General features: G+C 43.3%; 2 protein-coding genes across 3 annotated transcripts; both read right to left on the bottom strand.

The window, feature by feature from the left end:
• Nucleotides 1-30,911: 30,911 nt before the first annotated feature.
• On the bottom strand, nt 30,912-61,205 carry ZNF496 (zinc finger protein 496). Of its 2 annotated transcripts, none has more exons than XM_055429210.2 (8): nt 61,090-61,205; nt 60,315-60,741; nt 59,711-59,894; nt 53,312-53,388; nt 42,013-42,145; nt 41,395-41,502; nt 40,214-40,327; nt 30,912-34,355 (listed from the first exon to the last, which is right to left on the bottom strand). In XM_055429210.2, the coding sequence occupies exons 2-8, from the start codon at nt 60,702-60,704 to the stop codon at nt 33,598-33,600; spliced, it is 1,764 nt and encodes a 587-aa protein (XP_055285185.1). In that variant the 5' UTR covers nt 60,705-60,741; nt 61,090-61,205; the 3' UTR covers nt 30,912-33,597. The 2 variants fall into 2 exon arrangements, with proteins under 2 accessions (XP_055285185.1, XP_055285186.1); XM_055429211.2 differs by having other exon boundaries at nt 42,013-42,124.
• A 1,411-nt stretch (nt 61,206-62,616) lies between these two features.
• LOC129558257 (uncharacterized) lies at nt 62,617-63,799 on the bottom strand. Its single transcript, XM_055429226.2, has 2 exons — nt 62,990-63,799; nt 62,617-62,830 (listed from the first exon to the last, which is right to left on the bottom strand). The coding sequence occupies exons 1-2, from the start codon at nt 63,692-63,694 to the stop codon at nt 62,753-62,755; spliced, it is 783 nt and encodes a 260-aa protein (XP_055285201.2). The 5' UTR covers nt 63,695-63,799; the 3' UTR covers nt 62,617-62,752.
• Nucleotides 63,800-72,089: the final 8,290 nt, after the last annotated feature.

Here is a 72,089-nt window from a genome sequence, read left to right as displayed (position 1 = left end):
TAACTGAAGAATGATTCCAGGGAACTGGAAGATAGAATGATGGAAATAACTGCTGAGGAGCATAATAAAGAAAAAAAGAATGAAAAGAGATAGTCTAAGAGACTGTTGGGACAATATTAATATTAAATTAAATATTAAATCCCTATATTCAAATTATAGGGATCCCAGAAGAGGAAGAGAAAAAGAAAAGTTATGAAAAATATTTTAGGATATTATAGTCAAAAACTTCCCTACCATGGGAAAGGAAATAACCACCCAAGTCCAGGAAGTTCAGAGAGTCCTGTACAGGACAAATTTAAAGAGAAATCCACCAAGACACATATTAATCAAACTAATCAAAATTAAACACAAAGAAAAACTATTAAAAGCAGCAAGGGAAAAGCAAAAAATAACATACAAAGAATCCCCATGAGGGTAGCAGCTGATTTTTCAGCAGAAATTCTGTAGATGAGAAAGGAGTAAGAGGATGTATTTAAAGCATGAAAGGGGGGAAATATATGTATATATATATAGTCAAGATTATTCTATAGCCAAGATTACTTCCAGCCACAGAACTCTAAAATGTCAGTTTTCATAACAATCCCCAAAAAGGACAATATTCAAATTACCATATAATTGCACTCATTTCGCATGTGAGCAAGATAATGCCCCAAATCCTTCAAACCAGGCATCAATGGTACATGAACTGAGAAGTTCCAGATGTACAAGCTAGATTTAAAAAGGCAGAGGAATCAGAGATGACAGCACTCATTGAAATATAGAAAAAGCAAAGGAATTCCAGAAAAACATCTCCTTTCTGCTAACCTGACTATCCCAAAGCCTCTGATTGTGTGGATCACAACAAACTGGAAAGTTCTTAAAGAGATGGAAACACCAGACCACCTTACCTGTCTCATGAGAAACCTGTATGCAGGGCAAAAAACAACAGTTAGAACCAGACATGGAACAATGGATTGGTTCAAAATTGGAAAGGAGTACATCAAGGCTCTATATTGTCATCCTGTTTGTTTAACATCATGCAGCATGCAGGCTGAATGAATCACAAGCTGGAATGGAGATTGCCAGGATAAATATCAATATTTTCCATCTCAGATATGCAGATGATACCACTCTAATAACTGAAAGCAAAGAGGAACTAAAGACTCTCTTGATGAGGGTGAAAGAAAAGAGTGAAAAAGTTGACTTAAAACTCAACCTTCAAAAAACTGGTGCACGGGGATGACATGGAGGGAGGATATGCGGAAGAGGGAGGTGGGAGTGGGGTTCAAGAAAGAGAACACAAGTACACCCGGGGCGGATTCATGTCAATGTATGGCAAAACCAACCAATATATTAATGTAAGGTAATTTGCCTCCAATAAAATAAATTAAAAATAAAATAAAATACTTTAATTAAAGAAGCCTAAAGAAAAAAAAGGAGAATAAAAAAAAACTAAGATCAGGGCATTCAGTCCTTTCACTTCATGGCAAATAGACTCATGGCAAAAAGACTCTGATGCTGGGAAGGATAGAGGGCAGGAGGAAAAGGGGGCGACAGAGGATAAGATGGTTGGGTAGCATCACCAACTCAATCAGCATGAATTTGAATAACTCCAGGAGATAGTGAAGGACAGGGAAGCCTGGCATGCTGCAATCCATGGGGTTTCAGGGAGTCGATTGTGACTTGGCAACTGAACAGCAAGATTACTCTATCCAGTAAGGATCTCATTAAGATTTGATGGTGAAATCAAAAGCTTTAAAAGCTAAGAGAATTCAGCTCCACCAAATCAGCTTTACAACAAATACTAAAAGAATTTTTCTAGCAGGAACCATAAGAGAAAAAAAAGTCCAACAAAAGCAAATCCTAAACAACTAAGAAAATAGCAATAAGGGCATATATATAGAAAACTACCTTAAATGTAAATGGATTAAATACCCAAACCAAAAGACACAGACAAGGCGAACGGATACAGAAGCAAGACCTGTGTATATGCTAACTGCAAGAGACCCACTTCAGACCTAAGGAACCATACAGACTGAATGTCATGGGATGGCAAAAGATATTTCGTGCAAATGGGCATCAAAAGAAAGTGGGAGTAGCAATGTTCATCTCAGACAAAATAAAAAATAAAAACTGTTACAAGAGGTAATAAGGAACACTACGTAATGATCAAGGGATTGATCATCCAAGAAGATTTAACAATTATAAATATTTGTGCACCCAACATAGGAGCACATCAATGCATAAGGCAAATGCTAACAACCATAAAGAGGAAATCAACGGTAACACAATAATAGTAAGGGATTTTAACACCCCACTCACACCAGTGGACAGATCATCATAAGGAAACATAAACCTTAAATCACACATTAGGCCAGATGGACCTAATTGATATCTTACGGACATTTCATTTCAAAACAGCAGAATACAATTGTTTTTCAAGTGCACATGGAACATTTTGCAGGAGAGGTCACATCTTGGATCACAAATCAAGCTTTGGTAAGTTTAAGAAAATTGAAATTGTAACAGGCATCTTTTCCAACCACAACAATATGAGACTAGATATCAATTACAGGGGAAAAAATGTAAAAAACACAAGCACATGGAGGCTAAATAACATGCTTCTAAATAACCAAAAGGTCACTGAAGACCTCAAAAATGAAATAAAAAATGCCTAGAAACAAATGACAATGAAAACACGATGACCCAAATCCCACGGGATTCAGCAAAAGTAGTTCTAAGAAAGAGGTTTATAGCAATACAAGCCTACCTCAAGAAATGAAAAAACCATCAAATAAACAACTTGACTACACCTAAACCAACTAGAAAAAGAAGAACCAGAAAAAAAAAAAAAAGCCACAGTTAGCAGAAGGAAAGAAATCATAAAGATTAGAACAGAAAAAAAGGAAAAAGAAATGAAGGAAATAATAGCAAAGATCATTAAAACTAAAAACTGGCTCTTTGACAAGATAAAATTGACAGACCACTAGCCAGACTTGTTAAGAAAAATAAAAAAGAAAACTCAAATCAATAAAATTAGAAACAAAAAAGGAGACGTTACAACAGACAACTCAGAAATACAAAAGATTGTAAGAGACTACTATGAGCAACTATATGCCAATATAATGGACAAACTGGAAGAAATGGTTAAGTTCTCAGAAAAGTACAATCTCCTAATACTGAACCAGGAAGAAGTAGAAGTGATCAGACCATTCATAAGCACCAAAATCAAAACTATAATAAAAAAATCTTTCAACAAACAAAAGTCCAAGGCAAGATGACTTCCCAGGTGAAATCTACCAAAGTTTACAGAAGAGCTAACACCTATCCTGCTCAAACTCTTCCAGAAAACTTCAGAGGAAAGAAATCTCCCAAACTCTTTCTATGAGGCCTCCGACACTTTGATACCAAAACAAGACAAAGATACCACCAAAAAAGAAAATTAGAGGCGAATATCACTGATGAATGTAGATGCAAATATCCTCAACAAAATTATAGCAAAGAGAATCCGACAACACATTAAAATGATTATACACTGTGATTAAGTAGAATTTATCCCAGGGATGCCAGGATTCTTCAACATATGCAAATCATTCAGTGTGATACAGCATGTCAACAAACTGAAAGATAGAAACCATATGATCATCTCAATAGATGCAGAAAAAGCTTTTGACAAAATTCAATACTCATTTATGATAAAAACTCTCCAGAAAGTAGGCATAGAAGGAACATACCTAAACATAATAGATGCTATATACAACAAACACACAGCAAACATTATTCTCAATGCTGAAAAAACTGAAAGCAGTTTCTCTAAGATCATGAACAAGATGAGAGTGCCCACTCTTGCCACTATTATTCAACATAGCTTTGGAAGTCCTAGCCATGGCAATCAGAGAAGAAAAAGAAAAGTAATCCAGATCAGAAAAGATGTAAAACTCTCATAGGTTGCAGATGACATGATACTATATATAAAGACCCTGAAGATGCCACCAGAAAATTACTAAAGTTAATCAATGAATATTGTAAAGTTGTAAGATATAAAGTTAATACACTGAAATGCCTTACATTCCTGTATGCTAACAATGAAAAATCAGAAAGTGAAGTTAAGGAAACAATCCCATTCACTATTGCAAATAAAAGAATAAAATATCTAGGAAGAAACCTACCTGCAGAAAATTATAAGACACTGATGAAAAAAATCAAAGATGATGCAAACAGATGCAGAGATATTCCATGTTCTTGGATTGGAAGAATTAATATTGTAAAAAAAAACTATACAGCCCAAAGGAATCTACAGATTTACTGCAATCCCTATCAAACTACCCAGGACATTTTTCAGAGAATGAGAAAAAAAAATCACAGTTTATATGTAAACATGAAATATGCTAAATAGCCAAAGAAATCTTGAAAAAGAACCAGGAGCTGGAGGAATCATCTTTTCTGACTTCAGACTATACTACAAAGCTACAGTCATATATCAAGACAGTATGGTATTGGCATGAAAACAGAAATATAGACCAATGGAACAGATAGAAAGCCCAGAGATAAACCCACACCCCTATGAACCCCTTATCTTTGACAGAGGAGGCAAGAATATACAATGGGGAAAAGACAGCCTCTTCAGTAAGTGATGCTGGGATAATTGCATAGCTACATGTAAAACAATGAAACTAGAACCATTCCTAACTCCAAACACAAAAATAAGTTCAAAATGGATTAAAGACTTAAATGTAAGGCAAGAAACTATAAAGCTCCTAGAGGAACACATAGGCAGTACACTCTTTGACATAAATGACCTCAAGATCCTCTTTGACTCACCTCCTAGAGTAATGGAAATAAAAATAAATGGGCCCTAATTAACTTAAAATCTTTTGCACAGCAAAGGAAACAATAAGCATAATTAAAAGACAACCCTCAAAATAGAAAATTATTACAAATGAAATAACTGACAAAGGACTACTCTCCAGGATATATAAGCAGCACATACAGCTCAATATCAGGAAAACAAAGAGCCCCGTCAAAAAATGGGCAGAAGGCCTAAACAGACATTTCTTTAAAGAAGACATAAAAATGGCCAATAAACATGTGAAAAGATGCTGCTGCTGCTGCTGCTAAGTCGCTTCAGTTGTGTCCGACTCTGTGAGACCCCATAGACGGCAGCCGACCAGTCTCCACCGTCCCTGGGATTCTCCAGGCAAGAACACTGGAGTGGGTTGCATTTCCTTCTCCAATGTGTGAAAGTGAAAAGTGAAAGTGAAGTCGCTCAGTCATTTCCGACTAGTAGTGACCCCATGGACTGCAGCCTACCAGGCTCCTCTGTCCATGTGATCTTCTAGGCAAGTGTACTGAAGTGGCTTGCCACTGCCTTCTCCGGAAAAAGATGCTAAGCATCATTAATTATTCTGTTCAGTTCATTTTATTTCAGTCGCTCAGTCGTGTCTGAATCTCTGCAATACCATGAATCACAGAACACCAGGCCTCCCTGTCCATCACCAACTCCTGGAGTTCACTCAAACTCATGTCCATCGAGTCGGTGATGCCATCCAGCCATCTCATTCTCTGTCGTCCCCTTCTCCTCCTGCCCCAATCCCTCCTAGCATCAGAGTCTTTTCCAGTGAGTCAACTCGTCGCATGAGGTGGCCAAAGTATTGCAGTTTCAGTTTTAGCATCAGTCCTTCCAGAGAACACCCAGGAATGATCTCCTCTAGAATGGACTGGTTGGATCTCCTTGCAGTCCAAGGGACTCTCAAGAGTCTTCTCCAACACCACAGTTCAAAAGCATCAGTTCTTCGGTGATCATCTTTCCTCACAGTCCAACCCTCACATCCATACATGACCACTGGAAAAACCATAGCCTTGACTAGACGGACCTTGGTTGGCAAAGTAATGTCTCTGCTTTTTATTATACTATCTAGGTTGGTCATAACTTTCCTTCCAAGGAGTAAGCGTCTTTTAATTTCATGGCTGCAATCAGCATCTGCAGTGATTTTGGAGCCCAAAAAAAAGTCTGACACTGTCTCAACTGTTTCCCCATCTATTTCCCATGAAGTGATGGGACCAGATGCCATGATCTTTGTTTTCTGAATGTTAAGTTTCAAGCCAACCTTTTCACTCTCCTCTTTCACCTTCATCAACTGGCTCTTTAATTCCTCTTCACTTTCTGCCATAAGGGTGGTGTCATCTGGATACCTGAGGTTGTTGGTATTTCTCCCAGCAATCTTGATTCCAGCTTGTGCTTCTTTCAGCCCAGCGTTCCTCATGATGCACTCTGCATATAAGTTAAATAAGCAGGGTGACAATATACAACCTTGACGCACTCCCTTTCCTATTTGGAACCAGTCTGTGGTTCCATGTCCAATTCTAACTGTTGCTTCCTGACCTGCATACAGTTTTCTCAAGAAGCAGGTCAGGTGGTCTGGTATTCCCATCTCTTTCAGAATGTTCCACAGTTCATTGTGATCCACACAGTCAAAGGCTTTGGCATAGGCAATGAAGCAGAAATAGATGTTTTTCTGAAACTCTCTTGCTTTCTCCATGATCCAGCGGATGTTGGCAATTTGATCTCTGGTGCTTCTGCCTTTTCTAAAACCTGCTTGAACATCTGGAAGTTCACGGTTCATGTACTGCTGAAGCCTGGCTTGGAGAATTTTGAGCATGACTTTACTAGCGTGTGAGATGAGTGCAATTATGCGGTAGTTTGAGCATTCTTTGGCATTGCCTTTCTTTGGGATTGGGATGAAGACTGACCTCTTCCAGTCCTGTGGCCACTGCTGAGTTTTCCAAATCTGCTGGCATATTGAGTGCAGCACTTTCACAGCATCATCTTTCAGGATTTGAAATAGCTCAACTGGAATTCCATCACCTCCACTAGCTTTGTTCGTAGTGATGCTTTCTAAGGCCCACTTGATTTCACATTCCAAGATGTCTGGCTCTAGGTCAGTGATCACGCCATCGTGATTATCTTGGTCATGAAGATCTTTTTTGTACAGTTCTTCTGTGTATTCTTGCCATCTCTTCTTAATATCTTCTGCTTCTCTTAGGTCCATACCATTTCTGTCCTTTATCGAGCCCATCTTTGCATGAAATGTTCCCTTGATATCTCTAATTTTCTTGAAGAGATCTCTTGTCTTTCCTATTCTGTTGTTTTCCTCTATTTCTTTGCATTGATTGCTGAAGAAGGCTTTCTTATCTCTCCTTGCTCTTCTTTGGAACTCTGCCTTCAGATGCTTATATCTTTCCTTTTCTCCTTTGCTTTTTGCTTCTCTTCTTTTCACGGCTATTTGTAAGGCCTCCTCAGACAGCCATTTTGCTTTTTTGCATTTCTTTTCCATGGGGATGGTCTTGGTCCCTGTCTCCTGTACAATGTCACGAATCTCCATCCAGAGTTCATCAGGCACTCTGTCTATCAGATCCAGTCCCTTAAATCTATTTCTCACTTCCACTGTATAATCATAAGGGATTTGATTTAGGTCATATCTGAATGGTCTAGTGGTTTTCCCTACTTTCTTCAATTTCAGTCTGAATTTGGCAATAAGGAGTTGATGGTCTGAGCCACAGTCAGCTCCTGGTCTTGTTTTTGCTAACTGTATAGAGCTTCTCCATCTTTGGCTGCAAAGAATATAATCAATCTGATTTCGGTGTTGACCATCTGGTGATGTCCATATGTAGAGTCTTCTCTTGTGTTGGAAGAGGGTGTTTGCTATGACCAGTGCGTTCTCTTGGCAAAACTCTATTAACCTTTGCACTGCTTCATTTCGTGGTCCAAGGCCAAATTTGCCTGTTACTCCAGGTGTTTCTTGACTTCCTACTTTTGCATTCCAGTCCCCTATAATGAAAAGGACATCTTTTTTGGGTGTTAGTTCTAAAAGGTCTTGTAGGTCACCATTATTAGAGAAATGCAAATCAAAAGTACAATGAAGTATCACCTCACATGAGTCAAAATGGTCATCATCAAAAAATTTACAAGCAGTAAGTGTGGAAGATGGTGTGGAGAAAAGGGAACCATCTTGCATTGTCGGTAGGAATATAAACTGATTCAGTCACTATGAAGAATAGTATGGGGATTCCTTAAAAAACTAGGAAAAAAATGATCATATGACCCAGCAATCCCAATACTGGGCATATATTCTGAGAAAACCATATTTGAAAAAAATCATATGCACTCCAAAGTTCATTGCAGCACTATTTACAATAGCTTAGGGCACGGAAGCAACCTGGGTGTCTATCAACAAATGGATGGACAAAGAAGTTGTGGTGTATATATATACAGTGGAATATTACTTAGCTATAAAATGAGCATATTTGAGTCCATTCTAATGAGATGGATGAACCTAGAACCTCTGCAAAGTGAAATAACTCAGAAAGAGAAAAACAAATATCATATATAAATGCATATATATAAAATCTAGAAAGATGGTACTGATGAACCTATTTGCAAGGCAACCTTGGAGACACAAATATAGACAATAGACTTGCGGACAAAATGGGGGAAGGAGAGGGTAGGACAAATTGAGAGAACAGCATTGAGACATGTGCATACCATGGGTAAAATGAATAGCCAGGGGGGATTTGCTGTATGATGAGGGAATGCAAACTCAGTGTTCTGTGACAACCTAGGCAGAGGGAGGTGAGAGGGAGGTCCAAGGGGGAGGACATGTGTATACCTATGTCTGATTCATGCTGATGTATGGCAGAAACCAACAAAATATTGTAAAGTAATTATTCTTCAATTAAAAATAAATTTTTTAAAAGGACAAAACTTACTCAATTTTCAGAGCTTCTTTAAAATAACCAGTTTAAGATAATCCTAATAAAATCAAATTTACATTTTATGACAAGATAAGAAAACTTTAAACATAAACCTTTTCTATGCCCATTTAGCCCTCTTTCCTCTCTTTTGATGTGTTTTGTGCTTCTGTACTACCTAGACCTCCATAGGAGAAAACATTCCTTTTTAATTCAGTAAGGGTTCACAATGATTCACTATTCACTTTGTAGTGCAAATCTGGATTGTGTAAACTGTCAATTCAGTTCAGTTCAGTTCAGTAGCTCAGTCGTGTCCGACTCTTTGCGACCCCATGAATCACAGCATGCCAGGCCTCCCTGTCCATCATCAACTCCCGGAGTTCACTCAAACTCATGTCCATCGAGTCGGTGATGCCATCCAGCCATCTCATTCTCTGTCTTCCCCTTCTCCTTCGGCCCCCAATCCCTCCCAGCATCAGAGTCTTTTCCAGTGAGTCAACTCTTCGCATGAGGTGGCCAAAGTATTGGAGTTTCAGCTTTAGCATCAGTCCTTCCAATGAACACCCAGGACTGATCTCCTTTACATTGGACTGGTTGGATCTCCTTGTGTCCAAGGGACTCTCAAGAGTCTTCTCCAACACCACAGTTCAAAAGCGTCAATTCTTTGGCAATCAGCTTTCTTCACAGATAGTTTAAAATATAGCCCTTTGTCTCAAAAATGCATGTAACTATTTCTTGACCTCTAATGTATGAAACAGGCCTCAGAGCTTTCTGAAAGACTGTCTCCCTGGTTATAATCCTCAGGTTGACTCATATAAATTTTTTTATTTCTTTTTTAGTTTGACTATTTATATTGATTAAGTTTTTGGCCTACATTTTTGTGGCAGAACCAGCAGGATATCAAAGATACCTGATAAAGAGAAAAACAAATATTGTAAATTAATGCACATATATGGAACCTAGAAAAATGGTACTGATGAACCTATTTGCAGGGCAGGAATAGAGACATAGACATAGAGAACAGACTTGTGGATACGATAGGGAAAGGAGAAAGTGGGACAAATTGAAAGAGTAGCATTGAAGTACATATATTACCATATGTAAAATAGATAGCTAGTGGGAAGTTGCTATATGACACAGGGATATCAACCTGGTGCTCCGTGACACTAGAGGGTGGGATTGGCGGGGGTGGGGGTGGGGGGTGTATGGTAGGGAGATTCAAGGAGGGAATACATATACTTGAAAAAAAAGAAAGTGAAAGTGAAAGTTGTTCAGTTGCATCTGACTCTTTGCAACCTCAGGGACTATAAAGGTCATGGAATTCTCCAGGCCAGACTACTAGAGTGGTAGCCTTTCTCTTCTCCTGGGGATTTACCCAACCCTGGGATCTAACCCAAGTCTCCTGAACTGTGGGCAGATTCTTAACCTGATGAGTCACGAGGGAAGCCCAAGAACACTGGAGTTGGTAGCTTATCCCTTCTCCAGCGGATCTTCCCCACCCAGGAATCAAATTGGGGTCTCCTGCATTGCAGGCAGATTCTTTACCAACTGAGCTATCAGTATACTTATGACTTATATGTATACTTATGACTGATTCACACTGTTATATGGCAGAAACCGATACAACATTGTAAGGCAATCATCTACCAATTAAAAATAAATCTTAAAAAATTGGGGACAAAAATAAAAAAGGTACCCAACAGTGAACATATAGTCTACCCTGAACTGGTGCTCAGTACCAGTATTGGCATTTTCAGTTCAGATCAGTCGCACAGTCGTGTCCGACTCTTTGCAACCCCATGAACCACAGCACGTCAGGCCTCCCTCTCCAACACCAACTCCCGGAGTCCACCCAAACCCATGTACATTGTGTAGGTGATGCCATCCAACCATCTTATCCTCTGTCATCCCCTTCTCCTCCTGCCTTCAATCTTTCCCAACATCAGGGTCTTTTCAAATGAGTCAGCTCTCCGCATCAGGTGACCAAAGTACTGGAATTTCAGCTTCAACATCAGTCTCTCCAATGAACACCCAGGACTGATCTCCTTTAGGATGGACTGACTGGATCTCCTTGCAGTCCAAGGGACTCTCAAGAGTCTTCTCCAACACCACAGTTCAAATACATCAATTCTTCAGCGCTCAGCTTTCTTCACAGTCCAAATCTCACATTCATACATGACTACTGGAAAAACCATAGCCTTGATTAGACAGACCTTTGTTGGCAAAGTAATGTCTCTGCTTTTTAATAAAATTGGCTCTTTGAGCCCCACCAACTTCTTGGTACTGCTTAATGTTCTGATGAGTTCCCCTGATATCTGGGTTTCATCTTTTTTTAAATGGTGATCTTAAAAATTTTTTTATTTGAACTGTTTTTACTTAAGACATGCATTTTCTAGGCATGAGCCTAGGAGGTTCTGGGTAGGAGGTCCAGGGAAACAGAGGTGGGTGGGTTTTTGTTAAATTTGGTTTAAATTGGGGGAAAAAAGTTGAATTATGGTCTGAATAAACTGTTCACTAGTGAGATGAGAGACTGAATTATTTAGCCCCAAAGAATGAGAGGCATTTGTTCCTTCTAGCCACAGGGTGTCCTCAGGTGACTGAGAACCTAGTGGAATTGTCTGAGGATCAATCCTTTTGACAAGGAGTTGTCTCACAGGGTATCCCACTACAACAGTTAAGTAAATTATCCTTTTTCAGGGATGCATAATAGAGCCTGATCACCTAGTGGTCTGAGCATTCATAGTGGTTTCAGACTGTCAGAGGGAGAAGCTGAGACATAGGAAAGAGTCCAGTGGACCCAAGAGTGACTCTTTGGGGAGCTAGATGCAGAAGCAACACAGGTCCAGTCCACTACACTGTTTTCAGAAACTTGTTCAGATCATATCTCATATCTGAATTAGACTCCATGATAGTACTGGGAAATGGTGTCTCAAAGGACAAATAGCTCCCGGATGGAACAGCCACCTATGTGTATACCAGCTGGGTTTATGTATAACACAGAACTGATGCTTGCAAGAACTATTGGGAATTAAAGTAAATACTGACCTGATTCCAAAACTGATTTTTGTGTGTACAGTTAGAGAAACCCTATGGAAGGCAAGGCTTCTCATTAGGTCAGTCAGTCTTGATCCTGGCCTGCAGGGTCTATTGGAAGCAAGAGTGGTAAGAGCTTTTATCTTTTCTAAAATTACATTATCAGGAGAAAATATTTGTAGGACTAGCTCCTTAGACCTTTTGAACTGGAAAGACAATTGGTAAAATTTTAAAATTCTCTCATCTTAAACTATTTTATGAATTTAATTTGTATGCAGAAGCCCCCAAAAGGTTTCAAAATTTCAAAATAATCTCATTGAAAGATTTGCTATAGAAGGCTAATCAGAGACTAATGATATAAAAGATATTTAAAACAAAAATTTGTAAGACTGATGTAAGTGCTGCTCCTCTCTATCCTCCTTTATTTGAGTACTCACTCTAGCAATCCTCTATTTGAATTGCCTTTCCACTGTGAAAAGACTTTTAAAATGTTGTCTTTAGAAATGGGACTACATAAGGCTGTAGGTGATCCTATTCAGGACAAGGCCAAACTGAAGGGCATACTAACTACTTCCCTGGTAGTCCAGTGGTTAAGAATCCACCTGCCAGAACACTTGATGACATAAATCAAAGCAAGATCCTCTATGACCCACCTCCTAGACTAATGGAAATTTTAAAAAAAGTAAACAAATGGGACCTGATTAAACTTAAAAGCTATTGCACAGCAAATGAAACTATAAGCAAGGTGAAAGGACAACCCTCAGAACGTGAGAAAATAATAGCAAATGAAACAATTGACAAAGGATTAATTTCCAAAATATACAATCAGCTCATACAACTCAATACCAGAAAAACAAACAACCCAATGAAAAAGTGGGGAAAAGAAGGAAACACATTTCTCCAAAGAAGACATACAGATGGCTAACAAACACAAGAAAAGATGCTCAATTCATTAGTAGAGAAATGCAAATCAAAACTACAATGAGCTATCACCTCACACTGGTCAGAATGGCCATCATCAAAAAGTCTACAAACAATAAATGCTGGAGAGGGTGTAGAGAAAAGGAAACCCTTTTGTGCTGTTTATGGGAATGTAAATTGATCCAACCACTATAGAAGATGGAATGGAGATTCCATCCATATACCCTGAGGAAACCAAAACTGAAAAAGACACATGCACTCAATGCTCATTAAAGCACTATTTACAATAGCTAGAACATGGAAGCAACCTAGATGCCTATCAATGGATGAATGGATAAAGAAATTGTAATACATATATACAATGTAATATTAGTCATAAAAAGGAATGCATATGAGTCAGTTCTAATGAGATGGACGAACCTAGAGCCTGTTTTACGGAGTGAAGTAAGTCAGAAAGAGAAAGATAAATATCTTATAATAACTCATATATACGGAGTTTAGAAAGATCGTATTGAAGAATTTATTTGCAGGGCAGCAATGGAGAAACAGGTACAGAGAACAAACTTATGGACATGGGAGAAGGGAGGAGAGGGTGAGATGTATAGAGAGTAACACAGAAACTTACATTACCATATGTAAAATAGATAACCAACTGGAATTTGCTGCATGGCTCAGGGCAAACAGGGGCTCTGTATCAACTTTGAGGGGTGGGGTGGGGAGGGAGAGGGGAGGGAGGTTCATGAGGGAGGGGACATATGTATACCTATGGCTGACTCATGTTGAGGTTTGACCGAAAACAACAAAATTCTGTAAAGCAATTATCATTCAATTAAAAAATAAAGAAAAAAAATGAATTCACTTGCCAATGCAGATGGCACAGATATCATTTCTGCCTCAGAACTAGCATCCCACATGCCTCGTGGCAGCTGATCGTATGTGCCACACCTACTAAAGCATGCATGCCCTAGATCCTGTGTTCTGCAACAAGAGAAGTCACACAAAGAGATGTCCATACACCACAGCTAGAGAGTATAGCTCACACCCCACAATTAGAGAAAGCTTGTGCGCAGCAACAGAAACCCAGTGAAGGAAAAAAAAAGTCTATGGGGCAAATGTTTAAAAAAATAATAATTTCATAAGTCCAGAGAGGATCCTCAAAACTTTTTGTAAATGGATTAAAAGTTGGGAATCCACAGGTCAGACTACAGTCAAGTTGTTCAGTCACTCAGTCACGTCCAACTCTGCAATCCCATGGACTGCAGAAGCCTTCCCTGTCCATCAACTCCTGCAGCTTGCTCAAACTTATATCCATCGAATTGGTGATGCCATCCAATCATTTCATCTTCTGTTGTTCCCTTCTCCTCATGCCTTCAGTCTTTCCCAGCACTAAGGTCTTTTCCAATGAGTCAGTTCTTCGCTTCAGGTGGTCAAAGTATTGAAGCTTCAGCTTCAACATCAGTCCCTCTGATGAATATTCAGGATTGATTTCCTTTAGAATTGACTGATTTGATCTCCTTGCAGTCCACAGGACTCTCAAGAGTTTTCTCCAACACCACAGTTCAAAAGCATCAGTTCTTCAGTGTTCAGCCTTCTTCATGGTCCAACTCCCACATCCATACATGACTACTGGAAAATAATCATAGCTTTGACTAGACAGACCTTTGTCTGGCAGAGTAATGTCTCTGATTTTTAATATGCTTGATCATAGCTTTTTTCCCAAAGAGCAAGCATCTTTTAATTTCATGGCTGCAGTCACCATCTGCAGTGATTTTGAAGCCCAGTAAAATAAAGTCTGTCACTGTTTCCATTGTTTCTGCATCCATTTGTCAAGAAGTAATGGGACCAGATGCCATGATCTTCGTTTTTTGAATGTTGAGTTTTAAGCCAGTTTTTTCACTCTCCTCTTTCACTTTCATCAACTGGCTCTTTAATTCCTCTTCACTTTCTGCCATGAGGGTGGTGTCATCTGCATATTTGAGGTTATTGATATCTCTCCCAGCAATCTTGCTTCCAGATTGTGCTTCATCCAGCCTGGCATTTCACGTGATGTACTGTACATATTGTCACCCTGCTTATTTAATTTATATGCAGAGTACATCATGAGGAACGCTGGGCTGGAAGAAGCACAAGCTGGAATCAAGATTGCTGGGAGAAATATTAATAACCTCAGGTATGCAGATGACACCACCCTTATGGCAGAAAGTGAAGAGGAACTAAAAAGCCTCTTGATGAAAGTGAAAGAGGAGAGTGAAAAGGTTGTCTTGAAGCTCATCATTCAGAAAACAAAGATCATGGCATCTGGTCCCATCACTTCATGGCAAATAGATGGGGAAACAGTGGAAGCAGTGTCAGACTTTATTTTTTTGGGCTCCAAAATCACTGCGGATGCTGATTGCAGCCATGAAATTAAAAGACGCTTACTCCTTGGAAGGAAAGTTATGACCAACCTAGATAGCATATTAAAAAAACAGAGACATTACTTTGCCAACCAAGGTCCGTCTAGTCAAGGCTATGGTTTTTCCCGTGGTCATATATGGATGTGAGAGTTGGACTGTGAAGAAAGCTGATCACTGAAGAATTGATACTTTTGAACTGTGGTGCTGGAGAAGACTCTTGAGAGTTGCTTGGACTGCAAGGAGATCCAACCAGTCCATTCTAGAGGAGATCAATCCTGGGTGTTCATTGGAAGGACTGATGCTAAAACTGAAACTGCAATACTTTGGCCACCTCATGCGACGAGTTGACTCACTGGAAAAAGACTCTGATGCTGGGAGGGATTGGGGGCGGGAGGAGACAGGGACGACAGAGAATAAGATGGCTGGATGGCATCACCAGCTCGATGGACATGAGTTTGAATGAACTCCGGGAGTTGGTGATGGACAGGGAGGCCTGGCGTTCTGCGATTCATGGGGTTGCAAAGAGTCGGGCATGACTCAGCGACTGAACTGAACTGAACTGTGCATATAAGTTAAATAAGGAGGGTGACAATATAGAACCTTGACTTACTCCTTTCCCAATTTTGAACCAGTAATCCCATGTCGGGTTCTAACTCTTGCTCCTTGACCTGCATACAGGTAAGGTGGTTTAGTATTCCTATCTCTTTAAGAATTTCCCACAATTTGTCATGATACTTGTAAACTGGAAAATGTCCTGAATTATTCTGGTTTTCTCACTATCTGACTATGACTATTCAAACAAATGTTTCCATTTTTCTCCCATTCTCTTGATTTGAAATGGTTAAGAACCAAAACTGCCCCTTTTCTGAAGACACTCAAGCTAACATTGGACAACAGGACATAAACTTCAGAGAAATCACCATAACAGCTCACGTTCAATCTTCATGCCTAATGTTGTATGAGTTACTCAGAAAGTTTACCTGAACATCCAATGACATAATCAGAGACATTTCAAATTGAAAAAAAAAAAAAAGCTTCAACCCTTAAAATCTTCTTCAGTTGGCACCCTTCTTCTTGATGCCTTATTGTGATCTGGATTGCACCTAGTTATGCTGGTTATTTTAATTTGTTCTCTATTGGTTGCTTTCAAATTGTTTGTGTTTTGTATGCTTCACTGCTATGCTATGACACCCTCCACAACAATAATGATGTTGTATAGCTGGAGATGATTGACCATTCCTATAAGATTTCTCTTTATAAGGATTCATTAACTCCTAATTTGAACACCACCCAAGACTACTTCTTAGAAAACTCCATCTCATTCTCCATAGTGGCTGTAAAATCTACATTCCCATCAACAGTGCAGGAGGATCCCCTTTTCTTCACACTCTCTAGCAGTTACTGTTTGTACATTTTTTGACAATAGCCGTTCTAACCAGCATAAGGTGACTCCTCATTGTTGTTTTGATTGGCATTTTTCTAATAATTAGTGATGATAATTGAGCATCTTTTCATGTGCATATTGGAGAAATGGCTATTTAAATCTGCCCATCTTTTGAGTGGGTTCTTATTTTTTTTTATATTGAGCTTCATGAGCTGTTTGCATATTTTGGAGATTAATCCCTTCTTGTCAGTTGCTTTACTTGTGATGGATCTGTTCATGTTTTCTATTTGTTTGTGGTTCAGTGTTAGAAGAGTCTACCTTTCTAAAGATTTGCCCATTTCTTCCAGCTTGTCCATTTTGTTGTTATATAGTTGCTTGTAATAGTCTCTTATGATCCTTTGTATTTCTGTGGTGTTAGTTGTAATTTCTCCTTTCTCATCTCTAATTATACTGATTTGAGTCCTCTCTCTCTCTTTTTTTTGGTTTTTGATGAGCCTGGCTAAAAGTTATCAAATTTGTTTATCTTCTCAAAGAACTAGCTTTTAGCTTTATTAGTTTTTGCTATTATTTTCTTTGTTTCTGTGTCATTTATTTCTGCTCTGATTTATATTATTTCTCTCCTTCTTCAAGGTTTGTTTTTTTGTTGTTGCTATTGCTGTCCTCATCCTCCACCACCCCTTTTCATTGATTGTTTCGATTTATTTTTTATTAGTTTGATTAGTATGTGTCTTGGTATGTTTTTCCTTAGGTTTCTCTTGTAAGGGGCTCTATGTGCTTCCTGGACTTGTGTGGCTATTTCACATGTTAGGGATGTTTTTGACTAAAATCTCTTCAAACATTTTTTGCAGATCCTTTCTGTTTTTCTTCTTTTTCTGGGTTCCCTATAATCAGAATCTTGTTGTGTTTTATGTTGTCCTGGAAGTCTCTGAGATTGTCCTCATTTCTTTTCATTCTTTTTCCTTTATTCTGTTCCATGACAGTTATTTTCATCATTCTATCTTCCAGTTCATTTATTCGTCCTTCTGTCTTTGTTATTCTATTAATTGCTTTGAGTGTATTTTCATTTCAGTTATTGTGTTTTTCATCATCATTTGTTGTTTAGTTCTTCTAGGTCCTTATTAAACATTTATTGCATTTTCTTGATCTGTGCCTCCATGTTATTTCCAAGATTTTGGATTGTCTTTCTTTTTTTAATATTTTATTTATGTGTTTGTTAATTTATTTTTGTCTGCACTGGGTCTTCGTTGCTGTGTGCAGTCTTTCTCTAGTTGCAGCAAGCAGGGGCTACTCTCTAGTTGCGGTTTGCAGGCTTCTCATTGTGGTGGCTTCTCTTGTTGTGGAGCACAGACTCTAGGATGTGTGGGCTTCAAAAGTTACAGCTCTTGGGCTCTAAAGCACTGGCTCAGTAATTGTGGCACTGAGGCACATGCAGTCTTCCTGGAGCAGGGTTTGAATCTGTGTCCCGTGCATTGGCAAGTGGATTTTTAACCACTGGACCATCAGGTACATACTGGATCTTGATTGTCACTACTCTGATTTCTTTTTTCAGATTGATCATCTATTTCTTCTTCATTTATTTGGTTTTGTAGGTTTTTGCCTTTCTCTTTCCTAAATAACATATTCGTGTATCATCTCATTTTTGCTGATGGGTGGGGCTATGTTCCTCTCTTGCTAGCTGTTTGACCTGAAGTGTCTAGCACTGGAGTGTACAGACAGTTGGGTGCAGTCAGATCTTGGTGCCAAGATGAGGGTTTCCAGAAGAGGTCACACCCATTAATATTCCCTGGGACCTGAACTTCTCTGGTAGACCAGCAGCTTGGACTCAGTGCTACCAAATCAGGGGCTCAGACTCAACCCCTGGCCTGATTTCACAAGTACTCCTCCTATCTCCTCCAGTATCTGAGGTCTCCCACAGGTGCTCAGCAGGTGCTCTGGGAGAATTGCTCCAATACGTTCTTGTCATACTTATGAGAATATGTGAACTCCACATCCTTCTAGTTCTCCACTTTGATTCTTCCCCCTGTAAATGACTGGTGAGCCAGTGGTCCTGATCCCACCTGGAACATGGTTGCCTAAAGCCCACATCTGGTCCACTTATTGTCTTAATGTAAGCATCTAGAACATCTGCCAGAAATTCAAAAGACTTATTGGATGCTTACCTAGAATAACTTATGGCACCTTATCCCTGAAAGACAAATTTTTCCTTTCTTGTTTCAGAGTTTGTCATAATTCTTGTCAGACAGCTTTCCTTGTGGCTTTTGCCTTTTTTCCAGAACACTTTTGGGTTTTACCCGAATCTGTCTTCTGAACTGCAATTTCTGAAATCCCAAATATACTCTTTTCTAATTATCAGCCTTCTGCATTTTTCTTGTTGATGGTATGGACTGGGTTTTGTTTTATTTTTTTTAGACTATATTTCAGGGGATAATTGCTTTACAATGTCGTGTTGTTTTCTGTCATACAGCGACATGAATCAGCTGTAAGTATACAAATATCCCCTCCCTTTTGAATATCCCTCCCACCTCACCCCATTCCACCCCTCAGGCTGTCACGGAGCATCAGGTTGAGCTCCCTGTGTTACACAGCAACCTCCTACTAGCTATTTTACTCATGGTAATGTATATGTTTCAATGTACTCTCTCAATTTTCCTATCTTCTCCTTCTGCACTGTGTCTACAAGTCTGTTCTCTATGTCTGTGTCTCTATTCCTGCCCTTCAAATAAGTTCATTATTCCATTTTTCTAGATTCCATATATATGTGATAATATATGATATTTTTTTCTGACTTAGTTCACTCTATATAATGGGCTCTAGTTTCATTCAATTCAGTTCAACTGACTAAAATTCATTCTTTTCTCTTTTTTTAATTGGAGGATAATTGCTTTACAATGTTGTGCTGGTTTCTGCCATACAACATCACAAATCAGTCATAACTATGTATACCGCAGAAGCCACACACACACACACACACACACACACACACACTCACTCACTCACTCACCCACCCATTCTGCCCCTCTAGGTCACCACAGAGTGCCAGGATGGGCTCACTATGTTATACAGCAGCTTCCCAGTAGCTATGTATTTTACACATGGTAGTGTATGTATGTCAACACTACTTTCTCAATTCATCCCATGCTCTCCTTCCCCCTCTATGTCCACAAATCCATTCTCTGTCTTTGTGTCTCCATTCTTTCCTTGCAAATAGGTTTATTGGTACCATTTTCCTAGATTCCATATATATGCTTTAAGATACTGTAGTTGTTTTTCACTTTCTGACTTGCTTCACTCTGTAAAGGAGGCTCTAGGTTCATCCACCTCTCTACAATTGACTCAGATTTGTTCCTTTTTATGACTGAGTAATATTCCATTGTGTTCATGTATCACAACTTCTTTATCCATTCATCTGTCAATGGATATCTAGGTTGCTTCCATGTTCTGGCTATTGTAAATAGTGCTACAATTAACACACGTGCATCTGTCTTTTAGAATTGTGACTTTCTCAAAGTATAGCTTCCCAGGTGTCACTAGTGGCAAAGAAAACTCCTTCCAATGCAGGAGATGTAAGAGATGTGGCTTTGATCCCTGGATTGGGAAGATCCCCTGGAGGAGGACATGGTAACCCACTCCAGTATTCTTGCCTGGAGAATCCCATGGAGAGAGAAGCCTGGCAGGCTATAGTCCATAGGGTCACAAAGCATCAGACATGACTAAAGACATTTAGCATATGGTAGCTTTATTCCTAGCTTTCTGAGGAACCTCTATACTCTTCTCCATAGTGGCTGTATCAGTTTGCATTCCCACCAATAGTTCCAGGGTTCCCTTTTCTCCACTTTCTATCTGGCATTTATTGTTTGTAGATTTTTTTTTTATTATGGTCATTCTGACTGGTGTGAGATGATATCTAATTGTTGTTTTGATTTGCATTTCTCTAATAATGACCAGTTGAGCTATTTCAAATCCTCAAAGATGATGCTGTGAAAGTGCTGCACTTCATATGGCAGCAAATTTGGAAAACTCAGCAGTGGCCACAGGACAGGAAAAGGTCAGTTTTCACTCTAATTGCAAAGAAAGACAATGCCAAAGAATGCTCAAACTACTGCACAATTGTACTCATCTCACACGCTAGTAAAGTAATGCTCAAAATTCTCCAAGCCAGGCTTCAACAGTACGTGAACCGTGAACTTCCAGATGTTCAAGCTGGATTTAGAAAAGGCAGAGGAACCAGAGATCAAATAGCCAGTATCTGCTGGATCATCGAAAAAGCAAGAATTCCAGAAAAACATTTACTTCTGCTTTATTGACTATGCCAAAGCTTTTGACTGTGTGGATCACAACAAACTGTGGAAAATTCTGAAAGAGATGGGAAGACCAGATCACCTGACCTGACTGCTGAGAAATCTGTACGCAGGTCAGGAAGCAACAGTTAGAACTGGACATGGAACAATAGACTGGTTCCAAACCAGGAAAGGAGTACATCAAGACTGTATATTTTTACCCTGCTTCTTTAACGTCTGTGCAGAGTACATCATGTGAAATGTTGGGCTAGATGAAGCTCAAGCTGGAATCAAGTTTGCTGGGAGAAATATCAATAACCTCAGATATGCAGATAACACCACTCTTATGGCAAAAAGTAAGGAAGAACTAAAAAACCTCTTAATGAAAGTGAAAGAGGAGAGTGAAAAAGTTGGCTTAAAACTCAACATTCAGAAAACAAAGATCATGGCATCTGGTCCCATCACTTCATGGCAAATAGATGGGGAAACAACAGAAACAGTGACAGACTTTATTTTTTTGGACTCCAAAATCACTGCAGATGGTGGCTGCAGCCATGAAATTAAGAGATGCTTGCTCCTTGGAAGAAAAGCTATGACCAACCTAGACAGTATATTAAAAAGCAGAGATATTACTTTGCCAGACAAAGGTCCATCTAGTCAAAGCTATGGTTTTTCCACTGGTCATGTATGGATGTGATAGTTGGACCATAAAGAAGTCTGAGCAAAAAAAAAAAAAAAGAAGGCTGAGTACCCAAAGAATTGATGCTTTTGAACTGTGGTGTTGGAGAAGATTCTTGAGAGTCTTTTGAACTGCAAGGAGATCCAACAGGTGAATCCTAAAGGAAATCAGCCCTGAGTATTCATTGGAAGGACTGATGCTGAAGCTGAAGCTCAAATACTTTTGCCACCGGATGGGAAGAATTGACTCATTGGAAAAGACCTTAATGCTGGGAAAGATTGAAGGCAAGGGGAGAAAGGGATGACAGAGGATGAGATGGTTGGATGGCATCACCAGCTCGGTGGACATGAGTTTGTGCAAACGCCACGAGTTGGTGAAAGGGAAGCATGGCTGCAGTCCATGGGGTCACAAAGAGTTGGACACGACTGAGTGACTGAACTGAACTGGAAGTTTATGTGCCTGATGCACAGTGAGGCCAAATAAAAATAAACATCAAAGTTTGGAGCAAAGAAAGATTTACTAGAGGGTCAGGCAAAGAGAACAGGTGGCCCAGGCTTAAAAACTTTGAATTCCCCTATGGTTTCAGTTCAGTTCAGTTCAGTCGCTCAGTCATGTCCTACTCTTTGCGACCCCATGAATCACAGCACGCCAGGCCTCCCTGTCCATCACCAACTCCCGGAGTTCACTCAAACTCATGTCCATCGAGTCGGTGATGCCATCCAGCCATCTCATTCTCTGTCGTCCCCTTCTCCTCCTGTCCCCAATCCCTCCCAGCATCAGAGACTTTTCCAGTGAGTCAACTCTTCGCATGAGGTGGCCAAAGTATTGGAGTTTCAGATTTAGCATCAGTTCTTCCAATGAACACACCAGGGGTGGTGGCCGAGAGGAGCTACCCCACTTCTGAAGCAAGGGGCGACGGCTGAGAGGAGCAACCCCACGTCCAAGTGGCAGTGGCTGCATGGGCACAGAAGGGCCAAGAGGAGCTACTCCACACTCAAGGTCAGGAGGGGCGGCCGTGGGGAGATACCCGCTCGTCCAAGGTAAGGAACAGCAGCTGCGCTTTGCTAGAGCAGCCGTGAAGAGATACCCCATGACCAAGGTAAGAGAAACCCAAATAAGACGGTAGGTATTGCGAGAAGGCATCAGGGGGCAGACACACTGAAATCATAATCACAGAAAACTAGTCGATCTGATCACACGGACCACAGCATTGTCTAACTCAGTGAAACTAAGCCATGCCGGGTGGGGCCACCCAAGCAGGATGGGTCATGGTGGAGAGGTCTAACAGAATGTGGTTCACTGGAGAAGGGAATGGCAAACCGCTTCAGTATTTTTGCCTTGAGAACCCCATGAACAGTATGAAAAGGCAAAATGATAGGATACTGAAAGAGGAACTCCCCAGGTCAGTAGGTGCCCAGTATGCTACTGGAGATCAGTGGAGAATTAACTCCAGAAAGAATGAAGGGATGGAGCCAAAGCAAAAAACAATACCCAGCTGTGGATGTGACTGGTGATAGAAACAAGGTCCAATGCTGTAAAGAGCAATATTGCATAGGAACCTGGAATGTTAGGTCCATGTTTCAAGGCAAATTGGAAATGGTCAAAAAGGAGATGGCAAGAGTGAATGTCGACATTCTAGGAATCAGTGAACTAAAATGGACTGGAATGGGTGAATTTAACTCAGATAACCATTATATCTACTACTGTGGGCAGGAACTCCTTAGAAGAAATGGAGTAGCCATCATGGTCAACAAAAGAGTCCGACATGCGGTACTTGAATGCAATCTCAAAAACGACAGAATGATCTCTGTTCGTTTCCAAGGCAAACCATCCAATATTACGGTAATCCAAGCCTATGCCCCAACCAGTAACGCTGAAGAAGCCGAAGTTGAACGGTTCTATAAAGATCTACAAGACCTTTTAGAACTAACACCTAAAAAGATGTCCTTTTCATTATAGGGGACTGGAAGGCAAAAGTAGGGAGTCAAGAAACACCTGGGGTTACAGGCAAATTTGGCCTTGGAGCACAGAATGAAGCAGGGCAAAGGCTAATAGAGTTTTGCCAAGAGAACGCACTGGTCATAGCAAACATCCCCTATGGTTTAGGGGGGGGAAATTTTATAGGCACAGTGTGAGGTGATGTGTGACTTTCTTCTGATTGGTTGATAGTGAGATAAGAGGGCAGTGCTCCAGAGATCTTTTACTCAGCAGGAAGTTACCATCCTCCAGCAGTACTCTTGCCTGGAAAATCGCATGGACAGAGGAGCCTGGTAGGCTGCAGTCCACGGGGTCGCTAAGGGTCGGACACGACTGAGCGACTTCACTTTCACTTTTCACTTTCACACATTGGAGAAGGAAATGGCAACCCACTCCAGTGTTCTTGCCTGGAGAATCCCACGGACGGGGGAGCCTGGTAGGCTTCCGTCTATGGGGTCACACAGAGTTGGACACGACTGAAGTGACTTAGCAGCAGCAGCAGGGTAGGGCTTTAGTTCCAGCAGTACTTAAAGAAATTGCTACTATATTTCTTGAGGAGGAACTGAGACAATGTCCCAAGGCTGCATTATTGTTTCTTGACCACTCCTCCCTTGTTTCTGCAGTCCCTCCTTTTCCAGATTAGAAAATGCTTGGATCTGCCTTTTTGAACTCAGGGAAGGTAAGGAGGGTGAATGATGCCTCAGTTCAGTTCAGTTCAGTCGCTCAGTCGTGTCCGACTCTTTGTGACTCCATGGACTGCAGCACACCAGGCCTCCCTGTCCATCACCAACTCCTGCAGTTTACTCAGACTCATGTCGATCGAGGTGGTGATGCCCTCCAACCATCTCATCCTCTGTTGCGGCCTTGTCCTCTCACCTTCAATCTTTCCCAGCATCAGGGTCTTTTCAAATGAGTCAGTTCTTTACATCAGGTGGCCAAAGTATTGGAGTTTCAGCTTCAACATCAGTCTTTCCAATGAATATTTAGGACTGATTTTCTTTGGGATGGACTGGTTGGACCTCCTTGCATTACAAAGGACTGTCTTCTCCAACACCACAGTCTTCTCCAACACCACAGTTCAAAAGCATCAGTTCTTTGATGCTCAACTTTCTTTATAGTCCAACTCTCACATCCATACATGACTATTGGAAAAACCATAACCTTGACTAGATGTACATCTGTTGACAAAGTAATGTCTCCGCTTTTTAATCTGATGTCCAGGTTGCTCATAACTTTTCTTCCAAGGGGTAAGCGTCTTTTTATTTCATGGATACAGTCACCATCTGCAGTGATTTTGGAGCCCCCAAAATAAAATTGTTACTGTTTCCACTGTTTCTCCATCTATTTGCCATGAAGTGATGGGACCAGATGCCATGATCTTTGTTTTCTGAATGTTGAGTTTTAAGCCAACTTTTTCAGTCTCCTCTTTCACTTTCATCAAGAGGCTCTTTAGTTCTTCTTCACTTTCTGCCATAAGGGTGGTGTCATCTGCATATCTGAGGGTATTGATATTTCTCCCAGCAAACTTGATTCCAGCTTGTGCTTCATCCAGCCCAGTGTTTCTCATGATGTACTCTGCATATAAGCAAATAAGCACGGTGACCAGTATACAGCCTTGACATTCTCCTTTTCCTATTTGGAACCAGTCTATTGTTCCATGTCCAGTTCTAACTGTTGCTTCCTGACCTGCATACAGATTTCTCAAGAGGTTGGTCAGGTGGTCTGGTCTTCCCATCTCTCAGAATTTTCCACAGTTTGTTGTGATCCACAGAGTCAAAGGCTTTGGAATAGTCAATAAAGCAGAAGTAAATGTTTTTCTGGAACTCTCTTGCTTTTTCGATGATCCAGCAGATACTGGCTATTTGATCTCTGGTTCTTCTGCCTTTTCTAAATCCAGCTTGAACATCTGGAAGTTCACGGTTCACATACTGTTGAAACCTGGCTTGGAAAATTTTGAGCATTACTTTACTACTTACTCCTTGGAAGGAAAGTTATGACCAATCTAGATAGCATATTAAAAAGCAGAGACATTACTTTACCAACAAAGATCCGTCTAGTCAAGGCTATGGTTTTTCCAGTGGTCATGTATGGATGTGAGGGTTGGACTGTGAAGAAAGTTGATCACCGAAGAATTGATGCTTTTGAACTGTGGTGTTGGAGAAGACTCTTGAGAGTCCCTTGGACTGCAAGAAGATCCAACCAGTCCATTCTAAAGGAGATCAATCCTGGGTGTTCATTGGAAGGACTGATGCTAAAGCTGAAACTCCAATACTTTGGCCACCTCATGCGAAGAGTTGATTCACTGGAAAAGACTCTGATGCTGGGAGGGATTGGGGGCAGGAGGAAAAGGGGACGACAGAGAATGAGATGGCTGGATGGCGTCACCGACTCGATGGACATGAGTTTGAGTGAACTCCGGGAGTTGATGATGGACAGGGAGGCCTGAAGTACTGTGATTCATGGGGTCACAAAGAGTCGGACATGACTGAGTGACTGAACTGAACTTACTAATGTGTGAGATGAGTACAATTGTGCGGTAGTTTGAGCATTCTTTGACATTGTGTTTCTTAGAGATTGGAATGAAAACTGACCTTTTCCTGTCCTGTGGCCACTGCTGTTTTCCAAATTAGCAAATTAAGTGAAGCACTTTCACAGTATCGTCTTTTAGGATTTGAAATAGCTCAACTGGAATTCTGTCACCTCCACTAACTTTGTTCATAGTGATGCTTCCTAAGGTCCACTAGACTTCACATTCCAGGATGAATGAAGCTTACTTCCTACAAAAAAGAAATTGGGGACATGGAAAGGCTTTTGTGCCCAGGAGGGCCTCACAGAGTCCTGCTTGGTTTCAACTACACCCTTGCTATCTATAGCCTGAAACTCAGCCAGGGTTGTGGTTCTGGCTTCCTCAGCCACATCCTGTGATCCAACACAGAAGAGGAGGTGGGGAGGGAGCAGCACTTGGGCTGATATCCCAGCACTGATATACCCTGGAGGGCCCTTCCCTGAAGCCAAAGCTGAAGGAGATCTGAACAGGGAGGAGGAAGCTGTCTGGTTTCCTAGAAGCCTCAGTCTTAGACCTCTCTTTCCAAGTGACCATGAAAAGTTGCAAAAAAAGTAATTTGTTTCCCCCTGCTTCTTAAAATCTAGTTCCAAAAAAAAAAAAAAAAAAACAAACAAAAACAAAAAACACACACAAAAATCCTCAACTCGACCCAAAAAAGTGACTAAAACAAAAATCTTGTGTTCCATGTTCTCAGATTGTCCATCCTAGGGGCGAGTAAATGCATTATTGCTGCTAATCACAAAATGACATCTCAAGTTAATGATTTTAGGGCTTTTCTGTAAGAAAAGAAGAAGAAATTATTCCTTAGATATGCATCTTGATTATATAGTGCCAGTATGCAAAGCACACAATGTTTCCTGCTTTTCTCTCTCATGAATTCCCCTCAGGACACACAGTCAGGAGAGTAGGGGGTGGGGGTAGTAGGGCTACAGTGGCTGATGGCTTGATCCTTGTTTATGGAATGATAGGCAATATTCCCTATCCACAGTGGACACCCACCCAGTTGGTGTCAGAGAAGCGGTGTCAGGATAGCAGCAGGCTCTTCTCAGCATCTGGACCCAAGCTGGTTTTCAGGAGTCCAACAGGAGTCCATTCTCTCTTGGGAGGGCAGAAGTGACAAGGTGCACATTGCACATTATCAATATCCCACTCTGTATCAGCTACTGAGCTGACAATGTAGACAGACAAACTCAATGAGATTTCTGCTCTTGGTGATTAGCAGTGGAGAAAGCATTGAGCAATCTCCTTCCCAACTACAGTGTGGATCTATGCCACCCTCTCTGAACTCCAATACTGCCCACCTGACTAGCACTTTCTCAAAGGACAGAGTGTGCCCAAGTCAAAGTTATGTGTCGTCACCAAAGGTAACTACATGAAACTCTCCAAAGGCATGGGAGAGAGCTTGAAGGATGCTGGGGCCCCTGGCTCTCTTGTTTTCAGTAGCCATCTTTGCTGGGAACACCTGGTTCTGCGTCTATAAATTTGATGAGTGCACATCTGATTAGACTTTTGGCTTCTCAAGCAGATGGTTAAAGGAGGTTGTTAGTGAAGTTTTCCGATCGTGACTCCAGAATATCATCTTGAGATTAGGCAAACCATTTTAGAAAAACATGAGTAGCAAAAAAGGGAGTCCAAGATAAATTTGGTCCAGCCACTCAGCAACCCCACACCTCACTCCCCCTATCTGCAACTTGACAGCTTAAAGTTTGCTGAAGAAGCGAACTGTTGGTGTGATCCCATATGAGTTTACGTACTTTTCCACCCAGATCTTCTTCCTCAAAAATACTCAGGGAAAACACTTAAAAATATGTAGAAATCTTGTTTTGAATTTACTTTCAATGGACTGGAATCAGGCTCCCATCTCTTCTGAGCACATAGACACCTTCAAAGGGGATGTAGCTTGATTTGGATAGGATCAATTTACCCCAGCTATTAAATCTGCACTTTTTCTGACCTGCAACATTTTCAGGTAAGGTATCCTGGCCACTTTATATTTGGACTAGATGTAGCAAGACCTATATATAATAGGCTAGTATAGACACAACTGCATTAAAAATTTTTTTTTTTTTTTTTTAGCAAGTGATAGAAAAGGGCAATCCCCTGCCATTTACTTACATGCTAAAAGTACAGTCCTTTGACTTGTGAGGGTTACCAACCTGACTGTAATATTGAGGTAGATATTGTTAGGCAGTTAGTATAGGAACTCTGAGACCTCAGCCTATTTCAATAAACATCCTACTCCATTAACCTAAAATTATACCCTTTGTTCCAAATTCCTGGCTCTCAGAGGAATGTGTTCTGGGTCTGATAAATTATCAGAAAAAGGTCTGATAAATTATCAGGAAAGGGGAGTAATTAACTTCTGTTCCATATGTCTGAGGGAAAAACAACTGGTGATCATTAATCTTTAGCGCATACATCTGGTCCATTGTAAAATGGCTGGAGGTCATAAAAAAGGGTCACGGGTTGGCAACTAAATGTCTAAGACAACTTAAAACCTGAGGATCAAAAGAACTCAGGAATGCTACAATAAAAATTGTGACCTTTAAGTTGATTGGTTAAAAATGACATATGCTAAGGATAAGAGCCAACCAGAAACGTATAGATCAGTACTAGTAAGAATATAAACTACTACAGAAAACGCTTTCAGGGGACACTTCACCACCTCTCAATGTCTATGCTGAGAGCTTTTTACTTGTCTTCTCTCTGAAATAAATTCTGTTTGCTTGCTACCCTGAGTATTTGCGTGCTTGTGAAATTCTGTCTTTAGCTCTGAGAACAAGATCTCAGATTCCCATTACAATATCCTTGGATATAGCCTAGATACACAAGGGAAACCTGGCCCTTCCCACTTATATACGAATCTGGTCCTCCATTTCATCTGCATTTTTTTTTATGGGGAATTGATAACATTGCAATGTACCTTGGTGATTATATGCACATTAATCATGGTACCTTGGTTGTTGACTATGGTTTAGAGAGAAGATAAAATTCCCAGTCTGTATGGGATGGTCAAAGCAGGTTTGGATGGAGCCCAGGGCTTTGTACTTGATGAACTTCTGGCCCTTAATAACCAGCCAGAAGATGCTGGATGCCTTAGATGTGGGGTGAGGCAGCAGGAGAACCTGGTCATCCAAACTTCATCCCGATGTTCATTTCCTGGCAGCAGGAGAGCCTGGTCATCCAAACTTAATCCTGATGTTCATTTCCTGGCCAAGCACAGGCTCACATGTTACCTAATCTGTAGACTTGTTTGCATTGGAGCACGGGTAGGCATTGACTATTATTTATAAGATAAAACAGCATTTAAACTTCTGTTGCTAACAGAAAAACACCTGGGCTTGTTTGGTGGAACGGGGTGTGGGGGGGAGGTGCATAAATGTCATCAAATTCCCTGCATTACACTGCAAGCAGAAGTGTTTGTGCCTGATCAAAACTCTGCTTTTGGTAGAGGATGGAAACTATCTCATGGGAGAAAAGCAAACAGGACCATCTCCAAGTGTAAGATTGGCACAGACTTGTGCCTTCTCTTCCAATTGTATCATGATTTTGTCGATTAAAAAAGACACACAACTTGAAAGTTTTGAGATAAGTTTTATTTGGGGGCAAAATGAGGACTGCAACCTGGAAGACAGCACCTCAGATAGCTCTGAGACTGCTCCAAAGAGGCAGTGGGGGAAGGGCAATACATAAGATTTTGGTGAAAGGGGAGTTCAATGCAATCAAGTGTTCACTTTACGAGTCTTTCTGCCAGTCATGAGGAGCTGATGGCATCACTTAGTGATTTTGTGCTTTTCAAGATATGAATAGATGCAAGAGTTGGGATCATGAAATCAGTTCCTGAAAAACTATCTGAAGACCTGGTTCCATGAGATTCCCTGGAGCACAAAGTGCCTCCACTCCACCCTGAACTCCGTCGGAGTGTTGAAGGTCAACAGTTGCAGCAGCACAGGGTTCAATCTCCGCAGAGGCAGATGCCCTTGTTCAGTCACTGGCAATACTCTTGGCAAGTGCCAATTTGTAGTTGACAACTTATTAGCAAGGGACCTTTCCACCACTGGCTTCATCTTGGTTTTTCCCAGCTGGGGCAAGAGGTTAGGAGACAGAGGTTGTATGAAAATGGCTGAAGTTGGGTTAAACAGCTAACAGCTATGGTGTGATCAGGAGTGTATCTTAATCCTGTTCCTGGTTACTGGGATTTCCCTAGTGATCCAGTGGCTAAGATTCCATGGCCCAGGTTCGATCCCACATGCCACAACTAAAAGTTTACATGTTGCAACTAAGATCCTGCATACCAGAAAGACCCCACATGCCACAACTAACACCCGGTGCAGTCAAATATATATATATATATATAAACAAAACATTAAAAAAAAAAAAAAGCCATTACTTCCTCTCTCTTCTAAAATGAGGGGTGATCAGATCAGGTAACCAGAACTACCTGAGGCCTAAATGTTTTATAAGGTGATGTCTGACATCCAGAAGGGCTACTTCCAGCATCCTCCCACGTCAAGTTCTTTTCCACAAATTTTATGTCGCTGTGCTGGGTTTTCCTTGCTTTGTACAGGCTTTCTCTAGTTGGGGTGAGCAGGAGCTGCTCTTGAGTTGTGGTGCACAGGTTCTCATTGTGGTGGCTTCTCTTACTGTGGCGCACTGGCTCCAGAGCACAGGCTTCGCGTTGCGGGGCACAGGCCTCGTTGTTGCGGCTCATAGGCCTCGTCGTTGTGGCGCACAGGCTTAGTTTAGTTGCTCTGTGGCATGTGGGATCGTCCCAGATGTGGCATGTGGGATCGTCCCAGATCAGAGATTAAACCCGAGACTCCTGCATTAGCAGGCGGACTCCTTACCACTGAGACACCAGGGAAGCCCTCAAGTTCTCTTTGTCAGGCCAACTGACTATCTCTCAGCTGTGCTACTCATACTCTTTTAACTGAAAAGTCAAACACGAATATTAATTCAGCAAGTCAAATTTTTATTTTGCACCTGTGAATTTATGGGAACAATGCCAAGGGATCAGAGGAAGAGGGAGGACAGATGCTTTTCGGATGTGGGGTCTCTGAACATCCATGGGAAGGCACACACACAGCTCATCTGTCTGCCCAGCCACCCAGGGAGGGAGGGTAGGAAGGATGAAGTGGGTCAGTTTTATCTTCTGGAGAAGCTTTTTCCAGAACCCAGTGGTTCCTCTGCATGGGAAGAACCTGGGATTTGAGCTGCACCACCTAGAGGGGCTTCTGAATCCAGGGAGAAGGTGAACTTCTGATTAGCTAGGTACCCTGGTCGGGTTTGCGTCAGCGAATTTGATACTCCCTCACAATATTTGGTGGGTACTGATCAGATGCATAGCCTCCCCATGGGTTTCAATTCTGTTACCCCTCTTTTGTCTTTCTTACTTATGATCTGATTTTACAGATAAAATATGCTAAATAGAACAGTTTTCTTCTTTTATACAAATATCTAAAGTGGGTGAGTTCATAACTTCCTCCCTTAATGGAACTGTTGGGCAAGAGTGCATAGGTGGGTAGGGCAAATGTACACAGAATCTGGCCCCTATGTGAAATTTTCTCCTCCCTTGTCCTTCAAGATACATATTTTCCCCTTTTCTGGCAAGGTCAACGCAAGAGGGAAACTATTTAGAAAACAAAGAGCTCCAATAGTTTATTTCTTGTTCAGGGTATAACCAAATTATTTTATTGTATTTACTGTTCCTGGGTATATAGATGCATCTACACAGGCACAGAAATCGTAACTGTAAAACTGTAACTATTTCGTTGGGTTTGTTATCTCCTGATGTGATAATGAAGTGACAAAGAGCAAAGGGTCTTGCATTCATTTGCCTGGCCTTACTGCCTGCTAATGGGACCTGACATATAAAACACAGGCCTGGTGGCTGGCTTTCTGACTCAGCCACCGATATACCACAGCTTCCATGCTTTTTCATCACGGAGCTGAGCCAACCTGGCCAGTCTTTCAGGATCAAGACGACGGTTTTCATTGCTTGAGGCTTCACTACCAGTGTCACTCCCAGTCCAGAACCCCAGGCTACGAACTTTAAAGGCTATCCTGCAGAGGATCCCCCACTCTGGGAACAGAAGCTTGAATCTGAGTTCTGCTTCCAATGGAACTCAGAGTAAGCTAAATCAACTTTGTACTAATTCATCTGAGAATGAGAAATATCAGCAGAACCTCAGGATTATCTAGTATTGTGGCTTAAATTGTCTTCCCACCCCCCATATTCATATTGAAGTCCTAACCCCAGTACCTCAGAATGTGACCTTATTTGGAAATAGAGTCATTGCAGATATAATTAAGATGGGAACAGTCTGGAATCAGTAGGGCAGGCCCTACTCCATATGACTATCTTTATAAAAAGGGGAAATTAGGAGACAGACACATACACAGGAACACCATGTAAAGGCGAAGGAAGAGATGGGGTGATGCTTCAACAAGACAAAGAACATCAACAACTGTCAGTAACCACTGAAGCTAACCGACAGGCAAGGAACAGATCCTTCCTTTACAAGAATCCAACCCTCCTGACACCTTGATCTTGGACTCCAGGCCTCTAAACTGAGATGATGAATTTCTGTTGTTCTGAGCCACCCAGCTTTTGGTACTTTGTTACAGCAGCCTTAAGGAATTAATACAACTGGCACACGAAGTTTATATATATATAAAGACTTCACCAAAGGTTCTGTTTCTCCTGCTCAGCTCATCCAGACAAAAGAACTTCTCATTCATGGGACCTGAGCTCTCCTTTATAGGACCTGAGCTCTCCTTTCCTAGATATGACACAATGGGGAAGGGAAAGTTAAGCGCCTTTCAAATGATGATGCTGTCACTTCTATCCCACAACCAAGTATACCAAGGACCTTCAGGGTACAAAGAAAGGACACTTTCTTTGTAGTGTGTGCCAACAAACAAATTAAAATGTGGGCTTAACGTGGGCTTTGCCTTGAATGAGCTCACAATTCCCAATAACCAGTCACCACCATAAAAGAAAGACTTCCCTTTGGCAAGCTATAAAGTCCCCCTCAAAGGCTTCTGAGCCTGGAAGGTCCATCTGATAATTCAGAGGTGCTCTTATGGACCAGATGGTGCCTGGGACACAGACTTCTGATGACGTGACATGGCTTGGTGTGCTTGGCCCTGCTGCCCTTGTGCCAACAGGTCCAGCCCCACCTTATTGTCTTTCTCCTAATCCATCACCCCACCTGCAGCTTCCAGCTGTCAGGTAGGGAGAAATTACCTCCAGACCTCAGGATGGGGTAGGAATTCAGACATGGCAGGAAGGGAGTGCACAGAAAGTTGGCAAGGGACAAACCCCTCAAAAGTTTCCTATGGTAGGGGGCACCCCAGTCCCTCCACCATGTGGGAAGCACTGAACGGGGTTCTCTTAGACCCGAAACACCGGGCAAGTCAAAGCTGGTGCTGACACACTCTCCTGGCTTTCGGCACAGCAGAGACAGAGCAAATACTTAACTGGCCACTATCTCGTTTCTACCTGAGAGTTAAAGGTCAGGAGGACGTGGTCTCTGTCCTGGGGAGGAGTCTGAAAATGGTCAGTACCAAGCACAAGTTGGATACATTCTACCCACGCTGGAGCCGCACGCAAAAATGTGTGCTAAGCCCCCGACTCAGTAGGAGTTCAGAGCCTGCTTGGACCGGCGCTTCATGTGCAGGCGCTGGTGGCGGAGGAGGTCAGAGTTCTGGGAAAAGCTTTTGACGCAGTACCTGCACTGAAAGGGCCGGGACTTGTCCATGTGAATGTTACTGCGGTGCCGGGCCAGGTGCTCAGGCCGCTGGAACACCTTCCCGCAATCACAGCACTGGCAGCGCAGCTTGGCCTTGCCCTTTGCCAGCAAGTCGTCAGAATCCCCACCCGTGGTCCCTGACGCCTCCTGTTCTTTCTTCTTCACTAACTCCAGTCCGTCTGGCTGCAAGTGGATCCGCCTGTGTGAGAGCAGGTGGGAGTTGAGGCGGAAGCTCTTCCCACAGGCACCGCACCTATAAGGTTTCTGGACCTCGTGGGTCTCCAGGTGCCCGTCTAGGTCCTCACTGTCACTGAACAGCTCCCCGCACACCGAGCACTCATGCGGCTTCTCCTGCTCCCTGCGGCTCCGCAGGTGTCGGATGAAGTTGACCCTCCAGCGGAAGATTTTGCCGCAGTTAGGGCACACATAGGACTTTTTAGAGGAGGTCTGCACCTCACCCGCTGCCTCAATGCCGCTCCGGTGGGAGATGGGGAGGCTGTGCTGCTTCTCTGTGGGGCTCCGCGGCTCCTCTGTGCAGTAGGGGCCAAGCTGGGAGTCTTCATCTCCGGAGCTGGACAGCACAATCTCGATTGTCACCTCCTCATCCAGGTTGTTCTCGGGGAATGGTGCATCACCTCCCACTACCAGAAAGCAACGAGGTGGTCAGTGATGCTGCCCAGGCCACATCTGAGCCCCTGCAAACCCTACCCAAGAAGGTTCTGCGTGGGTCCAGAAACCCACATTTTTGTAAGGAATCTTCCCCTGCAGGCATCTCTGTGGTATGTTTTGTGAGAAGGAATCCCTTAGCACGGGCCACACTGCTAACCCATTCTGCATACCTCTTTCTTCTCTCACTTCCCTACTTTTTTCTCCTAAATCCCCAGACCCAGTCCTTTTATTTATTTCTTTTCTAGCCACTGAGATCCCTCCAAGCTCTAAGACTTTGTATGTATCCGTGTAAGCCTTGACCATTTACACATCACTTAACTCTGCCTTTCTTAATCAGACAAAGGAAAAACCGTCAGGGTGCATTAAACGCCTTGAGACAGAGAAGGGTCCTATATTCTATAAACAGTGACAGGAGGCTGCCAGCTACCATATGCTAGGCACTTAAATTCCTCAGGGGCTGTACAAGACTTCTGACATGCACAAGCCCATTTGATCCTGGACACAAGCCAGTGATGTACTACTTGCCATTATAAACATAGGCAAACTCAGGTCATGTGCTTAAGGGCTCAGGGCTAGTGATATTGAGCCCTTCTGTGATGGTAGGTATGCTCAAAGGCCCCAGATTACCCAAGGTCATCTCTCCGTCTCAGTATCATATCAGAGGCCAACCAACAGCCACTAGTGGTAATGCATAAAGATGCACTGGACTTTATAAACTAACTGAAGCTGGCTCAAAGGATCTTGAGTCCGTGATGTTGGAAAGATGTACTGTGGGTAAGAGCTGGGTGGGCAGTGGGGACCCTGAGAGGAGGTCCTTGCCTGCAGCCCAGAGCTCATTACATAGCTCTCCTTACAGTTGTTTCCTCATTTTTGTGAAATGAGGGGCTCAGGTCTAAAATAGGGGTGGGGGATAGTGGTGCCAGGTCCTCTGAGACAATAATAGGAATATGGTTATTCTGGACTTAATTGCTGGAAGGAGGAGAGTTGTGGCAGCTTAGGGAAGTGAGGGCAGGTGAAACTGGACAGAACATAGCAGGAAGACCCAATACCAGAGTAAGTAGGAGAGACACTGTGCAGTGGAAGAGTCTATGCGAGTATTTACCCATACATCAGAGCACAAGTGTGTGGGGACCGGGTACAATGTGAAGTGGGAAGGAAAGAGATGAAGATTTAGAAAATTTTCAGTCTATCTATCCTGCAAAAAATGAGAAAGTATGCTCTAGAGAGAATGCCAAGTGTGTGGCAGGACAACCACGGATCCTATTGACCATCTAAGAAGCCAAGAGTGGAGATGAGATAATCCAGGAATGGTCTGTAGAGGACCCTCTTGTCCGATGGCCTGGACCCTTGTAAATTTCATGGGAGGCCAACAGTGTTTCTGAAAATATCCATCTTGGAATAAAAAGGAAAGAGGATGAATTAAAGGAAGGCTTTCAGACAGTCCACGGGGTCAAAGAGTTGGACAAGACTGAGCGACTAACACTACTACCTCTATCAAACTTCTAGAACTAATAGAGCTATCTGGATGCAAACATGGATTGTCCTTGAAAGAAGAGGAAGACAGCCCCAAAGGCAGTTCAGAGGTTGACAGAACTGTCACTGCATCCACAGGCTCATATGGTGGACAGAGCACTGAGCCAAAGATGAATCTCGAACCCTAAAATCTAATGGAATTTGCCCTGTTAGGATTCAGACTTTCTTGGGAACCATCAGTCTTTCTTCTTAGATGATATTTAGATTAAATTATGGGTTTAGAGCTGATGCTGGAATAGATTAAGGGATGTTGGGATAGAGTGGATGTATTTTGCATATGAGAAGTATGGATTATGGGAGAACAGAGAGTGAAGGGGAACAAGAAGTATGGATTATGGGGGAACAGAGGGTGAAGTATTATAGGCTGAATTTCACCCTCCTAAAAATAGATGATGAAATCTTAACCCCTAGTAATCAAGAATGTGACTCTATTTGGAGATCTGATCTTTCAAGAGATAATATGCAAGAGACCTCTTGGTAGGAGAGAGATGACCATGCGAAGATACAGGGAGAAGACAGCTGTCTGCAAGCCAAGAGGAGAGGCCGCAGGTGAAACCTCTCTACTGAAAACTTGATCTCAATCCTCTAAGCCTCCACAGTGTTGAGAAAATAAATTTATGTTGTTTGAGCCTCCCAGTCTGTGGTACTTTACTATATCATTCCTAGGAGACTAATACAGTACATATGGGATTCGTGCATGTGTGCTAAGTCACTTCAGTAGTGTCCGACTCTTTGCAACACTGTGGACGGTAGCCTACCAGGCTCCTCTGTCCATGTGATTTTTCAGGCAAGAATACTGGAGTGGGTTGCCATGTCCTCCTTCAGGGGATCTTCTAAGCTCAGGGACTGAACCTGCGTGCATTGGCAGATGGTTTCCTTATCACTAGTGCCACCTGGGAAGCCCACATATGGGATGACAGTCCCCTGAAACCAGATGAAGTAACTAAAAATGGATGCATAGTTTCTAAAAAGGGGGAAATAATTCAACAATAATGTTGCTGTGTGCCACTGACACAACAGTGTAAAGAATTTCTAGTAGATGAGATGAGACTTACAGAGATGTGTCCCTAACACTGCAGAGAAAGAGTAACACTAGGGATGTCTTAGCTTGGCACTGAGATAAATATGGGTGATGGGGGAAGGTGCAGGGCAAGAGAGAAGCTAAACTGTTAGGATAACAGTAGAGAAAACAGGGAAAATTTATTGGTTGTAAGTGCTTTTACCTGTATTGTATCAATCTTCAACAATAACCCTAAGGTAGACTTGACTATTATCTCTGTCTTACAGGAGAAAAATTTAAAACAGAAAAAATAGCCCAAGGGTCAGGGGAACTGCGCTTTACTGGGGGTGGGGGTAGGGGTGTGTACTAAGATTACGACCATGCTCTTCCAAGGCCAGGGAACAAAGGCTGCTTTGCACTTTTAAGAGCAAAAAACTCATGACCAGGTTGATGGCTATCTCCTCAAGAAGGGCAAGCTGTGGCCTGGGAATAAATCATTCCCTGTCAGCTGGAGGTGCTAAGGAGAGAGGCAGGAGGATAGGAAGCTAAATAAGCAGATAAAGACACCGTAACAAATATATCCTTATAACATTAAAACGGGGAGGCTTTCTTAAGCAAGATACACAAAAAAAGATGAATAATTGTATTTACATATATTTTTTAAAAGAACATTTATGTGCAGACTTCCCTGGTAGTCCAGTGGTTAAGAATCCATCTGCTAATGTGGGGGACACAGGTTTGACTCCTTCCCCAGGAAGATCCCACATGCTGTCACATGCTAATCCCATGTGCCACAGCTACTGAAGCCTGAGTGCCTAGAGCCCATGCTCCACAACAAGAAAGGCCACCACAATGAGAAGCCCATGCACCACAATGATGAATAGCCCCCTGCTCACTGTAACTAGAGAAAGCTGGCAAGCAGCAACAAAGACCCAGTGCAGTCAAAAATAAATAAATAAAATTTAAAAATTATGTGCTAAAAGACACATAAAGTCAAAAAGTAGTAAGAATTATGTACAGATAATTAGGACAGGGTTTCCCCAGTGGCTCTGCAATAAAGAATCCACCTGCAATGCAAGAGACACAGGAGATGCGGGACAGATCTTGGGTCGGGAAGATCCCCTCAAGGGGGGCATGGCAACCCACACCAGTATTCTTGCCTGGAGAATCCCACGGGCAGAGGAGCCTGGCGAGCTACAGTCCATGGGGTCGCAAAGAGTTGGAGACAACTGAAGCGATTGAGCATGCATGTGTGCACTTAGGAGGCAATTCACGGAAAAAGCAAGCAGATGCAGAATAAAGAGCACGGGGTCTGGAGCCTAATCACATGGGTTCAGCTCCTCAGTCTGATACTATGGGCCAAGGATTTGTGTCCTTCCAAAATTTGTATGTTGAAGCACTAATTCCCAGTGTGATGGTATGTAAAATGGGGTCTTTGGAAGGTAATTAGGTTTAAATGAGATCTTGAAGGTGGGATTAGTACTTTTATAAGAAGAGGAGACAAGAGTTCTGTGTATCAAGGAAAGGTCATGTGACCACATTACGGAGAAGGAAGCCAACTACAAGACAGGAAGAGTCCTCACCACACACTGAATCTGCTGCTGACCTGATCTCAGACTTCTCAACCTCCACAACTGTGAGAAATAAATTTACACTGTTTAACAGAACATATCTCTTTGGTATTCTGATCTAGTAGCCTGTGCTGACTAAGATGGTATCTATCTCAGAAGGTGCATAAAGATACATGAATATAATCACATAAAGACCTTATACTGGTGTAGTGCTTGGGACACAAAGACACAGAGCTTACCAAATGTGAAGGGGGAGGGGCAAAAATGAAGAAAAAAGAAAAGGACCAAAGAGTATTCACTAGGCAATTCACAGAAAAAACACAATAAACAAGAAAAGATATTCAGTCTCAGTGGTAGCATTATAATGTGCTGGCTGGACTGACACAAATGGAACTGGTTGGAAGGGTCCTTTGTGAGCGTGGAGGTGGCTATGCAGACCGTTCACCTGCTGTGAGAAGGTGTGGGAGGAACTACCAAAATAAAAACAATGCCTGTTCTGTGCACTCTATCATCTCGCACTGATCTTAGATAGATAGCAACCCTTAGCTTCCTGCCATTTCAAAATAGATTCGGTATCAGAGATCAGCAATGCGAGAGTGAAAACTCCCTGTGGTAATGAAAATCCACATTCTATAAGTATGCTGCCAGGGCTGAGACCTCCTGTGAGTAGGCAGAAGCAGAGAGGATTCAAACTTCATCTTGAGAATCAAGCTGAACTGGGAATAAGCCACACAGGGATGATCACCCTCGGCATGCAGAAGCAGGCTCCTCAGAAAACCAGGGCATCAAAGCTTGTGGGGAGGGAGTACTGTCAACCTAGATCTGCTGAAGATTTACAAAAGCAGAAAATCCCTTGAGTCTACACAGGATAGGGGGTGAATACAAATGACTGTGAACTCTGCATGATACTAGGTGGAAATACCAGAATATCATGCAAATCTTGCCTCCAAAAGGTTTCAAATTGTGCATGAGTCACTGTATTTGCAAAAAACCCTCTGAGACACAGTGGATTTAAGTAAGGACTGGATATTCAGAGTCTAAATGTTGCCAGGCACACTTTCCAGTGGTCCTCCTTTTAGCATTCTGCTAACCTGTTCTTTAATTGCAGCACTGTCCAGGGACTCTGGTCTTTATGCTCAGAGAAGAAATACACAGACCATGTGTCCAAAAGCACTATGTCAGCACCCTGCCTCAACCAACCCACAAGAGAAAGGCACGGAGGGGAGAGCCTCAGATTGGGAGTCAGCTGGAAAAGATCCTAGAAAAACAAAACTAGGGCAAGCAGCCTCAGGCACTCTTAGGAACTGTCAGCAGAAATTTCAGAAAGTTCAATTCCTGAACCTACACCACCCACCCCACCACCAGCACAGATGTATACACATACACAACACACATGCATGCACATATGCGATACGCACAATTTCACACACACAACACAGCAGACATTATATAAACATATATGTACCACATACATAAATGCCCGCAGGCATGCTCACATGTATACAACACATGCCATATACCCTACACATGTGCACACTCACACACGATACACCAAACACACTACATACATATACAGCATGCATGCTGTTACCACATTCACGCACACACACACAGATGCACATGTACACATCATGTCCCCATGCTACACGCACACACAGATACACACTCAAGCCACATAGCACACACAAGTGCACCCACCCCCACACCCTCCTAAGAATCCCTTTACCTGGGCAGGTGCTTTGAGGGAGCGCTGTCTGCTGGCTTGTCTGGAACTCTGGCACCTGCAGCTCATCCCGCTTTCTTCTTTCTTCTACCTGGAATGGCTGGAGACTTGGAAAGTCTTTCCAGAGAAGAAAATGAAAAATTCATTTTTCCTGCTGCTGCAGCACTACCTGGAATAGGCATCTTAAGAGATGCCAGGCTATGATGCGAGAGCAGGCCTAGGCTCTCTCTCAGGGCAGTCACTCAGTAAATTAATGTCTGATGAGCAAATGAATCTGCAGGCAAAATGGGCCAACACCATGAACACGGGTTTTGAAGCTAGACAGAATGAACGTGGATCTGGGTTCTGCCCCACCCACTGGACTGTGGACAAGCAACTGCCATCCATGCTGTCCTCTTCACTTTCTGTGGTGGGATTTGAGTACTCCACGCAGCCACTGCATAAACACAGTCTGGACAGTCTGCTGGGCAGAGATGGGATGGGAAACTGAGCACACCAGAGGACCTGGCTGCTTGTTCCAGGTGGGGGTGGCAAGTGAAATACTGATCTGCTCTGTGCCAGCTCAGTCCCAAGAAAAAGGAGGCCTGGGGGTACTGTTGGCACGGTACAAAGCTTTTCCCCTGAAGAAGCAGGAATCTTAAGGCATTAAAGCACTGTGGTTACAAACACAAGCTCTGGTGACACGGAATGCTGGGGGTGGGGGTAGGGGGTGGTTGAGCTGTGGCCGTCAACCAAACCCCAGCACCTCTCCAAGCCTCAGTTTCCTTACACTACCTGCAGTATGTGGCTGGAAGAAGACAGGTGAGGCATCCAGAGGCACTGTGCCCAGTGCCCAGCCAAGAGGTGTGGCATGCCCTCCTCCTCTCCTACCTGATTTTTGGAGAGTATCTGACCTCACTTATAAAGGGGTCACTGCGTTGTTACCACAAGCCAGGTGTTACTTGCAGTGGAGGAGAAAGATATTTCTATTATATCCTAGTTCCTGGTTGAAAGAGGGCGATCCCCACACCTGGGAAAACTGACATACCACATTCTTTCTGTAAGGAATGAGGGATGAGGCAGGACTCATTCTACCAAGACATGGTCCAGGGGTGACAGAGGGCTCAGAGAGTGGCAGGAGGAACAGGCCTGCCTCTGGCCGGCAGCAGCCTTTCATTCCACTGAGTTCTGGTATCATTCCTCACCCAAGTAGGAGACCTGGGACATGTCCTTCCCCTGGAAGTCCTGCAACTCTGGAACACGTGGCTCATTCTCTTCTCCCTGGGAGAGATCCAGCTGGGCAGCTGCATCATCTATTCACAGAAAAGGGAAGGATATGCATCCATCAGGCCTCTGTTCCCACAGGAAACCAGGGTAGGAGGACAGTGGTGACTCTGAGACAGGTAGAGGAGAGAGAAGTTGGAGGGACACACAACACACCAAGAACACCAACAGGGGCCATGCAGGGAAAGTGGAAGGACCAGGGCAAGCAGGGAGAGGGCAGGGGAGGGGGACACTAAAGGGGAAGTTGTGGGCTTGGGATAACTCTTTCAGGCCTATCAGACAACCAGCAATGAAAAGAATCATAGTAAGAATGATAGAAGCAGAGCAAATGCAAGGGATACAAGTTGTTTGGTTGTGTATGTAAAACAGTCAGGTAACAAGCCTAACTTTCATGTGATAGCACCAGGCAATGGTTAATTTGCAGTGGCTTTGGCACCACTGTGCACAGGTGCCTCCCATTAGGGTGTGGGGGTGAACAGTGAGGTAAGATGTGGACCCCCAGGTCCCTGGTCTCAGGAGAGAGCTGAGTTAAGTCTTACTTGGAGGCAGTGAGACCCCACAGTCTTCTCCAATGATGAACTCTCCATAGAAGCCAGTCTGGGCAGGGTCTAGAAGGGACCAGTCCTCTTCTGAGAAGCAGAAGATCATATCCTTGAAAGGAGAAACCCGGTTCTGAAACCACAGAACAAGTACACCTCAATCCAGGCACAAGCTAGGGGAGGGATGTGGGAAGGAAGATGAGTCTGAGGCAGAGCCCCTAGCAATATATACAGCTGGGAGAAAGACAAAGCAGAGAGGCTGCTCCAGAGCTCAGTCTCCCCAATTCTAGCCTGAGATCAACCCTCAGATGTATATGGTTTGGCAGAACCCAAACAGTGGATATCTCACAGGGTGGCTGTGTAAGACAGGTCTTCTTACACAGTGCTGGAGAGGCTGCATATCTACAACCCTGAGCAGGCAAATGCAGAATGTCCCCAAATGATCAATGTAATGCAGAGATCCCAGTTCTAGAGTTTATTCTGCACGTGTGCAGCATGAGGGCTATATGTGCTCCTCTGCTGCAGCACTGGTGATGATAGTTAAATTTATGCTCAACAGAAGACTGTTTATGGACGCTGCAAAATATCCTCTAAGGCATAATCACCAGTATTAGAAAAAAATAAGAGCTTATCTGTCCCAAGTAGGAAGCCCTCCAAGGTGTATTGTTATATGAAAAAAGCATCTGTGCAAAGATGGTCTAGATTCCACCTAGAAGTCTTCACCATTGGCTGCTTCTGTAGAGTGAGCTAGGACTTCCCAGATAAGTGTAATATTGAGACTTTTCTTATACTTTGTGTCATGAACCATGGAAATGAATCAAAAATTAACTTTGATTTGTGACATGATGGCACATCCACATAATATCAGGAGACCATAAAAATAAAGAAGTCATTTACAATATGGAATTACAGTTCTTTGCCAGTTAGAGCATGATGCTAGGTTCTCAAATTTCCTGTAAATACTGATATAACAATAGATTAATGGCAAATGTAAATGTCACTGAAAAATTACTCATTTTGTTTGTAGTAATCTGGAACCTCGATCATTTGACAGAATATTTGGGAGATGTAAAATGTGAAAGATGGACAATTACTGGTCTAGTTGACATTTCTGTTTGTACCTTCTAATTCCAGAACAGAAATACATAAATACATTTCTACTAAGCATGTCACTATATATTGGTTTAACGTGTACATATTTTCTGCAAAGGGTTTTAATCACAAAGCATTTAAAATAAAATTCTATTTGGGGTTTTTTAAAAAAGCCCTTTATAAATTTAATTGGCAAAGACTTCAAAATATTACCAGTTATTGCCATATGGTTGCCCTGGGGCCAGGTGCCAGGAGGAAGGGGCATGGGGAAGGCTGGGCAAGGAGAATTTTTGTTAGTTTTCTGTTTTTGACCATGTGGTATGTGGGATTTTAATTGCCTGAACAGGGACTGAACCCATGTATCCTGCATTAGAAGCACAGAGTCTTAAAAACTGGACCACCAGGGGAGTCCCAGGAGAGTTTTCAGTGAATCTCCTCCAGTATCTTAGGACCCTTCCTCCCAGCCACATACATACTTTTTAATTTTTCAAATTAAGCCTAGAGAAAACAGAGTAATACAATAAACATGAAGGATATACAACTCTGCAACTAGAGTCAATAAATAAACATTTTGTCCATGGTACGTTTCATCCCAACATGCATCAATGTGAATCTCCTACTAAAAAGTTATTCTCCTACATCAGTTCAATTATTTTTTGGTTTTTAGCACAGTGGTTCTCAACCAAGGGGGTCTGATTCTGTGCTCAGAGGATATCTGGCAATGTCTGGAGACATTTCTGTCACCACTGAGGGGTGGGCACTACTGGCATCCAGGGGGCGGAGGCCGAGGATGCTGCCTAACATACCCCTGGGCGGTGGTGCCCAAGATAGCCCAATGCGACAAAGAATTATCTAGCCAAAATGTCCACAGAGCCATGGTCAAGAAACTGTTCTACAACACCCAAGAAACAACATTGGTTCAATAAGCATATTCGGAATTATGAAATAGCATTATCCTTTCAAGGAAAAAAACCATGAAGAGTTACACAGGTAACTGTGACAAGAAGTCAAGATTGGCATTTGCTGGGTTAAAGCTTTCTAAGAGGCCCCTAGAAGTCTTTCTAAACATGCACTGCCTTAAAATGTCAATCATCCAAATATAAATAAAATTCAATAGTCTGATGTTCATATAACCATAGGTGTATGCTTACAATTACTTATTTATAATTTTTTTTTCCAAAATCCATTGATTAGAAAAAATGAAAAGTGTGATTCTCCCCCAGGTAGTTTAGGATGCAGAAAAGAAGGCCTTTATACACAATCTGGAAAAATGAACACTTGAACAATCTAGTAATTCTATTTCTAGTAAATTATTAGAGATGTATGTAAAAATGAAGGTCCCACCACTAAACCTTCCCAGAAGGAGGCTTCACTATGGAATTGGTGTTTAATATTCTATGCATGTCTTTCGAACTCCCACTACATACGAGTATAGCATGAAATGACAGCATTGTTCTGTAAGTTCTCATCTGTCACCTCGTCCATGTGTAAGAGTGTCTCCAGAGTATATGTGTACAGGGAGCAATGGGAACACACATTTTGACTGATATTAAGTATTTCCACATTGGTTTTCAGGTGGAGTACCTAAAGGACATTCCCACTGGCAACCCACTGGCATGCCTATTTCCATACATCTTTGCCAATACACTGGGTATTGTGAAAAATCTAAGGTTCTAGCAACACTGTGGGTATGAGGCAATTATGGCAGTGTAACTCCCCTTACCTCAATGACCATCTCTTTGTGGATTTATTGGTCAATTGGGTTTTGTCTTAAGAGGCTAATTTATTTATTTATTTATGCTAGTTTTCACTGAAGTATAGTTGATTTACAATGTTGTGCCAGTACCTGCTGTATGGACTCAGTTATACACAAATATGCGTTCCTTTTTTTCACATACTTTCCCATAAAGGTTTATCACAGGATACTGAATATAGTTCCCAGTGCCATACAGTGGGACCTTGTTTATCCATTCTAAATGTAAGAGTTTGAATCTACCAATCCCCAAATCTCAGTTCAACCCTCTCCCTCCATCCCTCCCCAACCACAAGTCTGTTCTCTGTCTGTGGGTCTATATTTTGTAGATAGGTTCATTTGTGCCACTTATCATATCATATGGTATTTGTCTTTTTCTTTCTGACTCAGTATGGTAATCTCTAGTTGCATCCATGTTGCTATAAATGGCAATATTCCATTTTTTTACGGCTGAGTACATTGTATGTATGTACCACATCTTCTTTATCCATTTATCTGTCCAAGGCCATTTAGGTTGTTTCCATGATTTGGCTATTGTGAACAGTCCTGCTATGAACACCAGGGTGCATATATCTTTTTGAACTATAGTTTTGTCTGGGTTTATTTCCAGGAGTGGAATTGCTGAACCATATGGCAGTTCTATTTTCAGTTTTTTGAGGAACCTCTATATGTTTCCATACATTTATTTCCACTATATTTTTTTTTACAGTGGCTGCACAAGTTTGCATTCCCACCAACAGGGTAGGAGGGTTCCATTTTCTCCACACGCTCTCTAGCATTTATTTGTAGATTTTTTAATGATGACCATTCTGCCCAGTGTGAGGTGGTAACCTCACTGCAGTTTTGATTTGCATTTCCCTAATAATTAGCTTAGGGCTTCCCTGGTGGCTCAGTGGTAAAGAATCCATGTGCCAATGCAGGAGACATGAGTTCGATCCCTGGGTTGAGACTGCCTAGAGAAGGAAATGGTAACCACTCCAGTATTCTTGCCTGGGAAATCCCATGGACAGAGGAGCTGGAGGGATTGAGTTAAACACAACTTACAGACTAAACAACAACAATAATAATTAGCAATGTTGAGAAGATGCTTATTTATCTATTGAGTTACTCTTCCTTTTTTAAAAAAATAATCAGCTTGTTATTAACTGTGGCTATACTTAACTATCATAGAATAAAAAATAAAACAATTTCAATTAGAAAAATTCCAAGTATGCTTCAATCACTTTATGCATGAATAAATCAGTAATATTATGAATAATCAGTAATATTAGTGACACAGAAAGAATTGCAAGAAAATGTTTAACAAGTTAGTAGGGTGATCATTTTAGAAAAGAGAGTCAATATCAGAAATGTGGCTCTGGAACAAAAACAGACCCACATAGAAGAGAAGAAAAAGTTCAGAAACAAAATTTGATAATATATAAAAATTTAATTAATAAATTTTACTAACAGAAAAAAATCTTTAAGTAAAAACAGGACCCTAATCAGTGGGGGGAAAAATATGATTTTCATCTGATGTGCCCAATACAGTTGGCTAACTACTTAGAAAGAAAACTAGATTCTGATCTTTTACCATAATTACTACCAAAAAAAAAAAAAAAAAAACACTTGAGGTCCAACCCCCAACCAAAAAGCTTTCAAGCACTAAAAATAGAGAGGCCATATGAAAAAGTAATTGGCAGATACTCCACATAAATTATAAATATTCATAGTAATGAAACAGCATGAATGAAATTAAAAGACAAATGACAAACTGGGAGCAAAGATAAACCATTAATGAAAGGCAAAGAGTACTTAAAATATATGGAGCCCTTACAACACAATTGATAAAGCTTTCTAATAGAGTAAAAAAAGGTGAGGGAACCAAGTAAATATTTTAAAACATATAAAAAAAATTCACCTTTACTAGTACATGAAAAAAATGTATATAAAATACCAGTACCAATGTTCTCTTTGATGAAGTTTCAAAAAGAAAGGTGAAAAATTTCATCTGAGCCCAGGGGTCAAAAGTCCTACAATCCAATCACAGAAATCCCCTGGAATCTTCATAAGAGCTTCTATACCAATAAGTAAAATTAACAAGGTTGCTGGCTAGAGATTCAATATTCAAAAATAAATTTTATTTCTATATATGAACAAGTGGAAGATGAAATATTAAATAAACATACCACTTACAATAGCATCAAAAATCATGAAATTCTTAAGGAAAGTGTTTACTAAATATGTACCCTATCCAAGCACTGAAGAACTAAGTAAATGGAAGGATTTAAATGTTTCTAGATGGGGAAAACTTCATACTGTTAAGATGTCAATTGCCCCACAATGATCTATAAATTCAGTGAAATTCCATATAAAAATTCCAGGAGGCTTTATTTATTTAAGTTGATGTGTTGATTCGAAAATTTATGACATACCAAGAACTTAAGAGTAGCCAAAGAATTCTGTAAAACAAAAGTCAACCTGGAGGACTCACTACCAACTGCCAGGACAAAGTATAATGTTATAATGTCCTTGACATAAAGGATCAAAACATAAATCAGTGCACCGTATAGAGCCCAGATGTCCAGACATATGTGGACAATCAGTTTTTGACAAAGGTACCAAGGCAATTCAATGGAAGAAAGGGAAATCTTTCAGTAAATCGTGATAACTAAAGTATCAACATAAAGAAACAAAACCAAACCAAAACAAAACAAAAAACAAAACCTACACCTCATACCATACACAAAATATAATTTTAAAAGGAACCAAAGGGACTTCCCTTGCTGTCCAGTGGTTAAAACTCCATGCTTCCATGGCAGCGGGGCTCAATCCATGGTCAGGGAGCTAAGATTCCCACATGCTGCTCATTGCAGCTGGAGGGGAAAAAAGATTAAAAAAAAAAAAATGAAGCAAAGACCTAAATGCAAAACCCAGAACTATAAGACACACAGGAAAATATTTGTGGCCGTAGGCTAGACAAAGATTTGTGACATAGGACACAAAAAGTATTAAATGATAAAAGAAAAAACTGATAAATTCAATCTCACGAAAATTGAAGATATACGATCTTCAAAAGTGAAAGTGAAGTTGCTCAGTCATGTCTGACTTTTTGCAACCCCATGGACTGTAGCCTACCAGGCTCCTCTGTCCATGGAATTTTCCAGGCAAGAGTACTGGAGTGGGTTGCCACTTCCTTCTCCAGGGGATCTTCCCGACCCAGGGATCAAACCCAGGTCTCCCACATTGCAGGCAGACACTTTACCATCTGAGCTACCAGGGAAGCTACGATTTTCAAAAGACATCATTAAAACAATGTAAAGGCAAGCTGAAGACTGGTAAAACATTACTTTCAATACATGTATCTGACAAAGGACTTAATCTAGAACATATATGCTTTAAAAAGTTCCTAAAAACACAGTAAGACAAGCAACCTGATGAGCAGGAAAAACATTTGGACACTTCACAAAAGATGCAGAAATGATGCACAAGCACATGAAAAGATACCCAACTTCATTAGTCAACAGAGAAGTGCAAATCAAAACCACATTAAGGTATCCATTTCAATAACCAAAATACATGTTTTTAAAAATGACAGTGCCAGGTTATGGTGAAGATATGCAAAAACTGGAACTCATATTCATTGCAGGTAGGAGTATAAAGTGGTTAGATCACTATAGAAAACAGCCAGTTCTCCTATAATTCATTATATACAATTCCCCTATGGCAAGTGTATATACCGTATTCATTCCTAGGTAATTGCCCAAGAGAAAGGAAAACATAGGCTTGCATATGAATGTTCATAAAAGCTTCATTCATAACATTCAAAAGCTGAAGTGACCCAAATATTCACCAACAGGTCAGTGGATAAAGCAACTATGTGTGTTTGTTTTTGGCCATACTATGTGGCTTGTGGGATTTTAGTTACCCGACCAGTATGGGCCCTCCACAGTGAGAGAGGGGAGTTTTAGCCACTGGACTGCCAGAGAATTACCCTGGATAAACTAACTGTGACACAGTTATACAACGGAATGCTACTCGGCAAAAAGAAGGGACAAACTACTAATACAACAAAATGAATGATGCTTAAATCACTGGGCTGAGAAAGAAAAGCCTGACTCCAAAGATACATACTATATGATTCCATTTATATAAAATTTTAAAACAAGAACAAACCTTATTGTGACAAAAAGGAAATCAATGCTGGTCTGGGAAAGAGAGCGTGCAAAGGGACACAGGAAACTCCTAGGATGATGGAGATGTTTTATATCTTGATTGGGTAATGGTTATATGTGTAGACAGTTGTCAAAAACTCTCTAAACTTTACATTTAAAACAGGTGTTGTTGTTGTTCAGTCTCTAAGTCATGTCTTGACTCTGCAACCTCGTGGACTGTAGCATGCCAGAATATTCTCCTCCACTATCTCCCCAAGTTTACTCAGATTCGTGTCCAAAAATAGGTGTGTTGTATTCAAATTATAGCACAAAAACTAGATTAAAAAAAATGAAAATATAGAGACCATCTTCAGCCTTTCAGCAAAGATTTAAAAAGCAACATTAATATTAAAAAATATCTATGTAACAATTATACATAAATTTTATATATATGGGTCACATTAAAAATCACCTGAGATTCTTACCCCTGAGGTCAGAGCTGGCAACACCCATATGGGGAAAACCACTTCAATGGCCAAAACATGCCACATGGGGAAAGACACAACCCGGCTTGGCACTTCCACCAAAACACGTAACCTGAATCTCAATGTGAGTTAAAACCTATCTGAGCAGAGTCTGCATTACAACTAGTCTTCACTCTTCAGAACTACTGACACTGTGACACTGAAATTCCAAGGAGAAAATGTTGGACACAGGACAACTAACTGGGATGCATGATGCTCTAAGATTACTTTCAACGTTGAATTTCCAGAATGTAGTAACTGCATTATGGTTATGCAAGGAGCTGCCCCAGCTTTTAGGAAATATGCCCCTTTGGCATGAACAAAGAGATAAAAGGGGTAGAATGTCTGCATATAACTGCCTAAAAATTCTGGAAAAAAAAACGGGGGTGGGGTGGGTAGGGGTGAGGCAGAGACAGAAAGACAGTGGGAGAGAGGGAGGGACAAGCGAGAGAAAGTGACAGAGGATATGCGAATTAAAGCAAAGACCAGGGCTCCCCTGGTGGCTCAGTGGTAGAGTCCGCCTGCCTATGCAGCAGACATGGGTCTGATCCCCAGTCGTCAGAGCAACTAAGTCAATGTGTCACAACTATTGAACCTGTGCTTTAGAGCCCAGGAGCTGCAAATACTGAGCCCGCATGAAGCCTGTGTGCCCTAGAGCCCACGCTCTGCAACAGGAGAAGCCACTGGAATGGGAAGCCTGCGCACCACAACTACAGCCCCTGCTCACCACAACTAGATGAAAACCTGGCAGCAATGAAGACTCAGCACAGCCAAAAATAAAAATATATAAAATTACAAATAAATAAAGTAAGGCTATTTGCAAGTCTACTATTCTGGCAATCTTCCCCAAATTTGATATTAATGCCAAGAAAAAGTTGAAAATAAAAATAAACACAATATCTCAGGGACTTCCCTGCCAGTCCAGTGGTTAAGGCTCCCTGATTTAACTGCAGGGGGAATGGGTTCAATCCCTGGTCATGGAACTAAGATCCTGGATGCTGTGCAGTGTGGCAAAAAAAAAAAAAACTTTCTAAGGTTGAATCAGTTTGGAACTGGACTTCTCCAACTTGGATACATATCACTCAAGCATCTTGGTAAAAATGCACATTCTGCCTCTGCAGGTCTAGGGTGGAACCTGAGAGCTTACATTTCTCAAGTGGCTTTACTGCTAGCCAGAGACCAGCGTGGGGGAAATCTGTCCTCCAAGATAAGTTCCACAGAATGGAAGACAAGGCTCAGGAAGTCACAGGCTCTCCTCTCAAGGGCCTGCAGGAGAGAAATTCATATTGATCTTAAAGGGGGTAAGAAATACCCCACCCTGAAATACACCACTTTGGCCCAAATATCTTTTTGAGTTGCAGGGAATGGATAAACAGAAAGACCGCAAAAAAAAAAGTACCCTCCCCCCATTTGCCTAAAGGCAGGTCGTAAATGTTCCTCTGTGAAAGCATGTGTCCCCTCCTACCAGGGAGGTAAGGTGACTTAATCACCAGGCAGAACTCTAGACCCTTATCAGCCCAGAGACAGCATAGCGAACTTAACTAAACAATCTTTATCTTTCATTAGTTTACGTATCTACCTTCCCACAATTTATTAGCCCTTGAAGCTCAAAATCCTCTTGTCATTTCTCCATAAATGAACTGTCTGTGGTTAAAATGGGTTTCCCAGGTGGTGCAGTGGTAAAGAATTTGCCTGCTAGTGGAGAAGGCAATGGAACCCCACTCCAGTACTCTTGTCTGGAAAATCCCATGGACAGAGGAGCTCGGTAGGCTGCAGTCCATGGGGTCGCTAAGAGTCGGACACGACTGAGTGACTTCACTTTCACTTTTCACTTTCATGCATTGGAGAAGGAAATGGCAACCCACTCCAGTGTTCTTGCCTGGAGAATCCCAGGGATGGGGGAGCCCAGTTGGCTGCAGTCCATGGGGTCACTAAGAGTCGGACACAACTGAGCAACTTCACTTTCACTTTTCACTTTCATGCATTGGAGAAGGAAATGGCAACCCACTCCAGTGTTCTTGCCTGGAGAATCCCAGGGATGGGGGAGCCTGGTGGGCTGCCATCCATGGGGTTGCACAGAGTCAGACACGACTGAAGTGACTTAGCAGCAGCAGCAGCAGTAGACACAAGAGATTTCGGTTTGATCCCTACGACAGGAAGAGCCCCTGGAAGAGGAAATGGCCACCCACTCCCAGTATTCTTGGCTGAAAAATTCCATGGACAGAGGAGCCTGGTGGGTTACAGTCCTTGGGACTGCAAAGAGTCTAACATGACTGAGCACACATGCACGTGGTTAAAATGGTAAATCTCTGGATCTGACTGCTTTCTAGTTTTCATTCCTGTGAGGCATCCCATAGATATACAAAATATGGTAGCCTACCTGCTCGTTTTCCTCTCTCCACCTTTAAGATTTTGCTGTGTATTTAAAAAATGTTTAATTTCCTGGGATTTTAGTTGTACTTAATGAGCTCCAAAACTCTGGCCACCTGATGCGAAGAGCGGACACACTGGAAAAGACCCTGATGCTGGGAAAGATTGAGGGCAGGAGAAGAGTGGTGACAAGAGGATGAAATGGTTGGATGGCATCACTGACTCAATGGACAAGAGTTTGAGCAAACTCCAGGAAATGGTGAAGGCAGGGAAGCCTGCCATGCTCAGCAGTCCATGGGGTCACAAAAAGTCAGACACCACTTAGTTTGAATAATAACAAATATTACTTAGCATAAAAGTATAAGCAATCTTATACTTAGTATAAAAGTTTAAGGGATCTCTTGTGAGTATGAGATTCAACTTCATGTAAATTGAACTATATGTGAATTTATAGTTATGTAAAAAAATTAAAAATAGATAAATTTCATGTGCACCTGATCACAGAACAGCATTACTCACAATGGCCAAAAGGTCGAAGCAACCTAAGTGTCCATCAATGAATGAACAGATAGACAAAATGCATTATATACATAGCAGAGAATACTATTCAGCCTTAAAAAGGAAGGAGATTCTGCACACGTTACTTCAAGGATGAACCTTGAGGTCATTATGCTTAATGAAATAAGCCAGTCATGAAAAGAAAAATGCTGTACGATTCCACTTATAGGAGCTATTTGGAGTAGTCAAATCATAGAAGAAGTAGAATGGTGGCTTCAAGGAGCTGGGGGGTATGAGAAATGGAGGGAGTTACTTAATTTGTGAGGAATTTCAACTTGGTCAGATGGAGAAGGAAATGGCAACCCATTCCAGTATTCCTGACTGGAGAATCCCATGGACAAAGGAGCCTGGCAGGCTATAGTCCGTGGGACCGCAAGAGTCGGATATGACTTAGAGACTAAACCACCACCAGATGAAAAAACACTAGAGGTTGGCTCCACAACAATATCAATATGTTTAATATTACTGAACACTTAAAAACACTATATTAAAAATGGCTAAGATAGTATATTTTATGTTATGCCTATACTACCATAAATTTTTTAAAACTAAAAAAAAAAAAAAGATTTTCATGATGGTGATTTCTAGTTCACTGGGCAGCAACTATCTTCAACAGAGTGATAAAACAACATGGAATATCAAAATATACATTTTTTTTTCATAAGATGCATATCAAGGCTCATTAGATATTAAATTCACAGTATCTCCCTGTGTGTCACACTAATCAAAAATATATCAATTTTTAATAAGAAATATGAGTTTCATCTTTGGGTCATGTATGTTCAACAACCATCACAGTACATGATAGATACTGAAACACATGTGCCAAGTACTAAGGCTCATGAGTGATTGCCCCAGAAATCACTCACCGGGGGTAGCTGGAAGGTAGTCACCTGCTGTGTGTCCCTCAAACTCGCTTCCTGAAGAATGGAAGTGTCTTGCAGGACTGAAAGAGATAAGAAAAGAATCTCATAAAAATCTGAGTCTCTTTTCTCACCTGTAGAAAGAGGATTACCAGATGACGCACGTAAAAAGCATTTGCAAACCATAAGGATTTCTATTGCTTTGTTTTCAGACATGTCAATGTGGGCTTTAAAACGAAATGCTTGGGTTCCAGTTGGCTCTGCCACCAACCAGCTATGTGACTCCCTTCAGGTCCAGGGACCTCAGCTCTATTATCCACAATATGAGGGAAATAAAGGTTAAAACTCCATGGAGTTAAAGCTCAGTAAGAGCTGTTGGCAACAAAGATTTTGTGGGACTCTAGTGTCATGTAAATTTATACATTTATATGTTTATAAATTGCAAAGCTCCTTAAGGAAGCCTGTCTTTCTTATCTCTATTAGATGCCCCTGGAAGAGTACTTGGCACAATGCCCTAACCACTAATCACACAAAAAATGTAGAGTGCAGCACTGGGATCATCTCACTTTCCCTTATCCTGGGCTACCAAGAGCCTCTGCTATATTCTCATGTGATTTCTCTCCCCTGACAAGCTCCTGCCTGCGCTTCTGCAAGAAATGAGCCATACACCTGGCCTATGGTGCAGTCATGTCAAATGAGCTGTGTTTCAAAAAGTGCTCCTTTCATAGAATAAACTTGGAAAGATGCACTATCATCTCTCAGTTTAGAGAAAATTCAGATTAACCCCAGCTCATAATGCAAAATCAGTGCCAAATAGAAGCCAATGCTCCTCACCTTTTACACCTGGGATGCAAAGCTTTCTGCAAACAGGGGCAGGTGTAACTGCTTGGAACAAGAGCCTAAGACAGGAGCCAGCTCAGCCAGCAGTGACATTTAGGGAGCAGTACCCTATGGAAGGCAGCCTCATCACATAGCTGCCAGAAGCTCAGGGTTGGTGGGCATGGATTTGAGAAAGGGATTTTTTAAAAAATAATTATTTTATTTATTTGGCTCTGCCAGGTCTTAGCTGTGGCACTCTGGATCTTTTATCTTTGTTGTGGCATGCTGGATATTTAGTTGTGGCATGCAAACTCTTGGTTGCAGCATGTGCGATCTAGTTCCCTGACCAGGAATCAAACTTGAGCCACCTGCATTGTGAACATAAGAGTATCAGTCACTGGACCACCCAGGAAGTCCCTTGAAGAAGGGATATTTTAATTCTGCTCTCATACCTACCACCTTCTGAGGTATATAACACAGCCCTGCCCTACCTTTCAGCATGATAAATGAGCATGTCAATACTTTGAGGATTACTTTGAAAAGCTTTCAGCCTCTAAATAAAAACTGTATTTTGGGGAAAATCTTCAAGACTAGTAACTATATGGTTTTTACTGGAAATTCTTCCCAGTGATCAATCACCTGAATGTTTAAGGTATTGCTAATAGCTAACTCTCATCATGCTTTTTTTGTCCATTTATTATTGCTCAGGGAAATGGCAGCACTGACCCTTCTGACACGCAGTAGCTGGCTTATCTCAGAACTCTACCAGGAAGTGAGTAGGCTGACACAGTTCCTTAAGACCCTCTCACAGCCACCTGTAGAACCTGTACAACCCAGGTTGCTGGCACGGGCATGCATGCTAGGTCACTTCAGTCGTGTCTGACTCTTTGCAACCTTATGGGCTATAGGCCACCAAGCTCCTCTGTCCATGGGATTCTCCAGGCAAGAATATTGGAGTGAGTTGCCATTTTCTCCTCCAGGGATCTTCCCAACCCAGGGATTGAACCTGCATCTCTTGGGTCTCCTGCAATGGCAGGCGGGTTCTTTACCACCAGTGCCATCTGGGAAGCATTGTTTATTTGGGCAAATGGTTGTTCCTCATGCCTGCGGTTGTGGGCTGAATTGTATCTCTGCTGAATTCATATTAAAGTCCCAACCCCCAATACCTCAGAACGGGAATATATTTGGACATAGGATTTTTCAAGCAGTAATTAAGTTAAAATGAGGTAATGGGAATGAGCCCTAATCCAATATGCCTGATGCTCTCATAAGAAGAGATTAAGACACAGACATACATAACGAAGACCATGTTAGGACACAAATTTCTGTTGTTTCAGCTGCCCAGTGTGTGGGACTGTATTATAGCAGTCCCAAAAAACTAGCACATCTGTCTTGACTTTTAACCAAGGAAAGGTTGGAGTTTATTTGATCTGTACAAAAATCAGTATAGTTTCACACATAAAGAAATATAATATGTAACTTTTCTACACTCCAAAGCTTATTATAGTAAAGACAACTTCCGTGAATCACCAAGAATGGATTTCTGGTCTCCTTATACTTTCTTCTGTCATCTATAACTGTAGTACAAAGTGATAAGTCCACCTGAGCTAACCCTCACAACCATATAGGTCACTCCCTTCAACCTGAGAGCACCAATTTTTTCCATGGTGATTACAACTAAAAATCAGGGGCAGGGGACTTCCCTGGTGGTCCAGTGTTTAAGACTCCATGCTCCCCATGTAGGGGCTCAGAGTCAATCCCTGATTAGGGAACTAGATCCCACATGCTACACGGTACAGCAAAAAAAAAAAAAAATCTTAAAGAAAAAAAACCCCTGGACTTTCATGGTGGCTCAGTGGCAAAGAATCCACCTGCCAATGCAGGAGACAAAGGTTCAATCCCTGGTCGAGGAAGATTCCACAAGTCTCGGAGCAACTAAGTCTGTGCACTACAACTACTGCGCTCACGCGCTGCAACTGCTGAAGTACATCTCAGGGTCCGGGCTCTGCATGAAAAGCCCACGTACCGCAACTGGAGAAAAACCCTCAGAGCAACAAAGACCTGGCACAGACAAAAAGAAAGAAGTAAAATTAAAAAACAAACACCCTAGGATGCCACAACTAAGAGTGTGAACTCCACAGTGCAGCCAAAAAAAAAAAAATTCACGGGCAACGCAGGCCCCCTATTCAGTATTTTATGGGTAGCCAGGCATACCTCATTTTATTGAACTTTGCAGATATTATGTGTTTTAAAAAGTAAAGATTTCTGGCAACTCTGCATCAAAGCAATCCTACTGGTGCCATTTTCCCAACAGCATTCGCTTACTTCATGTTTCTGTGTCACATTTTGAGACTTCTCATAATATTTCAAACTTTTTCATTTTTATTATATTTGTCACAGTGATCTGTGATCAGTGATCTTTGATGTTACTATTGTAATTGTTCTGGGGTACCATAAACTGTGCCCACATAAGACAGCAAATTTAACAGATAAATGTTGTGTGTGTTGTGCTGGCTCCCTCATTTCTCTCCCTCTTCTTGGACCTCTATTCTGTGAGACACAACAATACTGAAATAAGGCCAATGAACAATCCTACAATGGCCTCTAAGTGTTCAAATGAAAGGAAGAGCCACATACCTCTCACATTAAAAGATTTAAAACAGTGAGGAAGGCATATCAAAAGCTGAAACAGACTGAGGGACTTCCCTTGTGTGGCCCAGTGGCTAAGACTGCACTCCCGATGCAGGGGGTCTGAGTTCAATCCCTGGTCAGGGAACTAGATCCCACAAGTAGCAACTAAGAGTTTGCATGCAGCAATTAAAGATTCTGCATGCCACCAACCAAATAAATAAATATTAAAAACAAAAAAAGCTGAGACAGGCTAAAAGCTAGGCCTCTTGCATCAAACAGCCAAGTTGTGAATGCAAACAAAAAGTTATTGCAAGAAATTAAAAGTGCTACTCCAATGAACATACAAGAAAGTGCAATAGCCTTATTGCTGATACAGTGGAAGTTTTAGTGGTCTGGATAGATCACTTACGGGAGTGAGTGATCAAAACCTAATCCAGAACAAGGCCGTAGTTCTTTTTATTCTGCAAAGGCTGAGAGAGGTAAAAAAGCCATAAATAAAATGTTTGAAACTAGCAAATGCTGGTTCACAAGGTTCAAGGAAAAAAGCTCTTCTCCATAATATAAAAGTGCAAGGTGAAGCAACAAGTTATCCAGAAGATCAAGTTAAGATCATTAACGATGGTGCCTACACTGCACAACAGATTTTCAGTGTGGATAAAGCAGCCTTATATTGGAAGAAGATGCCACATAGGGCTTTCATTGCTACAGAAAGGGCAATGCCTGGCTTCAAAGCTTTAAAGAACAGGCTGACTCTCTTGTTAGGCACTAATGCAGCTGGTGACTGTAAGTTGAAACCAATGCTTATTTACCATTCCCAAACTCCTAGGACCCTGAAGAATTATGCTAAAGCCACTCCGCCTGTGCTCTATAAATGGAACAAAGCCTAGATGACAGCACATCTGGTTACAACATGGTTTACTGAATATTTTAAGCCCCACTGTTGAGACTTACTGCTCAGAAAAAAAGATTCCTTTCAAAATAGTACTGCTTTTTGAATAGTCACCCAAGAGATCTCTGACAGAGATGTACAAGATTAATGTTGTTTTCATGCCTACTAATACAACATCCATTCTGAAGCTCATAGATAAAAGAATAGTTTCAACTTTCAAGTCTTATTATTTAAGGTAAGAAATACATTTGACAAAGCTATAGCTGCCATACATAGTGATTCTTCTAATGGATCTGGACAAAGTAAACTGAAAATCTCCTGGAAGGGATTCACTGTTCTAGATGCCATTAAGAACATTCACAAGAACATTCCTGGTGGTCCAGTAGTTAGGGGCTTCCCACATAGCTCAGTTCGTAGAGAATCTGTCTGCAATGCAGCAGACTTGGGTTCGATCCCTGGATCGGGAAGATCCCCTGGAGAAGGAAATGGCAACCCACTCCAGTATTCTTGCTTGGAGAATCCCATGGACAGAGGAGTCTGGCAGGCTACAGTCCATGGGTCGGAAGAGTTGGACACAACTTAGCAACTAAACTACCACCACCAGTGGTTAGGACTCAGTGCTTTCACTGCCAGGGCTCAGGTTCAACAGCTGGTCGGGGAACAAAGATCCCACAAGTCGGCATGGCCAGAGAAAAAAAACAAAACACTCATGGGAAGATACCAAAATATCAACATCAACACAACAGGAGTTTGAAAGAAGTTGACACCAATCCTCATGGATGACTTCGAGTGGTTCAAGGCTTGAGTGGAGGAAGAGACGGCAGGTGTGGTGGAAACAGCAAAGAAACAATTAGAAGTGAAGCTTGAAGAGTGACTGAATTGTGAAAATCTTATGCTAAAACTTGAAGAGTTGCTTCTTACAGGAGTAGAGAAAGCAGTTTCTTGAGATGACATCTACTCCTGGTGAAGATGCTGTGAAGACTGGTGAAATGGCAACAAAAGCTTTAGAATATTACATGAGCTCAATTGATACAGCAATGACAGTTTGAGAGGACTGATTTTATTTTAAAAAGAAAGAAGTTCTGTGGGTAAAATGCTATGAAACAGCATTATATACTACAGAAAAACTGTTCCTGAAAGGAATGATTCAATCGATGAGGCAAAAGTTAATTACTGTCTCATTTTAAGACACTGCCAACCTTTAGCAACTGCCATTTTGATGAGTCAGCAGCCACCAACATGGAGGCAAGATCTTTCATCAGCAAAAAGATTTCAACTTGCTGAAGGTTCACACAATGGTTAACAATAAATATTTTCAATTAAAATAAGTGCAAGTTTTTGAGACATAAATGCTATTATGCACGTAACAAACTACAGTGTAAATAAAAATTTCTTTTTTATGTACCGGAAAACCACAAGTTCATGTGATCCACTTTATTGAGATTATCTCCACTGGACAGACTAGGACACTGAGGTTTACAGAGTTTAGAAGCATGACCAGCGTCATAGCTGGAGGATTAAAAGCCAAGTGTATCTGCTGCCAAAGCCAACTGCTTGTGGCCATTAGTGCACTTTGTACAGACATGGCTAGCCACCATTCATGCCCTAAGTCCTGAAGATATCACCCTGTTCCCTAGGGGGCATTTTTATATTTTCTTTCAACATTATAAAATCTTGAGAGCAGAAAAAAGCTGAGAAAAGAGATGTTCAGAGAGATAAGAGGACATGGCTATACTCGGCTCCCCACGCAGGCCCTATTTGGACAGTGATGGTGCCCAGCTGTCTCCAAACCAACAAAACAAACTCAGAGATGCACCCTCAAAGCAGAGAGATGATGCAGCCCCAAAAAACACCTACTCACAGTAGAGGTCCCTCTGGGCAGACCTGGCACCACGAAGAGGACACTCTCATGAGATTCTCATTGAATTGTTCTAGGGAAGGACCAGACCCTGAAAAAGGTTCAGAGCCACTCAGGGGGCAGGAGAGAACCAAAAATGTCAAGAGCTACTTTGAAGTGCACAGGGCCAGATACAAACACCCCTCCCCCACTCCCATGGGTACCCTACCTGGGTCCCCGCTGAGCTGGCCCGAGAGCCTGCTTGGAAGCCCAGGGCTCTGAGCCAGAGCTATGGGCTGGGCATCCTGGCTCTTTGCAAGGTCACTGTGGGGCTCTGCTGGCAGCTGCTCTTGCTCTTGGTCTGGAGGGCTGTCCCCATCGTCAATCACCACAGGGTCTTCACAGTGCTTGAGCTGCAATCCCAGAGAGGGCTCTTTAGAGCTCGGTGGAGAGGTCCCTGGCCAGATGAGGACCAGCAATTGTGCCAGCGACTGGGCAAACTCCCCCCTCCCTGGGCCTACTGACCATTAACTCAACCACTAGAAGCACAGATCCCTCTTGTTCAGGGATATAAAGAGGGATGACATAACCGTGTCACAAATTAAAGCCTTTAGGTAATGGATTCTGCCTTTTGGGTTATCAAACTTCAACGTGGACGTAACGAAAGCACATGGCTCTAGATGGAATTCCTCATCCCTGGCCAGGGAATACGTGATCCCACCAAAGCATGAAAGTGCAAGGTGGCCACCCTCTAAACATCTGCTGCCCAGCCCCACTCTCTCCCTCTCCCTTCCCATCCTCCCAGCCAGCCTAGCCCAGCCCCTTCTGCTCACCCATTGCCAGGGTCTCCCCGGCTCTCGTTCCAAGGCCTCCACAGTGGACACAGCCTGGTCACCACTCTCAGGTTCCTGGGCCCGCACCCAGCCCTGGACTTCCCGGGGCAGGATGGCCAAGAACTGCTCCAGCACCAGCAGCTCCAGGATTTGCTCCTTGGTGTGCCTTTCAGGTCGCAGCCAGCCCCGGCACAGGTCCCAGAGGCGGTGTAGGGCCTCCCGGGGGCCTGCAGCCTCCTGGTAGCAGAAACGTCGGAAGAGGCGGCGGGAGGACTCGGGACTGGGAAGCTCACCCTGGGAGGAAGGGTTCTCTCCCGGTGGGCTCCTCATTTTCCTGGGCTCCTCACTTTCCTTTGGAGCCAAGACTCGGGGGCACAGGGCTGTGGGCATGATGGGATTTGATGGGGGTCAGCAGCAGAAGACGACCCTATTTCCAAACAGAAATCACTGGCTTCAATGTTCTGGTCTCCTGTAGTAGTTTTCTGGGGGTGGTGATGGGAAAAGTGAAAAAGCCCACAGAGATCAGCCTTTGGGAGAAACACCAGGATATGTGACAAGTGTCAGTGTGGATGATCCTTACACAAAGGCAGAGAAGGAACAACCCCATTCCCAAAAGCATCATTATATGATTTCCCTAACTGAGGACTGGATGAACAAGGCAGGCAGTCCAGGAGAAAAGCAGTGACATTTCAACGTGGCACTGGTGTTCCAAGCATCCCAGGAGACCAATGGGGCCACATGCAGGAGAGAGATGGTAATTAACACTCTGTGGTACCTTTGATGGCCAGGTCCTCCTGGAAGGGACCTGAAATGGACAAGCTGAGAAGGCTGCTATCTTGAGGCTTCAGAGCCAAAGTCACGGTCCTTGCCCTTGAGACCTTTATAAAATGAGCTGAAAAGACAAAGACAGACATGCACAGGAAAAACCTTCAAAGCTGATCCAGGACAGGAAATTCACCCTGCTGGTAGTGAGGGCCATCAGAGTTAGACCAACACAGAGCAAGTCAGCCTTGCTCAGTGGAGTATGCACCAGGAAGCAGGGAAGAAAGCAGACAGCCCAGGAGACACCCAGACAAAAGATGCGTGTGTGCATGCTCAGTCGCTCAGTTGTGTCCAACTCTTTGCGATGCGATGGACTGTAGCCCGCCAGGCTCCTCTGTCCATGGGGATTCTCCAGGCAAAAATATTGGAGTGGGTTGCCACGCCCTCCTCCAGAGGATCTTCCAGACCCAGGGGTCTAACCTGCATCTCCTGCATTACAGGCAGATTCTTTACTGCTGAGCCACCAGGGAAGCCCCCAAACAAGAGATGGGGGGAGTCAAAAGAGGCACATCCTGAGTTTACTAGAGAAAAATAACAGTAAGTATTTAAAAGCACCTGTGTTTTAAAAGGCGCCTCCACCCAATTCGCTAAAGTCTGAATAGTAAACTTCAGTATATATTTAAAGATGTCTTCGACCTTCGACCTGGCCTCCACCCATCTTGCCTTCTCTTCTCTTGTCATCTTCAAACCACAATGAAGAAAACCACACACACCTCACAGAACTTCCCCAGACAGGACAGAGGTGAGGCACTCATGGCACAGCCTCCACATATGCAGAGAAGGGGCTTGGGGGCCCCTGCATCTCCTCAGTGAACATATGCAGGACAACATCAGAGTAGCAGCCACTAAACCAGAGTAGGAGACCCAGGGAAAACGAATGGCAAATATGGTTCCACACAGTCCCCTCCCCCACCATCAGGCCTCTGAGATCCTTGGATGTGGTCCCTTGCTCTCAACACCCGGTTTAGGAGGCTCCCCAGCATGCCAGCACACATTACAGTTTGCCCCACCACCAGATTTCCTCCTGTGTCTGCTCCTGTATCTGACACCCAATCTCAGCCCTACTCAACTCCACCTTCCCTGAACTCGGCCATCACACACCTCCAGGGACTCTAGGTTCCTCAGGTCTGCACCCACCCTCAGTACTCTAGGGCATCTGGCTCTGGGTTTAGCCCATCATTCCTAACCAGAGAGTGTGTTCCTGTCACCCTGGCACCGGCACGTAGGAAGCTCGGAAATGATGAGTGATGAATGAATTAACGTTGATTAATTCAAGAGGATCCAACAGGGGGCGGGGCTTACTTAAAAGCAGCTCTACCAGGAGGAACGGAGGTGGATGAGCTGAAAGGGAAGGGGATGAGCATACCGTATGCCAGGGAAAGGGGCAAGCTTTCCTTTGATCCAGATTTCTCTCCCTTTTCCCTCCCTATACACCCACACCCAACCCCACCCTAACCAGCTGCCGGCTCCTCACCTCACAGCATGGAACTCCTCAGCGTCTACCTCAAAGCTCTCCTGCGGCGGAAGTCTACGGCGGCAGCTCCTCATCCTTCCAGCCCGGTCTCCCGGGTGTCCTTCCTGAGGCGGGTTCTCTGCGAGGGCCACTCTGTCCCTGGCTAGCCAAGACCCCGTCTCCTGCTCATCCAGAAAACCACAGCTCCGCTTAAGGAAGAAATGGGATCAAATGCAGGCGCCTGAAAAACATTTGTGTCGTCTCATCCCCCTGCCCAGAGATTCAGCGCTCAGCTCTGGGAAGGGAGGCCGGAGCGCGCGGGGCTGGGAGCCAGGGGACCGAGGAGCGCGCAGTCGCGTGCGCGGGCCGCAGAAGCCGGGGCCGCCCGGGTCGCACTCACCTCCTCGTCGAGTCCCAGTTGGCGGGCCGTACAGGCCTGACCGCCTCCGGAGCCCGCCGGACGCTGAGGAAAGGAAAGGCCGAAGCCCTCCGGCTCCCTCCCCTGGGACACTTCCTGCTCCGCTCTAGGACCGGGGAGGTCTCCGCATCTCAGTGGTTCTCTCCTCCGCCCCCCGGCCGAGGTGTGCGCTGGGGGTGACATTCGACACCCCCGGCCCGGCCCGGCCGGCGCGCCCCGCCCTGCCACGCCCCGCTTCGCGCGCGCCCAGGCCTCGGCGCCTGGCCGGGGGCTTTGTGGGTCCGCCGAGCCGCCTCTGCCGGGCCTCCCCGCGGGCTTGCGCTGGGGGCGCGCGTCCAGGCGGGGCGGGAGGCAGGGGCCTCGAAGGCGCGACGGGGACCGCGCCTGGAGGCGGGTGGCGGCGGGGCAGAGAACCGGGCCAGCGGGAGGGCTCAGGCGGGTGCGCCCTGCTGAGGGCGGCCGCCGGTGTGGGAAGGTTGGTCTCGGGGCTCCTCTCTTCTCTGTTCTCCCGCTTCGGACTCGTACAAGGGGCTTGTTTACTCCCAGAAGGGCCGATCCGGGAGCCGAGGCTGAATGCTGGACTTGGGAGGGGGAGCGGAGGAAGAAGGCTGCGGCGCACCGCGGGCCGTTACATTTCAGAATTCCCGTGTGGCACCCCCACCCGCTACCCCACGCCCGAAGGCCCATCCTCCTTCCAGCCAAAACCCCTCCTTGACGCCCTGGCCGCGGCCGCTGGAGAGCCGAGGAAGGCTCAGGAAAGGAAAACTCACCTCCCCGCTCTCTCCTCTATCGGATGCCCAAGGTGTCAGCCCTGTTTTCGGAGGGTTTGCGGAGTTTCACAGCTACTCGTTACACATCCCTTCTGGGCATCAGGACAACCCTAAGGAGGGCCCAGAGGGACTTCGGTCCGTGTTGGCCCCCAGTGGGTGGTCGGGGTGCTTATTGCTTCATTGAGTGTAGGGTGTAGCTAGGCGTGCTGCGATTCATGGGGTCGCAAAGAGGCGGACACGACTGAGCGACTGAACTGAACTGACCTGTAGCTAGCTGTTCACACTGAGTCAGGGGAACGGGCTAATGGACTTTGACTTGAAGTCGAGTCGCAGCGAGGGCCAGGAAGAATTAGGGCCTCTGGACGTCTAGACAGGGCTCCTTGCCACTACACTATGCTGAACATGTAGCTCGAAGACAGGTCTTCCTGGGACCATCCTTTATCTTTCAGGTTCTGGAGCTTGGGAGAAAAGCATGTCTGGGGGTCCTGAGCAGGGCTGATTAACACCAACACTTCTCTTTTTTCATCTGCTGGGCATTGAAGTCGAACTTTCCCATAGAAGAAGACAAAAGAGATGTCTCTATCTGCTAAAGAGGATGGGCTTCCCAGGTGTCTCAGTGGTAAAGAATTGGTAAAGAATCCGCCTGCCAATGCAGGAGCTACAGCATATGTGGATTGGATCCCTGGGTCTGGAAGATCCCCTGAAGGAGGAAATGGCAACCCACTCCAGTATCCTTGCCATGACTGAGCATGCAGACAGACTAGAGAGGATATACTACTGCAGATAACTGATGTCTGGTCAGATCAAGCAGAACAATACCAGTTCCCCTAAAGAAAGGAAGTGGCCTGGTTGAGCAGATGTGAAAGAGGTGGATGGACCATGAAACTGTATTTATTTATATTTTGGTGGTGCCGCATGGCATGTGGGGTCTTAGTTCCCCAACCAGGGGTGGAACCTGCACCCTCTGAATTGGAAGCACAGAATCGAAACCACTGGACCACCGAGGGGGGTCTGGAACTGGATTTCTTGGCATTGCTTTCCTCATTTCAAGGACTTGGGAGCCTTTTGTTTCTTCCTCTAAATAACAAATAATCATTCCTGAGTAAGGGAGTTAACAGGGGAGCCACCGTTTGGGGTATGCTTGGATTCTGTGACTTTTGCAGGAGATAAAGCAAAGGAGTAAAATTCATTTTTGTGAACAGTGATTGGTCCCCCAAATGACAGCCAGGTGCAGGCAGGGTCTCCCATCTCCCTGGAACCTGCAGATACCAGTGGGAACTACCCCCTTCAGATTTAACTGGATTCAACAGAACTCATGTACCCCCTTCTCAGGAGCACCAACCAGGCACCATGGCTTGGAGGAGAGGCTGGGGAGGAACCAAAAATTAGCCAAGGCAGGTCAGACTAAAGTGCTTTGGCAAACAGTGAAGCCTGCTCTAAAAGTCCAGATCCTATATGCCTGAGTTCCCAGCCCTGTGCTGTGATCAGTTGGGTGAGGGAACTACCTGTTGAGTGTTGGTAATCTGAGCTCATAGTTCTGTCCACTGCAGTTCTAAAGCAGGTAAATTCAGAGCCCAGAAATCCCTCACAGCATCAGATCAGTCCTCACTGTCCTGTCTAGTTCCTTCCCCTGAACTGACACCTCTCTGTGAACTATCTCTTCTAAGCTTTGTGTTTATTTACTGCATTTTGCTCAGTACAGTGGTTATGAGTCAAAGCACCTAGGTTAAAACCTGCCTCGTCAATTCCTAACCAGATGATCTTGGCTATACTTAACCTTTCTGTGCCTCAGTTTCCTCACCCAAAAATGGATAATGCTGTCTACCTTACTGAATGTGCGGGGCCGTTCAGTTATTTGACAAATGTGTACTGAGTACTCACTAGGCCTTCATGGTGCTAGGTTCTATTCTAGGTTCTCAGGGTGTCTGTGAACACAATTGGCTGAGGGGATCAGTGAGAAGGGCAGGACAAAATAACATGATCTGCTATGTTTGATTCGCACTGCAGAGGAAGAAGAACGTTGAGCAATATCAGGTAATGGATGCTGGGGATGGTCACAGTATTAAGAAAGAGGTCAGGGCAGGTTCCATTGTGATGGTGACATCTGAGATGAGGGAGTTGATCAAGCCCAAGCATGGGTGAAAACAGGGTCCCAAGTGGAGGCCACCATGACAGCAAAGGCCCTAAATGTGTAGAAGCACAGGGAGGCAGTTAGTGAGTGATGGCCATGGTGTGTCAGCTTGGGGTGGAGGTGGGGAGGCAACTGGAGACCGTGGGAAGGTACTTTCTTTGATATCAAATGGGATTATGACAGATACCACGAGTAAAGCAACAGAAAGTCCTGAATGTAAATGCTACTCAAGGACCATTGAGCTTTCTCACAAGTAATGTTTCACTTGGTTTCTATTATGTTGCTGATTGTATGTATTTTCATAAAGTGCTTGCTGTGTGCCACCAGTTTTGTCAGCCTTGGGGAGATCATAGTGGATAGACAATCCTGGCTTTTAGGAGCTAGAAGAGGAATCGGATGATAGATAGCATGAAAAAATAAATCAGGGTAAGGAGCCTGCTAGGGTGGTTGGGTAGGACCTTTATAAGGTAACATTTGAGCAGAGAGCAGGTGGAGGGCAAATTGAACAGAAGTGTGCAAGAAGATCATTCCAGCAGAGGAACAGCATATGCAAAGGCCATAAAGAAGGAGGTTTGTCCCCTAGCTAGAGAAAGGGGAGACTGGAATGGAGTGACCATGGATTTTACACTTAGAAGTTTTCAAGTGAGGGCATGGCTTGATGGGACTTAAATTTTATCATTATCACTGTGCTGAGCAGATTGGATCTGGATGGAGGGAGGCAGAGGCTATTTTTGAAGCAGCCACAGAAATGCAAGCAGGACATGGCTAATTTGGAGTCAGCTGGTGGAGGTGAGGCTGGTGAGCAGTAGCGGTTTCCTCCATGGTGTGCTGCTGGGTGTTAAAGGAGTGAGAAATGTGTGTAGTTTTGGCCCCAGTTGGGTGATTGGAGAGTCTGCCTGGGAAACAGCAAAACAGTTTCTGGGAAGGGGTTGGGAGCCGAAGATGAGTTTTGGACTTGATAGGTCTGAAATGCTCAAGACAAATAGCTATGATGGTTCTGGGAGAAAGCCGAGGCTAGAGGTGGAAATCTGTTGTCACAGCATGCAATAGGAGTTGAGATCCTAGGATAGACTAGCATGGGTAGAGGAGCTGTCTTGGAGGAGTTGAATGGGCCACACTAGATTTAGAGACTAGAAAGAGAGGAAAGAGATCCAGAGGGGAAAAAGAGGAAAGGGGCAGAGGAAGAAGAAGGAGCAGCCACTATGAGGTGGAGAGAAGTCTGGGCAGTGCTGAGCCTTGGAATCACATGCAGGTAACGGTGTTTTCAAGAAAGAGGGATAGTCAATGAAGGTAAGTGCTGCTGCAAGATAAATGAGGAAAAACCACTGATAAGAGCATTGACCCACGGTATTTGGTATAGAGCCCCCCTGAGCAGAACAGAGGTGGTAGAGCTGCTGGGATGGGCTGGTTTGGAAAGAGAAAGGAGGTGAAGCAGTGGAGACAATTGGGTAGAAAAAAGTGGCAGTAGCTGAAGGAGAATGCGTCCCATCTTAAAGATGGGAGAATTACAGTGTGTGGCTTAAAGGAAGAGGGGGCTGGGCAGGAGCCAGGAGGAGCAGAGAAGGGAGAAGAGGAGGCAAGGTGGTCTCTGGACCCTGAGCCTAACAGGGAGCAAGTGAGTGGAAGTCCTGGTGGACTTCTGAATACACAGACACTTCAGCAAAAGAAGCAGCAGGATGTGATGGTTTATTTTATGCATCAATTTGGCAGAGTCTTGGTGCCCAGTTATTTGATCACACAGAATTCTCAAATTTGCTGTGAAGATACTTTTTGGTTGAGATTAACATTTAAACTGGTAGACTTTGCATAAAACAGATTATCCTCCATAAATGAATGGGCTTCAGTCAGTCAGTCTCTTAAGAGTAAAGACCAAGGGAATTCCCTGGTTCAGACAGTGCAGAGTTTTAACAATGTAGGGGGCATGAGTTTGATCCCTGATTGGGGAATCAAGATCACACATGCCGTGCGGCACTGCCAAAAGATTAAAACAAAAAAGAGTAAAGACTGAGGTTTACTTACACACACACACACACACACACACACACACACTGTCCTCCCCCCATCCCACTGAGGTTTACTTACACACACACACATACACACACACACACACACAATGTCCTCCCCCCATCCCACTGAGGTTTACTTACACACAAACACACACACACACTGTCCTCCCCCATCCCACTGAGGTTTACTTACACACACACACACACACACACACACACACACACTGTCCTCCCCCCATCCCACTGAGGTTTACTTACACACACACACATACACACACACACACACACAATGTCCTCCCCCCATCCCACTGAGGTTTACTTACACACAAACACACACACACACTGTCCTCCCCGCATCCCACTGAGGTTTACTTACACACACACACACACTGTCCTTCCCCCATCCCACACTTAAGGAATTCTGCCTGCAAACTGCCTTCTGTCTTGAGCTGCAACATCATCTCTTCCCTTGGTCTCTTGGTCTCTGATCTGCTGGCCTGCCCTGCACATTTTGGGCTTGTAAGCCTCCACAATCACGTGAACCAGTCTTTTGAAATAAATCAATCTGTCCCCTCCTGTCTTCCTACACACACTCACACACCCTATTGGTTTTGTTTCTCTGGAGAACCCTGACTGACAGAAAGGAACAAGAGATAGTAGAGATGTGAGAGCAGGAGGAAAGCATGACACACACCTTGCAGAGTGGAAAGGTGAATGGACGGTAGCAAAGGAAACCATCAGTTCAGCTCAGTTCAGTCGCTCAGTCGTGTCCGACTCTCTGCGACCCCATGAATCACAGCACGCCATGCCTCCCTGTCCATCACCAGCTCCCGGAGTTCACTCAAACTCGTGTCCACAGAGTCGGTGATGCCATCCAGCCATCTCATTCTCTGTCGTCCCCGTCTCCTCCCGCCCCCAACCTTTCCTAGCATCAGAGTCTTTTCCAGTATGTCAACTCGTCTCATGAGGTGGCCAAAGTATTGGAGTTTCAGCTTGAGCATCAGTCCTTCCAATGAACACCCAGGATTGATCTCCTTTAGAATGGACTGGTTGGATCTTCTTGCAGTATAAGGGACTCTCAAGAGTCTTCTCCAACACCACGGTTCAAAAGCATCAATTCTTCGGCGATCAACTTTCTTCACAGTCCAACTCTCACATCCATACATGACCACTGGAAAAACCATAGCCTTGACTAGACGGACCTTTGTTGGCAAAGTGATGTCTCTGCTTTTTAATATACTATCAAGGTTGATCATAACTTTCCTTCCAAGGAGTAAGCGTCTTTTAATTTCATGGCTGCAATCAGCATCTGCAGTGATTTTGGAGCCCAAAAAAATAAAGTCTGACACTGTTTCCACTGTTTTCCCATCTATTTCCCATGAAGTGATGGGACCAGATGCCATGATCTTTGTTTTCTGAATGTTGAGCTTCAAGCCAACCTTTTCACTCTCCTCTTTCACCTTCATCAAGAGGCTTTTGAGTTCCTCTTCACTTTCTGCCATAAAGGTGGTGTCATCTGCATATCTGAGGTTATTGATATTTCTCCTGGCAATCTTGATTCCAGCTTGTGCTTCTTCCAGCCCAGCGTTCCTCATGATGTACTCTGCATATAAGTTAAATAAGCAAGGTGACAATATACAGCCTTGACGTACTCCTTTTCCTATTTGGAACCAGTCTGTTGTTCCATGTCCAGTTCTGACTGTTGCTTCCTGACCTGCATACAGGTTTCTCAAGAGGCAAGTCAGGTGGTCTGGTATTCCCATCTCTTTCAGAATTTTCCACAGTTTATTGTGATCCACACAGTCAAAGGCTTTGGCATAGTCAATGAAGCAGAAACCATAGATTATGCCAAACATGGAAAGTGAACTGTGCACCATAAAGTACCACGTATAGCTTTCCTAAAAATGCCGTATCTACAAAGAGAAGGGCAGCAATTACATCTTCCCCTGGGGAGAAGGTAATCATTCCACAGGATATACTTGTGGATGAATGACAAATACAGGTGTATAAAATGTGCCACCTTGTTGTCTGATTCCTGGACCAGCCACATCTGGCTTACCTGAGAGCCCATTAGAAATAGAGTCCTCGGGTCCCAAACACAGTCTGAATTGTTAACCAAATACTAGGACTAGACTTTCTAGTTACTTGCAGTTTGTTTTGTTTTTTGCCTGAGTTGAATGGCATGTGGGATCTTAGTTCCCTGACCAGAGATCAAACCCATGCCCCTTTCAGTGGAAGCTCCACTTCCACTTCTACCAGGGAAGTCCATCTCTTTGAGAAGCTCTGTTGTAAAGGAGTCAGCATAGTTCTGGGCAGAGTGGATACTCAAGAAACTATAGCAGTCCTAAGAATAACAGTGCTGAATATTACTATGACTTATTCATAGACTTCTAAGAAGCGAGGACAATAAGGTTCTGACCTGGTACCCCAATATCAAGCAGAGGTTATGGCTTATATAAAAGGGCTCTGAGAACCCACTGAATGAAGAAATTTGGCCTGATTAATTTTCTTGCAATACAGGCCTCCCAGCTGTCACATGAAGGCTGCTCATCTATTTTTATATTTTGTTTTGTTCCTTTTGCCGAAGTCAAAAAGACTTTGAGAACTACACAAAGATGAACATAACCAACTATTCAGGGGCTCCAATGAAAACACCTAAAATAACCCAGTTGTTCACTGGAAAAAGGTGCCAAGGATGGAGGAGAAGGAGGATGGTGTTAGGGAAGTAGGGGTCACTTGCACTTTGGATGCTCTTTAGAGGCGGACTCAGGACAGGTGGGATTAACTAAGGATCATGAATTGTCAGGAGGTGACGGTGACTTAATGGAATAGTCACACATGAGTGTAGCAAGCAGATCTGGGATGTGGGTGGTAAGAAAATAAGAGTCACTCCAAGATGGGTGCATTGTGGCATTTCACAGTTGCAGCAAAACCTTAGGAAAATCATGTTTCCTGTGAACACATAGATGCTTTACTGTGTGTGTCTTTCTTGCCTGTTTTTTTTTTTTTTAATTTTATTTATTTTGGCTGTGCTTGGTCTTCATTGCTGTGCACAGGCTTTCTCTAGTTGCAGCGAGCGAGAGCTACTCTTTAGTTGCTGTGCTCAGGCTTCTCATTGTAATGGCTTTGTGCCTTGCAGAGCACAGGTTCTGGGCAAGTAAGCTTCCGTAGCTTGTGGTTCGCAGGCTCTAGAGCTCATCCTTGGGCTTGGTTGTCTTGAGGCAGCTGGAATCTTCCTAGAGCAGGGATCTAACTTGTGTCTTCTGCACTGGCAAGTGGATTCTGAACCACTGTATCATGAGGGAAGTCCTCCTGCTTGTTTTCTCTATCCACTCTGATTTTCAGTTTTGCTCATGGATAGTCTTTGACTCTTTCTGGAGGGAATCAACCCTGGCCATTGCAGTTCTTTGAATGTTCCCTTTCATTCTGTCTGTTCCTTAAGTGAGGCGAATCCCAGCATCCTGGAATTTCAGGAAGCTGAAGCTCAAAGAGAGAAAACTGGTCAAGGATCCCAGATGTGTGGGGATCGGGGTGGGGAAGGCAGATGTCATGCACAATATGTTCAGCATATCCTAGGCTTACCATCTGTATTTTATCACTTAATGCACACTGGAATCTCAGGAAGCTGGAGCCCTAAGGGCCACATGAAGAGGTTGGAGTCTGTCCTGTAGGACAGAAGTGTTCACTACATGCTGGATCCCGCACTCTGAGGTGTGTCCTGATCCCTTCTCAGAGTACGGAGCCTATGCTGGTCCCTTCATCTCTATCTAGTCTTCCTATTCAAGTGTGGTCTAAGTCATATAACCATGGAGTACCTATATCTTAGGTATTTTTTCTCAGTCAGTCTCAGAAACAGGGAAATCTTATTTCTGTTCCCTTGCTCTGCAGGTTGCTTAGATGCTGGGAGGCAGTGGATAAGTTTCTCCACCCATATATGATGATACAATACCTGGGTCACATGAATCAAACAAAATTTTTTGCATAAGTACTCCAGTGACAGGGGCGTCTCCGGTGGCTCAGTGATAAAGAATCCACCTGCAGTGCAGGATTTGCAGGAGATGTGGGTTTGATCTCTGGGTGGGGAAGATCCCCTGGAGGAGGGCATGGTAACCCACTCCAGTGCTCTTGCCTGGAGAATCCCATGGACAGAGGAGCCTGGCGGGCTACAGTTCATA

The sequence above is a fragment of the Moschus berezovskii genome, chromosome 8 (genome assembly GCF_049115385.1).
Source record: "Moschus berezovskii isolate FMDL1 chromosome 8, NW_MosBer_1.0, whole genome shotgun sequence".
In the NCBI taxonomy this organism is placed as follows: domain Eukaryota; kingdom Metazoa; phylum Chordata; class Mammalia; order Artiodactyla; family Moschidae; genus Moschus; species Moschus berezovskii.
Note: the sequence above shows the minus strand (reverse complement) of the source record. Positions and strands in the feature narration are given on the sequence as shown.

Bases quoted from the DNA above. Each gene is read 5' to 3' on its own strand.
- LOC129558257 (XM_055429226.2), bottom strand. From the start codon at position 63,694: ATGGGCCTTCGGGCGTGGGGTAGCGGGTGGGGGTGCCACACGGGAATT. The intron at 62,831-62,989 runs GTGAGTGCGACC...AATGTTTTTCAG, and splicing joins AACTGGGACTCGACGAGGAG to GCGCCTGCATTTGATCCCAT.
- ZNF496 (XM_055429210.2), bottom strand. From the start codon at position 60,704: ATGCCCACAGCCCTGTGCCCCCGAGTCTTGGCTCCAAAGGAAAGTGAG. The intron at 42,146-53,311 runs GTGAGTGATTTC...CTGTGGTTTCAG, and splicing joins CTACCTTCCAGCTACCCCCG to AACCGGGTTTCTCCTTTCAA. The intron at 40,328-41,394 runs GTGAGGAATGAT...TTCTCTGGAAAG, and splicing joins GTCCCAGGTCTCCTACTTGG to ACTTTCCAAGTCTCCAGCCA.